General features: G+C 39.7%; 6 protein-coding genes across 7 annotated transcripts; 3 read left to right on the top strand and 3 right to left on the bottom strand.

Moving 5' to 3' along the window:
• The first annotated feature begins 7,264 nt into the window (after nt 1-7,264).
• On the top strand, nt 7,265-9,033 carry LOC102720439 (zinc finger protein CONSTANS-LIKE 5-like). The gene is made up of 3 exons (XM_015838180.2): nt 7,265-7,983; nt 8,068-8,199; nt 8,302-9,033. Exons 1-3 carry the CDS (start codon nt 7,351-7,353, stop codon nt 8,611-8,613), a joined length of 1,077 nt encoding a protein of 358 aa, XP_015693666.2. The 5' UTR covers nt 7,265-7,350; the 3' UTR covers nt 8,614-9,033.
• Nucleotides 9,034-10,922: 1,889 nt separating this feature from the next.
• Nucleotides 10,923-12,390, bottom strand: LOC102720158 (PTI1-like tyrosine-protein kinase At3g15890). Its single transcript, XM_040525194.1, has 4 exons — nt 12,309-12,390; nt 12,074-12,224; nt 11,110-11,978; nt 10,923-11,019 (listed from the first exon to the last, which is right to left on the bottom strand). Exons 1-4 carry the CDS (start codon nt 12,359-12,361, stop codon nt 10,923-10,925), a joined length of 1,170 nt encoding a protein of 389 aa, XP_040381128.1. The 5' UTR covers nt 12,362-12,390.
• A 3,993-nt stretch (nt 12,391-16,383) lies between these two features.
• LOC102719877 (protein GLUTAMINE DUMPER 3-like) lies at nt 16,384-17,422 on the bottom strand. Its single transcript, XM_040525416.1, has one exon. The coding sequence runs from the start codon at nt 17,325-17,327 to the stop codon at nt 16,764-16,766; it is 564 nt and encodes a 187-aa protein (XP_040381350.1). The 5' UTR covers nt 17,328-17,422; the 3' UTR covers nt 16,384-16,763.
• Nucleotides 17,423-30,580: 13,158 nt separating this feature from the next.
• On the bottom strand, nt 30,581-36,989 carry LOC102719597 (probable histidine kinase 1). The gene is made up of 12 exons (XM_040525287.1): nt 36,112-36,989; nt 35,907-35,963; nt 35,567-35,794; nt 35,169-35,262; nt 34,887-35,093; nt 34,416-34,546; nt 34,138-34,187; nt 33,698-33,999; nt 33,485-33,588; nt 32,584-33,303; nt 31,472-31,651; nt 30,581-31,146 (listed from the first exon to the last, which is right to left on the bottom strand). Exons 1-12 carry the CDS (start codon nt 36,814-36,816, stop codon nt 31,015-31,017), a joined length of 2,910 nt encoding a protein of 969 aa, XP_040381221.1. The 5' UTR covers nt 36,817-36,989; the 3' UTR covers nt 30,581-31,014.
• Nucleotides 36,990-52,367: 15,378 nt separating this feature from the next.
• LOC102719308 (ubiquitin carboxyl-terminal hydrolase 18-like) lies at nt 52,368-58,798 on the top strand. 2 transcript variants are annotated; one of them, XM_006657139.3, is made up of 11 exons: nt 52,368-52,785; nt 53,827-53,998; nt 54,087-54,175; nt 54,261-54,346; nt 54,425-54,593; nt 54,676-54,799; nt 54,925-55,082; nt 55,849-55,933; nt 56,027-56,236; nt 56,324-56,385; nt 56,868-58,798. In XM_006657139.3, the coding sequence occupies exons 1-11, from the start codon at nt 52,433-52,435 to the stop codon at nt 58,360-58,362; spliced, it is 3,003 nt and encodes a 1,000-aa protein (XP_006657202.3). In that variant the 5' UTR covers nt 52,368-52,432; the 3' UTR covers nt 58,363-58,798. The 2 variants fall into 2 exon arrangements, with proteins under 2 accessions (XP_006657202.3, XP_015694267.1); XM_015838781.2 differs by lacking the exon at nt 52,368-52,785 and adding an exon at nt 53,131-53,486.
• Nucleotides 58,799-63,627: 4,829 nt separating this feature from the next.
• Nucleotides 63,628-66,181, top strand: LOC102718845 (U5 small nuclear ribonucleoprotein 40 kDa protein). Its single transcript, XM_006656254.2, has 2 exons — nt 63,628-63,706; nt 64,902-66,181. The coding sequence occupies exon 2, from the start codon at nt 64,924-64,926 to the stop codon at nt 65,956-65,958; it is 1,035 nt and encodes a 344-aa protein (XP_006656317.1). The 5' UTR covers nt 63,628-63,706; nt 64,902-64,923; the 3' UTR covers nt 65,959-66,181.
• Nucleotides 66,182-67,966: the final 1,785 nt, after the last annotated feature.

The following is a 67,966-nucleotide window of genomic DNA, read 5'->3' as shown; positions in this document are numbered from 1 at the left end:
GACCAGCGAAGCTGTCACCTCGCTCATAATTCAGAAAAGATGGAAATGGGGCTCATGCCTGCACAGGCTGCATCTGCAGGTCACATGAAGCCAGGTACTCGTGGATCGCGTGCTCTTGCCTCTCCAGCAGTGTGCACAGTTTGCATACTGTTTCAGATAGCAGAGTTTTTTTTTTTACTTGGCTGTAGCAGCATTGCTGGTCAATTCTGTTCAGTTCAGACCACGGCACAATGAGCTAGCTGAAAAATGTCAGTAATTGCCCTTGCTCATGCCAGCCACACGAGTCACACGACTGATATTTGATGGCGACCTGTATACTGTAGCGTTGGGGAAGCTGTTGTTTTAGTGGGGGTGGCCAGCCTAATAATACCTTATGAAATCTCTAACCTTTTTGATATATGGAGAATTGTTTTTCATTTGCCATATTTATAAATGGAGGTTTTTTTGGTTCCTAAAAGGTGTGATTTTTTAGTATATATGAATTTTATAGAAATGGAATCCATTTTCAACTGTATAATTTTTAATTAATTTGTTTGTATCCTTAAATAGTTATTATGGACCGTTCCATCCAATTAATTACTCAATGAAAAAACAGACCCTCATTTTTTAAAAAAATAAATGGAGTAATGTACATGCTTAACTTGTACACGCCGTTTTCAGAAAAAAAATCTCTCCATATAAGATTTTTGAAAGAAATAAATCATTTTCGACTTTGTAATACCATGTATTTGGGCTTTTTAATATTTATTACAGAGCCTTTCAATTAGCTGGTTCATACTCAAGTATTCCCGAGACCAAACAAATCTGATCAGGATAGGAATAGGAGTTTGTATCAGTATTTATGCGACGCATAAATACAAGCTATTATTACTACTCTAAAATGTGATTGGCTGGAAAATGCCACTTGCAAACATTTTTTTCTCAAGTTGCGTTTCGTGTAGCGAGGAGCCAAATCCATGATCGATTTTGCATCGATCGATCGACCAGGTCGCAACCAAGGGGCGTCTGGAAAATTCCAAGTGGTGAACTGTCGCCCAAAAATTATGAGATTTCGCATCATTGGCGAGCCCAAAATCTTCCCCCCAAAAAAAAAATGCTGAAATCACGTGAAGAAAGCTTAATAACACGGGAAGCTGGGCCCTCCAAAGATGTTGGCGGGGAAACCGATAATCAATCTCTCGGCCGCGTCCAACTTGGTGCTGCTCCGGCCCCACCAACCTTGATCCGGTGCGCACTGGCTGCTTGGTGCTCGCTAATGTGCATAATTACTGCCACGATTTGTCTTAAAATATAATTCTATTTTTAGCAGAGATAATAATGAAAAGGAAAAAAAATATAGTGTTCAATATTTAGATTCAAAGGTAGGAGAGAAAAAAATAGAAAATTGATGCGATAAGTAATATTGTAATATTAAAAATACTTATATTTTAATATATAATTCAAATCCTAAAAATAATTATATTTTTTTAGAATATAGGGAGCACCAGATAGCCTAATACAGTTATGTTGCTATTGTTTCGTACTGTCCACTTATCCTTATTTATCGGTTTACTTTCAATTTAAGTTTTTACTTATTTTTTATAAATTAAACTTTTTAATTAATTAAACTGAACCTATCATCTGTTATTTGAAAAAAAAATAACATTTCGTTATTTATCCTTATTATTTATCTGTTGGGCAATAATATTTGAAAAAAATGGATTTCAACGTCATCCCATGTTTCAAATGTTCAATCAGTGGTTTAAGTCTGGGGATTCAATCAGACGTCTTATGATTCAATGCATCACATGATCGTTACTACTCTGTCCCAAAATAAACTAATTTTTCACTTTTTACTTATAATTTTTGACTTTTCATCTTATTTAAAAAAATTTTATGATTGATATTTTTGTTTTTATTAGATGATAAATCATGAAGTACTTTACGTGTGACTAATTTTTTTTCTAATTTCTTAAAAATTTTCAAATAAGACGGATGGTCGACACGGAAACCGAAGAATTGTTTTTTTTTTTTTGACAGAGGGAGTACTTGTTAGGGATTTAAAAATAGATGATCTCCTGTGTTCAATTGCTTTCTGGAGAAAGTTGGATTGGCAACTTACGAGAACATTATTCTCCCACATTTCCCTCTTAAAATATTATAAAAATTATCACACGGGATTACGAAACGGCATGATAACATGGAGACGATATATCATGTCACATAGTCTAAATTAATCCACAAGTGGAAAAGGAAATACATATTTTGAGAAGCAAAGGAGAGAGAAAATTAGAAGAGTGATTGAAAAAAAAGCTCTCATGCAAAAGAAGGAAACAAGTTATTTCTCATCGAATTTCATCCTTTTCCTTTTCCTCTTGATATCTAACACATTTTTTTTGAAAGGAAACATATTTTCAAGCTGATTATTATGGGTGCTCGACTATGATTGTGACCTTCATTACCAAATACACAAGTCACACCAATTTATTATTACCTGTTTCATATTGTAAAACTTTCTAAACTTGTCTAAATTCATTTATCGATGAACGTATATAATTTATATGTGTGTCTAGATTTATTAGCATACATATGAATCTAGGCAATGCTAGAAAGTCTTAGGGTCCATTTGAATCACAGGAATGAAAAAAATAGAGGAATATGAAAAACATAGGATTCTGACAGGAATGTATGTGTAAAACAGAGGATTGCAAAATACATGAAAAACGTAAGAATGACCGTTTGATTGGACCATTCTAAAAATATAGGAATTTGAGGAGAGATAAAGACACAAAGAATTTTTTTTCCAAGAGATTCTACCTCTTGCTAAATTTCCTCCAAAATTTGTATGGAAAGAGGTATTCCATAGGAATTTCATAAGATTTATTCCTTTGACTCAAAGGGCTTTGTAGGAAAAATTCCTATAGAAATAAAATACTCTAAAATTTCTATAAATTTTCTTTGAATCAAAGAGGTTCTTATATTGCGAAACACTGGAGTAGGTGAGAAGCCTTCCAAAAACAGTCTGAGAAGCCTTACAAAAACAGTCTTTTGGGGGCAACGCTCTGAATCTCGCACTATCTTACATACTGTACATGTTTTCCTTCGGAAATTATATATATAGAAAAATACTAAATGTCATGGTCCACACCTTCTTTCGTATACTCATGGACGTAGATCATGTAGCTGATTGATCATGTCCTCATCCAAACACGCAACAAACATGTACAGGTGGCCAAAGCAACCTATACTGTTTACGAATTGCGACAGGATTTAGATGGTTCTGCTAAAAGATAAAACACGAAATATTATTTGAATTTTTTAACAATTTAATTATATAAATGATGAAGTAATCATTTAAGAAATAATATAACAAAATTTTGTACAATATTTTTATAAAAGAACAATCATTCACCAGTTCGGTAATCGTACGGGCAAAAAAGCTGAGTACAAGGCTGAGAAAAATCTAGCAAAATTATCGTTTGACACATTGATGATGCAGCAGCGTGGGTCACATGGTGCGGCGGCCGCACGGGATCCCGGGCGTTCGGAGATGACGGCATCCGGTTCGTCACCCGGCACCGCGGATGGAAATGACGGTTGTGCCCCTCTCGCTCCCCCGTGGGACGTCGCGAGTCGACGCGTTCACGTCAGGTTTAAGCGTCCACGTTCCCGGGCCCGGGAATGCGACCTCGCGCTGCCGAGTCTCCTGTTTTTTTTCTTTTATTTTTTCTCTCTTTGGCCTGTCAAATTACGAAACTGCCCTCCGTCTGTCCTGCACAACAGCGGCAACTCGCGGTTTTCCGAATTTTCGAATTCTCTTTCCCAACAGTATGAACACTTGAACAGTACCATCTGTCAATTCCAAAAACAGTGAACTCTTTTTTCTTGTGACTATAAGACTAAATTTAAATTACCTTAAATTTAGAGTTTGTTTTGAGGTAATTTTCACCGAAATTTATTTTCGAGCATTTGCTTTTAGATTACTAATAATATGTATATATTTTTTATTCATAAATTGTTTTTAGTTTGCAAATATGATGTTAGCTCTTTTTTTTATCCATTGAACACACGAACAATCACCTCCTATAAACACTGTGTGATTTAAATCTCGTATAAAAATATAAATATTATTGACACTATTAATAGTACTATTTGTGTCATCGATCACTTCTCATTTAAGAAATCTTTTGCATTTCACACATGGTCATAAGTTCTTAAAGACATCCAAGCAAATGTGTGTAAATGACACATAAAGGTTTTTGAGGTGACACCCAAAATACATTTATATACGCATACTAATACAACATAAGTCAGGGTGGAGATACAAATGAATTGCAATATAGGTAGTCAATAATGCTTTCTTTTTGTTGAATTTCACAAAAAATATGGCTATTTTTATAAGATATTTGGGGTATGAGCATAGCCTTGCTTCTTCCCTCTGTCGCTAGATAGGTAGTCAATAATGCTAGAACGTAAACGACCCCGTTTTCTTCCGGGGATGTACCGAATGTTTCCCCTCCTCTTTTTATTGATCGGCAGCGCTCCTACCTCTCTTTCAAACAAAAAGTGATGTATATTGGCTAGAGTACATATGAAAGCCAATGAAATTTGTTGATCAACCTCTTTATTTTCTTTTCTCTACGTGAGATGCATGAGAGAATAATATGCTTTTCATATGAGAATATACTGTCAAGGGCAAGTATTTATCGACGGTGCTCTAGATGTAAGGCACTTTTGAACCAATTCAGTAAATTTGGATAACTTTTATATGCAATGCTTATCATCAAACTAGGGTATGAAAAAAATCAAACAATATATTTATAAACAAAAATAATCTATAAATAAAATATTTATATATATGTTAAAGACTGAAAAATAAATAACGATGAAAAAACCTAAAAAAATGACTCTAAATTTAAAGTTAAAAATTAAAATTTTATCTTATAAAACATAAAAAGAAAAGACGAGGATGCGAGGTTATTCACATTAAATAGACTAGATTGACCACAGCTCTTCAACATGAAAACATTTGATCTTGGCATAACAGCAACTCAATTACTGATACTTCATTTGAATTATATTTTTATCGTTTATTCTTTACAACTATTCTTTAGTTAGACAATCTTTGAGGATAGCAACATGTTCACATAGTAGCTTGTTAAAACGTTTTCCACAAGAGCACAGGACATTTTGCTTGGCTGTGGCTTTATATCAGAGGGTACTTTGGTCATTTCCTGTGCCCCAAGATCCGTTTAGGTGGCAGGCAAAGCTGGCAAGACATTGATGTGCAGGGTGTCACAGCTAATCACCAAGATGACAGATGCTAATCTCCTAACGGCGCTGTTGACGGCGTCAGGTCCATAAAGCTAATCTTTGTCTTTTCCAGCTTTTTAGGAATTTTGCAAGTTGCGGCCAGTGACCCCAAAAGAGTGGTTGCTTTCATGATATCTTGAGCAGTGAAGATGCTTAGTCCATGCTAATAGAGTATGGTTTTGGTTTTGACCAAAAGAATAATGTAATGTGGCAATGTTACTCTAACTAGTAATCTATAGTCAAATGGATTAACGTAAGTACAGATGTTTTTAAGGCTATTTTTTGTGACTAGTGATAATTCATATTGGATTTAGGTTTCTTCTACTATGATGGTATCACATAGAATGATTAACTCTTGCATAATTCAACCATGTTAAGGGTGCTACAGTTATAAGTTGATTTTTCTCATGTAGTTAAAAAAAACTCAGGGGTTATAAAAGCCAGATGACATATTTATAAATAAAAAATAATTTATGAATAAAACTTTAATATATATATTTTTAGCTATATAAAAGCCAAAGCTACAAATTAAATTTCCATGAAAAACACCTAAACCAACTCTAAATTTAATATTATAAATTTTAATTTTAATTTATAAGCATAAACAGACGTAAAAAGATAGTACGGACGTGATATATAACTTGGTAGATCTTAGGGCCACTCGATACTGTGAGCTCACCATGGCACAGTGGCGGGGTGTACCATTGGAGTTTGACGTCACTAGCAATAGTAACAATTAGCTGACACTTCTCTCTTTTCGTTTTTCTTACATTTATAACTCAAAATTTTAATATTTAATCTTAGAATTAATTTTAGGTTTTTTCTCATAGTTTAGTTTTTAGCTGTTACTTTTAGATCGCTAAAAATATATATACAATATTTTTATTCATAAATTAACTTTTATTTATAATTATGTCGTTAAAAAAGTCAAACAAAAACGAGGGCTTGAGATTGTGGTACGGTGATGTAGGTGTGGATGCTGAGGAAACCACATTAACTACTAATAACAATTAGCCGTTCAGCAGTGTGGCTGTGCAACCATAGCCAGGAGAATCGAGCACACCTAATTTACCTGAGATGTGTTTCCTTTTGGATATATTTCTCCGTCCTTAAATGTAAGACTTAGGTTTAGAATTTCTCTACATTTACAAATGGAGGGAATTGAAGACATTTAAACTTAACAGTGAACTCCGTACAACATAATAGATCTAATTTGCCTGCTTGTTGAGTTCGTTTAAATTCATATTTGTATTTTCTAGACTGGCATGAAATAAACTCAAAATGGGTTATGACAAGGCTGGACTCAAATAAACTAATTTACCGAAAGGATTGATAACTTAAGGAACAAGGTTTGAAATCGGGAGAGCTTCCGACAGCTACCATTTATCCCAAAATCTCTACCAGCCAGAAGGTTTTACAAATAACAAGTAGATTACGAGAATACAGAGTAAAGCATTCAAAAAATAAACTAGAAGATAAAAGTTGGACAACCCATTTTTTACGGATTCCATGGAAATAACTTCTCAAGAGTTGTTTCTTTAATACTAAGGTCGTGTCAAAATTCTGTAAAATTTCTGCATTTCGGATAAACCCTAAATGCTGTGACTAGACTGACATACTGTGAGGTCAATCCGTCACGGTCGGGGGTCTAATCCACCATTACCGTGAGGATTATCGCTCCCAAGCTGATTCCTTCCCCCGGAAAAGCCAACCCGACCCGACCCAGCCGACCCGATGCCGATCGGACCGGACGCGCCTGACCCTGACCAGACTCGTGCGCGGGCCCCACCCCACTCACATGCACAAAATCGACCGGTGGGCCCCACCCCCACCCCCAGCAAAATCCCACCCCGACCCCCATTTTATTTCAACCCATTTCGCTTGGCTCCCCGCCCACCACGTGTCCCCTCCCCGCCACGTCACCATCCCCCACCTACTGCTACTACTTGTACCTCCCTCCCCTTCCACTGCTCCCCCCCACGCGCGCGCGCCTCCTCCCCACCCGCCATTGCCGTTGCCGAGCAGAGCGGAGCGGAAGCGGAGGAGGTGCAGGTAGGTATGATGGAGCTGCGCAAGTACTGGGGGGTGGGCGGGCGGAGGTGCGGGGCGTGCGAGGCGTCCCCGGCGGCCGTGCACTGCCGGGGCTGCGGCGGGGCGTACCTGTGCACGGCGTGCGACGCGCGGCCCGAGCACGCGCGGGCGGCGCACGAGCGGGTGTGGGTGTGCGAGGTGTGCGAGATGGCGCCCGCCGCCGTCACCTGCAAGGCCGACGCCGCGGTGCTCTGCGCCGCCTGCGACGCCGACATCCACGAGGCCAACCCGCTGGCCAGGCGCCACGCGCGCGTCCCCGTCGCGCCCATCGGCTCGGCGGCCGCCGCCGCGGTGGCCGCCGAGGCCATGCTGTTCGGCGGCGGGGACGCCGACGTGGTCGACGAGGAGAAGGCGGCGTCGGTCGCCGAGCAGCGGCACGGCGTACTCAACCTTAACGTCGAGGCCAAGGACGTGAAGCTCGACTACCTCTTCTCCGACCTCGACCCCTACCTCAACGTCGAGTTCGCGCGCTTCCCTCACGCCGACAGCGTCGTCCCCAACGGCGGCGGCGGCGCCGCCATAGAGCTCGACTTCACGTGCGGCCTCGGCGGCGCCAAGCAGTCCTACAGCTCCTACACCGCCACCGACCTCGCTCACAGCGTGAGTTCCCTTGCGATCTACCTCGTCGACGTACGGACGCCTAGCTTGCTGATCCGTCTTTAACCTATCAACCTTCTGCTGCAGGGCTCCTCGTCGGAGGTCGGCGTGGTGCCGGAGGCCATCTGCTGCGGCGGCGGCGGCGCCATCGATCTTGACTTCACCCGGCCGAAGCCTCAGCCCTACCTGCCGTACACCGCGACTCCTCCGAGCCACAGCGTAAGCTCCCCCGCCTTTCGCTCGCACGCACGCATTCGCACACAAGAGAAAAAAAAATCCACCACTCGTGCTGATCAAATCTTGCTCTGGTCTCGCGCGCAGGTGTCGTCGGTGGATGTCGGGGTGGTGCCGGAGCCGGGGGAGACCAGGACGGCGGCGCTGGCGCCGGCGGCGATGGGTGAGGGCCGGGAGGCGAGGCTGATGAGGTACAGGGAGAAGCGGAAGAACCGCCGCTTCGAGAAGACCATCCGGTACGCCTCCCGCAAGGCCTACGCCGAGACGCGGCCTCGGATCAAGGGCCGCTTCGCCAAGCGGACCGACCACGACGCCGACGCCGACGCCGACGACGCCGACGCCGACGTGCCCTCCTCCTACATGCTCGACTTCGGCTACGGCGTCGTGCCGTCCTTCTGATCGCCGGCCTACTCCGGCGCGGCGGCGGCGCCGCCATGTACTTGTGTAATCCTTGTATCGATCGATCGATGTGTAGGGGTGTAGTAATCCCATGTAGTACTACTACTCCTTTTGAGCTAGCTGCGCACTGCTAGTAAATGTTACTGCTACCTGTACACTACTGCTAATTACGTGCTTACTACTGGTAAATTATTTTTTTGATCAGCAAGATCTATATTGTATTAGCCCCAACGAATAAATCGCTACTACTGCTACTTGGTATTGATCAAGATCAAGCTTGTTCATCAGCTAGGGGATAAATTGCTGATGGAAGATTTGTTGCTTGATGACTTTACTTCATTCAAGTTTATGCATGCATAAGCTTACCACAAAGAATCATCTGTTCAATTTGTTTTTTTTCAAGTGAGGAATTGTTGATCATCTTATGATCATGTACAGCCGATGAGATATGCAGAGAAATTCAGCTCATTAATTAGCTGACGGTAGAAATGAACAGATGAGCACCAAAGCCGTCGACATGTGGCGTGTTAATTAGGCCCATCTTGCACCGGCCAATCGTGTCCACAATTCTGATTCACAACCTTTTCTGGCCGCACAGGACGCAGGACAGAGACTACATTTTTGGATGACTATCTCGTCTTTTTTTTTCTAACGAAGAAGAAAACATCCTAGCTTTTATAGAAAGCAAAATCTAAAGTTTGGGGTAACAGTGATGGGGTGTTTCGATGGCACCTTGAATGATTATGGACCGTCCGTTGCTCTTGATTAATATAAATTTTAAATGAGTAGAAAATATAAAATTAATATCAAAATATATAAATATGTAAATTTCGGAAAAAATATAGGTAGTTTGATACAACCTACCGCAAAACTATGGATTTATCACTTAATTTATAAATTAACCACATATTTAAGATATGGTATGAAAAAACACATGTTTAGTAAATAAAATTGTCTCGAAACTATAAGTTTATTTAACCATAAAACTTAAAATGTTTATAGCTCCAATATGATAAATAGTCTTAGGAATCTCTAGTTAATTTTTTATCCTTAATATTAAATATTGTCTTTTGAAGTTTACTCAATATAAATATACTTCATAAGCGTTAAGTTTGCATGCCAAATGACATGATACAGTAGATGAATGGTTAAAGTTAAAAGTTAACCTTATCAAGGTCTCGAACAAATGTTTTACATGCTCTTCTTTTCGTTTATTCTCCCTTTTAAACTAAAATTTAATTTTTTAATTTTAAATTAGAGTTAATTTTGATATTTGTTCATGTTGTTTATTTTTCAGTCTTGCCTTTCAGATCGCTAATAATACGTATATAAAAGTTTTATTCGGAACATGATCGCAATCTAAGACATAATCTAAGCGTGACAGAATCCAAGTTAAACGAGTTTAACAAATCTGATCTTGAGTTGCAGTTGCATTATAAGTAGTAATAGTATTTTACTTTTGCTATTGATCAAACGTTTGATTTTTTTGTTTTTCTATCAAACATGCGGCAATGCATGCGGAGGTTGGGGGAAATGCGTATATGAGATTTTTTTTACTTACATGACTTCAAATTATCCAATAAAAGTGATCGGATTTGATCGATAAAATTAAAGTTTTTAAATATTTGATCACGGACCCACAGTATTTGCTACTCTACCTTGCTGCCAAATGGTAGATCCGAAACTTGCGAACAATTCGAGGAAATCACATAACAAGTGCCAAGTCCCTGTCTCGGACAACAGCACACTGGAGCCAGCAGTAAGCAGTTCAATAACTCACTTTTATAACTTAATTGATACTCCCTGCATATTTTTTTATACGACGCCGTTGATTTTTAGTTTCACGTTTGACCATTCGTCTTATTAAAAAATTATATAAGTATTTTGTTATAATATAATTTATTATTATAGGAATTTTAAGTATACATTATAATTTTGCATATTTGGATATAAATTTTGAATAAGACGAATGGTCAAACGTAATCCTAAAAGTCAACGGTCTCATAAATAAAAATATGGAGGGAGTACGTAGTAAAAGATATTTTGCACTAACAGTAAATTAATATCTACTATGTAACAATCGACTATCCCCTCTGCAAAAGATGAAAAACTGTTTGTGGAATTGAGAACACCTACACTGGTTAACTGAAGTGTTCTTTTGTCATGTCACCAAGAAACTGAATTTCAAGTTCCATAAAAAAATCATAAAATGTTTTTTAATCCAAAATCATGAAATGTTCAAGAAAAAGCACAGGTGATCGTTAAACTAAGCACAGGTTGACACGTGTCACACGGTAGGACATGATCGATCAGTTCTTGATACCACCTTCTCCTCCAAAACTCTTGACGTAGGGATCCTGCATCGTCTGGTGCACCGGCATGGCGCCGAACACCCCGAAGTTCATGCTGCTCTTGTCGTCCATCAACGAGTACTCCTCGACCTCCTCGTCGTCGTCAATGTCTCCCTCCTCGTCGTCGTCGTCGTCGCCGTAGTACACGCTGCTCTTGTCCATCTCCATGAGGTGGTCCGCGTACTTGATGCTCTTTATCCTCACCGGCTGGTCCTTCTTTGTCCCGGCCACCGCCGCCGCGTCGGCGTCGCCGCGTAGGATGCTGACGACGACGCGCATGTCGGGGCGGCGGTCGGGCTCGCCCTGCACGCAGAGCGCGGCGGCCTCGACGACGCGCGCGAGCTGCGCGGCGTCGAACGCGCCCCGGAGCCGCGGGTCGACGAGGTCGCCGAGGCGGCCGCGCGCGATGAGCGGCTCCGCCCACTCGGTGATGGTGCGCTTGGCGCCCGAGGGGAGCCGCTCGATGGGCTTCCGGCCGGAGACGAGCTCGAGGAGGAGGATGCCGAAGCTGTAGACGTCGCAGGCGCCGGAGACCTTCCCCCACATGGCGTACTCCGGCGCCAGGTAGCCCAGGGTGCCCTTCACCCTGGTGGTCATGTGCGACACCCCCTCCGGCACCAGCTTGGCGAACCCGAAGTCGGCGACGAGCGGCGCGAAGTCGGAGTCGAGCAGCACGTTGCTGGCCTTGATGTCGCGGTGGATGATGTGCGGCGCCACCTCGTGGTGGAGGTACACGAGGCCCTCGGCGGAGCCGACGGCGACGTCCATGCGGCGCCTCCAGTCGAGCTGGACGTCGGCGGCGAACTGGCCGTGGAGGTGGGAGAGCAGGCTGAGGTTCGGCATGTAGTCGTACACGATCATCCGCTGCTCGGCGGCGCCGGCGCCGGCACCGGCGCAGTAGCCGCGGAGGCCGAGCAGGTTCTTGTGCCGCACCCTGGCCAGCACCTCCACCTCCACCGCGAACTCCATCTCCGCCTTGGAGTTGTTCGTCGCCTTCAGCTTCTTCACCGCGATCTGAACACACAACAACTAACTCCATCACCACCACCATTACAAAAACCACTAGCTGCCGAGCTGAAGCTGATCAATCCGCCGCCACCACCATGAACCTGGAGGCCATCGGAGGTCTTGCCCCAGTAGACGCTGCCGAAGCCGCCCTCGCCGAGCTTGTTCTCCTCGCTGAACCCGTTCGTCGCCGCGTGCAGCTCCTTGTAGCTGAACATCCTCCACGTGCTGCTGCTCATCGACGCGCTCACGCACCTGGAATCAATTCTGGTCAGTCGACCACAGCAAATTCCGGCACAAACACGACGTGTTCATCATCAGCAGACAGCACGTACGTACCCTTGCTCCACCTTCTCGGCGCTGCCGCAGCAGGAGCTCACCGACGAGCCCATGGCGATCGACACCCCCGACGAACTGCAAGCTGCTCTGTCCGTGCTTGTCTCACTCTGCTGGAAACTTGGAACGCACACGGATCAGTTCAGAGCTCGGCGAGCTGGGTAGTGCATCGAAGTGAACGAAGTGTGCTAGTGCAAACAAGAGGCAAGTGAAAGCTACTACTTATCATGCTGAGAAGGTTACAGGTTCCGTCCATGGCCGGCAAGAAATTGATATAACAATCTTATGTGCACCATTTGCAATGCCTCTGCTCTTCCATCTCCTGGGTTGACCTGGCTTGAAAATTGATATCGTATCCTCCTAAATTCCACTAAGAGAGGAAGCAAACGGCAATGGCGTGTAGCTTCCATGTGGAAGAAGGGTAGGTACTGGACTTGAACTGGGCCTGGGTGTAATGCAGAAGAATCAGTCGCTCCCGTTTCAGGCTTTCACGGGCCAGCAGGCCACCCCTTCTGGGCTTCCGGCTCATACATGCATGGAAAAACAGAAAGTAATCTGCATGTTGCTACAATTCTGATCCTGAAGTTGTTTTTACTTTTATTTTTTGAAAGACTAGAAAAAAATTACCTGGTCAAGTTAATTTTAAATAAAATTTGAAAATAAGTTTTAAAAATAAATTACACATTGAGTCAGGAATAGTAAATTATAGTCGATATACAATTGACTTGGGAAAATATATTGCATGGAAAGCTTATAATTGAGAATGATAAATTGTGTTTATAATTGTGATCAATCAGACAAGATGGACAATGTATTTTCAGGACGGACATCAAATTTACACCCTGCAAGAACAAAAGGAGAAGCCTGAACAAACCTGGGCAGTGGACAAGAGCACCGATCGGTGCCAATGACAATCTACGGTACATGCGAATTGCTATGTATTGGTGCCAGCACCGAGAGGAGCCAATTTAATTACATTCAGTCATCAGTATTCATATGTCATGTTTCACCAGCCTAGGATCTTACGAAACGACTCTGTTCCGGTGTTCCTGTCATCCCGAATTTCTAACACAACTAAGTACTTATATATTTTAATTCAAAAATCTATATAACTTTTAGCTACTTTTCGAACCAAACCCTTAAATTTTGGGGGTATTTAACATGATATTTAATTTTTTTCCCGAATGTTCATAACAGATTTGTCACTGGATCCACGTATCATAGATTCATGAGGGTCCACGTGCCATAGACAGCAAGTAACAAATCTATTTTGACCACTCGTAAGAGTGACAAAAAGTTAAATTTTCCGCACACAGGCTGTGAATACATCCGTCCACATCAGCTAACAAATATTATCCAACGTTCTATAAAAATGTGAATGTACTTCCAATAATATTACACTTGTGTAAGTCTTGTCATCAAATTCATTACATATTTGCCTTGACAAAAAAAAAGACGTGACTGTTTTAAAATGTATGAATCTATCAGAATTTTGTTTTTTTTTCTTCTGTAGAATTAGGGGTGGCCAGTTGGTCTAACCGAAAAATTCGATTCAGTCTTGGCCATGGCCGTAAAAATATAGAGGAGACAAAAATCAACACAAAGAATTAGGGGTGCACATATTTAGATCATCCTTCAACACCCGTCCTCGTCATTTCAGGAGAAAGGGATGGGCTGAAGGCCGCATTCCATCAAGGTTCACAATTCTGGTTCGAAATTTCGGCCCAGATAGGAAAATATTTCACCCAATTTTTCCATTTTTGCTGAATCGTGCAAATTTTATCCAAATTTGATCAAATTTTATTCACATTTAGGTTTTCTTTATTATCCTTAAAAAATATTTTAATGTACCAAAAAATTTAATATAAAATTCTCCGGCTTAAGCCTCCCGATGACGGGCGTCCGCTTTGCTCCGTCAAAATCGGCCTCTCATACAGTCGTACTAGCATTTGGATCATAACTCAGGAAGGGGCACACGTACGTACTCAGCCGAGGCGGCAAGCGGCGCCGGTGCGGATCGAGTGACGGGACACGATTCTCACGGCGCAGCAAGGCCATCGGCCACCGGCATCTCACCGTGCAGGCGAGCCGCCAGCCTGACCACCCATCGCCGCCGGCATCCTGCACGGCGTAGCCGCCTTCCTATGCTGTCATCCAGACACACACCCTGCCTGAAGCATCGATTCACACAGCTCAGTCGGATCTCCAAGCCAAAACCAGAAGAAACCTGGACGAACACATGCGCAATCTCTGCAAAAAAAAAAATCGCGGTTTTCTCATCAGATTCAGGCCAGAGCCTCAAAACTCTGCATAATCACAACGCGATTAAGTTCAGCACTGATCAAATCCTCCCCATTTTTTCCCCCGAGAATCAAATCCTGCACACAAGTTGAAAGTTGTGGCAGCGAAAAGAATCCAATTCAGCCAGGGATCCAGGCCCAGGCCCCTGAATTCCCGGTGCTTCAGGTGCCCTTCCACTCGCAACGCAAGAAAGCAACCAGTCAACCACTGAGCTAGCTAGGAATCCGAATCCGAATCGATCGATGCAGCCCGTATTGCTCACTCAACTTTGAGAATCCGCATTGGAAGTGAAGCTGCCTGCCACGCACAAGCGTGCCTAGGATCCGTCGATTCATCGAGCAGATAGATCACATTATTACATATATGTGGATAGAGAGCGGGGCCGACTCCGCTGCATTCTACTGGTAGTAGAATTTAATCTATACCGTTAATTTATTTTTATCGGACAACTAAGATTAAATTATACTAACAACAATATTAGGTGTGGTAGAAATTTGAATGTGTAATATCGTCCTTTTTATTGTGATCTTTATTGTCAAAAAAAATTATAAAATAGTAATAATCAATTAATTAACAAAGTATTAAAATACTCTTTTAAATCAATGGATGAGATTAGTTATACTGGTAATATAATACTACCGGTAAAATGCACCGAAGATCCGAGAGAGGTATACATACACACTACATGGATGGCATGATTTGTGCCTCGGCAAGTAGCACAATGGGGAATGGAAATGTGACCTGAGATCATCTGGGATTTTGGAATCAACAGGGACAGCTGAGCTCACTACATCCGTATGTATCACTTGGCTGCTGAATATTGCTACTGTCTTGTGATTCCAGGAATCCTTGTGCGAAGCAGTGGTTGCTTGATTCTGCATATATTTGCATGCATCCATCGGCAGCCGAATCCGATGCAACAGGAGAGCCTTCGGTTGGTTTCTGCAGTACGTGGATGACGAAACTACCATCTACTTTGTACGACAAGAATACATATGACGAGATAAACATGTCTGAAATATACTCTTCGCCCACTGTGTTCCTCAGATTGTTGCAAAAATGATGCGAAAGTTGTTTAGGCCTGATATTCAGAGTGAATCGCGTAGGTCAAGATAAGCTGACAGTTTCTTGAGCCAATTTACAAACAGACAGAGCACAGTTTGGCTCTGAATTTACTTGGCAGCTGTAGTGTGGCGCCATGTTTGTTTGGAGATAAACATGAGCTGGATATGTCACCAAGAATCTGTCTGGGAACCTGACCCACTCTGCTCTTCATGGACAAAACACCATCACAATGTTTCATTCCTGGAGGCCCTCATCTGGCTCTGAACATGTTTGGCAGATTGGCAGCTGTGTGCTACTGCTGGATGCTGCATTCACTCTTTACCAATATACCGGAGTGAACTGTAAATGATTGGTCCTGTGAATCACTGTAGTGCAATGGCCATCGAGTTGTCTGAAACCCAAAGCAAACAACATCCTGGTTGTGCAGGTGATGCAAGTGTATGAACTTGACTTGCTTTTCGAGCTGAAACATTTCCATTACGTGATCTGAGTACTGTTAACTGATCAGTGCCACCATCAACTGCCATCCTCATTTGGCATTTTCTTGCACACACGGAATAGTTTAAGTTGGATACTCTCTCTTATGTTTCTTAAACTTGTGGTACTAGTAACAGTTATCACTTGACTGAAACAGATGGAAAGCAAAGGGGAAAAAGATCATAAGGTAGAAAAAAGAAGTGAGTTCGAACATTTTCTTTCTTTTTTGCCTGAATGTCCTAAACTGAATTAAAACAAGTCATTTGTTGAATTTTTAAACTGCCATAATCTCGAAGTAAGTTGTATCATGCTACCATATTTCCAAGCTTAGATACAAATTTCATAACTTTGTGCTAACTTTACAGATCAATTATAACTAACCGGTTTTATGAACATTGTCAAATATGAGTACACAAGATTGCAGAGCAGTTTTAGTTTCCATCTTGCAAAACTTCTAGCGAAGTTTCGCAGCTCATTAATTTCATCCAACCAATCAAGTCAAGAATCTACCTGTCCAGCTAAAATCTAGCACCAGCAAAGGAGGAAAAAAAAAGGAGGGAAAAAAGGCGATCACTCGACCCAAAAAACGAGGGAAAACAGAAGAAACGGCAGCTTTTATTGCGAGCTTTCTTGCTGCCTTGTATTGCTGCTACTTTCATGGCGCCGGCTCGCCGCGTCGGCGTCGGCGTCGGCGTCCGGCCGCGGCATCCGCGGCGAGCTCACTCCACAGCTCGCGTCAATCTTCTTGCCATGCTCAGAGCAGCCGCCGTCGCCGCACGAGCTGGCCACCGGGATGGCCCCGAGCTCGACGGCGGGCCGGCTCGTCGCCGGCATGGCGAGGAACGTCGGCCTCTCGTCGCCGGCCATGATGACCACCACGTGTTCCCGGAACCCCACGGCCGGCCGGGCCGCGCCGGCCGCCGACCCCTTCTCCCCCTCGGCCTCCCCGGCCGTCGAGCCGCCCTGGCCGGACGCCGAGCCGCCGTCGAGGTACCCGGAGAGCTTCCAGTAGGAGCACGCCAGGATGAGCAGCGCGAAGGCGATGAGCCCCAGCATCGCCGCCAGCCCGCCGAAGAGGTACGGCACCGGCGACTGCCACGGGGAGTGCGGCGCCGCCGCCGCCGTCCCGTTCGCCGCCTGTGCCGGCGCGCTCGCGAAGTACTCGGCTCCCGGCCTCATGGCGAAGTACGTGCAGCACAAGCAGACCGAGTTGCACCTGCAGCTGATAGCTCCTTGAGCTCTTCTTGCACTACTAGTTCTTGCACTTGCAGTGTTTTGTTTGTGTTGGAACGGTGAGAGGGATTTTGGAGGTATTTATAGAGGTTTTTTTGAGATAGAAATGTGGAAATATGTGTTATTTCAATTGGATGGAATAACAAAAGACCAATGGGGAAAAGGGTTCTGGTGTGGGGGCTAGTTAGTTTAGAGTATGTTATGTCGTGAGGAAATTGATCTAGCTAATTAATTATTATTCATGGAAAACATTGTTGGTATGGTGATGGAGCCATGGGCTATGGTTGTGTGTATTTTATCTGCTATTATATCACTGTCATTACAGTCAGTAATATAAAAATAATATTGTTTCTGATCGTTAAGTTTATCTCTAGGTGTAAAGACCATACGTTATACTTTCCTTGTTATAAGAAAAACTAATTATTATTGTTAACCATTTGGTTAGGGAGGACATGGTGTAAATTTTGGTGCCTATACAATTGTGATCCTCTTTATTTCTAGTTGGTGCGTGGAGACATCAAGTTATACTTTCTCTGTTAAAGAAAAGCTAATTAATATTCTTAACCAACTTGTTTAGGGGGATGTTTAGGTAAGTAAGATAGATTCTTGTCCTTGTTGATTAAGATTTGTTTTCCTGGTTAATTAGTGGAAGCAATGCATGAGGATGTTTGATTTTAGAAGTTTCCTATGGTGTGTCAATTTGTGGATATAGTTTGGTTCTAATTGTGTCACATGTTTTGGTGAATGAACAATCAAGTTTGTGTGATTAATTACTGTTCTAGGACAGCTGTAGTTATGCATAAACAGGTGGTTTAGACAATAGTGCCACAGGGGCTAAGCAGTATGCTAGCAGCATCAACTTGTTTCTGAAAAAGGCAAGGGAAAAAATATTATTAACGAAGGAACCATGCATTTTTAGTTGCTCTGCATTAATGATCTTGCGGAATTAGCTTGACAAATTTAACAAGTCAATTTCTAAAATTTCACAACTCTTACCATGCATTAATATGGTGAGTTGTGTTGTTTAACAAGTTAATTTCTTAAATTGCACAACTATGCCATTATATGGTGAGCAAATTAATTAGGAGTAATTGATTGTATTGTCTCTGTGGACAATACATATTGGACATCACAAGAATGATTGATTGTGCACTTATTATTGGCAGACTCCAAACAAAATACAAAAAGGGAGTAAATGACATGATTAGGATCGATGTAAGTAAGCATATCGTCCTTCTTTGTTGAAAATTAATTGATGCCTCGATGGAGATATATGTTCGTAGTTTTAATTTTATCCTATTAACCTTAATCATGGCCATTTTTTTAAAAAAATAATAATATCATTTTCTTTTTAGTTTTTCTACTTGTTTGAGGTATCGATTGGTATGGGGAAGCAGTTTTTTAGCACTCGGATGTATATACACCCGTTGCTTGCATGCTATCTAAATAGTCATAAAAAATATGAAAAAATTTAACAAGATAGTTTAATATGAGTTATATCACTCCACCAACATGCAAGTTTAAATTAATCTTCTACAAGTTTTACAAAAATAACAAAAAAATTATGAATATGTATATACTTAGTTTCAGTTTTATTTGTTTTTTTTTTGCTACAACTTGTAGAAGTTGAATTTAAACTTGCATGTTTGTGAAGTGATATAACTTATATTAAACTATCTTGTCAATGTTTTTATATTTTTTGATGACTATTTAGATGACATACAAGTACACGGGTGTAGAGGGTGTACCTACACCCGTGTGCTAAAAACTTTTTCCCATTGGTATGGTGCTTCTCATAGAGGAGGCTTCTCGTGCGATTAAATTATATGTATGCTTGCATTTAGTGGTTTCATAGAAATTAAGGGTAGCTTTTCATGATGAAAGGCATTATAGATTGTATGGAAATATGTGATAGTCATGTTGATTGATTAGCTTTCGCGTGTCCTTTCTCCATTAGTTTCTTATTAACCGTGATGGCATGCAGTTTACTCCATAAAGTTGTTTAGATGAAATGTAGGTGGATGCATATATGCTTGTACGACAAGTACTAATAATAACTTCAATTAAAGCCATGTCCTTATCCTTAAGCATCAATTTATCTAGCTTAATCCATCACTTAGTGGAGCTTTACCTACAACAAAATAATGTGGATTACGTCTGCAATCTTTAGATATATAGCTTAGTAGCGTGACAGGCTCGGTTTGGTGAGTGGAGAGGACCAATAGAATGTTACTCTCTATATATTATAGAATCACATATCCAAGAAACTAGATTAGTCTACTTGTCCTACTCCTTTAACCTTTGCTTTTAGCCAAAACATATATTCCCTTCATAAATCTTTCCTTGCCACTTTTTGTTAGGGAGTATCCCTCTCATTAAGTAGTAATTTTTTTACACCAACAAAGAGATGTGTGGAACATATAAAATGATGCAATGGCTTTGCATGTTGCTCTTGGTGTGAGCTTATCCACAACAGAGAAAAAGGGGCCCAAAGCTAGCTAGGTTTGTATTTTGTAAACATTGGTGGCAAGACATGCATGGGCATGATGTCTTGGTTTTGCACACAAAATGTTCTGTACTCGTCAACAAAGCTGAGTAGGGCTGCGTTCGACTGGAGTAAAATGGGGTGTTAATTATCCGATGTGAAAAATATAGTAATAGATTAGTATATGATTAATTAATTATTAATTATAAAATTATAAAATTATAAAATATATTAATATGAGTTTTTAAGCAATATTCCTATGAAAACTTTTCGCAAAAAATACACCGTTTAACAGTTTGGAGAGCGTGCGCGTAAAAAACGCACGAATCCGAGGGTAAGAAAGTGAGCAGCCGAACGCAGCCTAGGTAGGTTTGCACCCCCATTGAAATGGAGGATCTTTAGATACACTAAGCAAATTTTGTCAAAATTCAGGAAAAAAACGCCTGCATTCCAAAGTAACTCTCATTAGTTGGAATTATATCAGAATGCATCTACACACGAAGGATGGAGTAAATTCTTGAGAATACTACTTTTTAATAATGGATAAACCGGCTGCTGCATTAGAGAGATACACAATCCAAAGCTATGTGGTCACAAATGTTCCATGCGCCAAAAAGAGTTAAGATAGATATTACGTTCGTTTGGAAGGAAAAAGAGAAAATATCCTCTCATTTCCAATGAGCATACTTTCAAATGGCTAAACGGCATATTTTTAACCAAAAATTTCTATCTAAAAGTTGTTTAAAAATTATATCAATTCACTTTTAAATTTGCAATAGCTAATACTTAATTTATTATTAATTAATGAGATACCTCATTTTATATGATCATCCTCTTCTTTTTTCACTCACTCTCAAACATACCCTAAAGCAACATGAAATTCTAATAGGATGAAGAAATTGGCGAGTTTCATTTTGCGTATATCGTCTTGCTATACATCCACGCATGCGAGCTGGACACCTTGGTGTTCAAACTTCAAAATGGCCTTAGACAATTCTTGAGAAATACTCCTTCCATCTTAAAATATGATGATACTAGGTAGGCAGTCCCAATGGTATATTAATGGTGGTTTCTATTCTTATTAAATAGCTTGTTACATAAGCAAAATAATGACATGACAACGTAATTAATGAAGAAAGAAAGTGAAAAACTTAGAAATGATTTTCTAATGAAGAAACCAAATCTTCTCTTCACCCAATGCACCAAGAAACCATGAATTTATTATTGAAGAGAAATTACTAGTTTCCAATGGGCATGTGTTACGCTTACCATTGGTGGAATAATATAGAGTTAGGAGAGAAAGAAAAAAACAAATATTACTTAAAGACACCTTCACTGTGGAAAATGGTTTCTATAGATGATTTCTTATACTATAACAACTGTGTCGGTTTCTTTATTGGGACTGACCTTAGCTCACATCGTTTGTCCCAAAAGAAGTTAAACTTGAAGCAATTATTGCATTGTAGTTTGTAAAAGTAAGAAACAAATATATTGGGACCAGATAAAATGAGGAAAAGAACGTTAATATTTCATAAAATAAAGAATAATATAATATATTTTTATTGGTATGCGTAGGATAAATGAAAAATTGAAGTTATTTTAAGACCGGAAAAGTAGCACAAATGTTAAGTTTTTTCTTCAAACGAGGGAAATTGAACTAGCACCTAGTTTTTGCTACGTGTCACTTTTATGTTGATTCATGCTCTGATCAATCACGCATACTTTCATGCACTTTTTGATGGGAAAGTATTTAAACCCTCAAATAGTAATAAAAAATGTTCCCTCATTTGTTGCATGCATCTAAATAGTAATAAAAAATTTTGAAAAAAATTGTGAAGAATAAGATATATCAATACACAAACATGCAAGTTCAAATATTACTTCTACCATTCATAAAAAAACAAATTGAAATGTGAATATTATACGTATACTCACAGTCATATTTGTTATTTTTGTTATGGATGGTAGAAGTCATATTTGAACTTGCATGTTTGTGTAGTGATATATTTTATATTAATCTATCTTCATAATTTTTCTAAATTTTTAATGACTATTTAAATAGCATGCAACAAACGAGGGGACATTCCCTCGAGGGTTTAAAATCCACTCCTTTTTTGATAGATGCATCGAGCTCTTTCAAAACGCCCTTCTTTTATACCCGTACACGTACCTATGCTATATTAGATTCGTGCTTCTACCATCAAGAGACATATATACGGTATACCTGTAAGCTATCATTTCCTATATAGCTGGAGGCAAACGTGATTAATTCGATCAAGATCAGCTGCAGTTATAGTAGTGACCGTAACTTATACGGTTGCTGCTGTCACTCTGTGATGGAGATCGGACCGGTCTATACTGGTATGCACATTGTTCAAAGCACTGTAGCAAAAATAATGTAACTTATTTTCCATAACTATCAAAAAGATCAGATAGTCTTTCATATTTAATCAGTTAATAAATACAGCCACAGAGCTATGAAAAAGTATGAATGCATAATTAGATGACTCCTCATATGTAAATTAAGTCAACTTCACGTAAACCATGTATATCAAATCGTGGTTACCAACCGAACAACCCTATGCAATGAAAGCAAAAGAGAGAAAAAAGAAAAAAAAGAGGAGGAGAAAGATATGTCTCCACCACTTTTTCTCAAGTAGGGAAACCCTCCTCTTAAGCTTGGCATGGTGATTGATTAGTTCCACTCTTGGGGAATCCCATCGGTACAGCCCATGGGTTTGTGCCATTACAGTTTGCCCCAGTACTACACACCTACTAATTAATCTGCCTTTTTTTTTCATTTCATTAGTGCGAGATGGGGGGCAGGCATCGAATTTTTCAGATCAAAAAGGCCAATTAATTAAGCTAGCTAGCGTCCTCGATCGCTTTATCTCATGCATGCATGTGGTTCGGCTCGATCGATCACATGACGGATGGATGGATGGATTACTGTTGGGTGGTTATGTGGTTTTGTCCGTGCTAAGTGCAACGGTAGAAGCTGCTGTGCGACGTAGGTGTCGCACTCGGTTCGGATTAAGGTTAATGTCATTCTGACTTTGACTCCCAACACGCATAAATATCGAACTGATTTGATTGACAACTGCGTACGAATATGCTAGCCGCCAGAGGAGTTAATTAATGTATATAATTCCATCGTCTTTTTTTTATTTGACGTCGGGGATACATTCGTCTTATTTAAAAATATATAATTATTAGCTATTTTGTTATGATTTAATTTATTACTACAGAAACTTTAAGAATGACTTATAATTATTATTTTATACATTTGTAAAAAAGAAAATTTGAATAAGACGAACGGTCAAAGTTAACGGTGTTAAATAGTACAGCGGAGTGAGTAGTACTGTAGAATTAAGTCAGTGGTTATAGTGCTATGGTGGCAATGTGGCATGTGATCTTCTTTTTTTTAACTTTAGTTTGTTTCCCTGTTTTATTTTGGACCATATACTATTTACCATCCTCTTCAATGGCGTGTTTGCAACAATACCATCCTCTGGAGTGATTTTAGTTATTTGTTATTTGGGCCCATTGGATTGTTTTTTTTATCTTGCAGCTCTTGATTGCTAATTTAGGGAGTGTTCGTTTGCAATGGATTCAACGGTAAAGAAAAAATTCCACTCATTTTCTGTGAACATGTTTTCCAAACTGCCGGATAGTATTTTTTTCGTAAAAAAATTTATAAAAGTTACTTTAAAAATATATTAATTTATTTTTTAAGTTTATAATAGCTAATACGTAATTTATCATTCACTAATGAGATATATACTTAATTTATCATTTACTAATGAGATCTCTTGTTTTGCAGCTAATGCCACCTCGTCTTGGCAAATAATTAAAGTCATTCAAAAGGATGTCATTTGGTAATACATTATTGAAAAAAGATGAGAAATTGTCCTCAAAAAATCATGTTGTTTCGATCCCCGGAAAGTGCAATTTTTTTATATTTTTTCGAACTTCAAAGTTTTAAGTTGATCCAATATTTGAAATTCAAAACCAATTGATCAGACCCCACAAACAAATTAATTCATTTGATTTATGTATGACCGAAAACTTTTTGATGTCTATGTACACAACATGGCATCTGGCCTAGGGTTCACAGAACCACGATTATCGTGGCGATTATCTTGATAATTGTGCGTATCACAAGGGCACGGTACGTAATAGTTTTGGCATAGGGTTCGATAAATATTGTCCAAATTCAAAAAAAAAAACTAAAAAATGGTAGAAAAATCCAAAAAAAAAAACGTAGTGATAGCTTTTTTTTTTCTAAACTTAGTAGTGAAGAAATTTTTCAAAAATAAGATATGAATGATGAATCAATTCAAAAAAAGGTTGAAAAGTGAATTTACTTGACTTAATTGAGGAAAAAATTGAAGGCCGAACCGTCCTTGAGACCTAATACAGCCCAATTAGGAGGAATTCAAGGTTGCTGCGATAATCACATCAAACCACACGACTATCATGATCAAAACCGTGATTATCGTCGTCTTCAAAATCGTCACAACAATCGCGCCAAACCTCCCATTATCGTGATCAGAACCATAATTATTGTCATCTTCAGTAAGCTTAGAGCGCATGTATCTTCATTTGAAATAAACACAACCAAGCTGGCACGCCTTGCAATGGAGAAAAAGAAAATTAGGGTTGTAGCTAGGAGGACTATATATATATATAGAAGCTATACATGGCTTCAATATTCGATGTGGATAGATGAGGTGGGACTCAATATGTGTGCATGCAGGATACACATCGAATCCAAACACGTCGACGTACAAAATACAACCATGTGGTGTGTATATCTTCCGAGGCACATTTTCAAATGAGTGTGTGTCTCATAAAGTCGATCACAACAGGATGACCACAGAAATATATGCTGCCAAAAAGACATTGTTATCCATTTTTCTTCTCAGGGCATGGAAAATTCTTGTCTTTATTAATGTCACCAATGATGAGCTATAGGTGACTTCTCTAGAAGTTTATGTGTACACCTGTTGGGCTATATCCTTGATAAGTTTGTATGCTCAAGACTAGGTTGTTTGTCCTCAATCCTATCCGTTTTTTCAGGTTTTATATATGGGTTTATTCCTGCATGTATGTATAATTTGTATATGAGTTTTCTTTTTTTAAAAAGAGAGAACCTCATAAGTAAATTCTTGTAATATATAATACTATATCCGTTTAATATTGTAAGACTTTTTAGTATTGTCTAAATTCATCAATTGATGAATGCATATAATTTATATATATATATGTCTAGATTCATTAGAATTCATATAAATATAGGTAATGCTAGAAAGTCTTACATTGTGAAACGGAGGGAGTATTTATTATCTTCTACGAAACACTACAATGTAATTTATGGAACATATTGTACTCATGTAGGTCATGTACACATCTTGTACACATGATAATTAAGAAAGAAAAAAATTACTATAGGACATCATGGCTTCGCGGTTTTACCTGTAGGACACTACACGAAGTGAATTTTAGGGTAAGACACTATAAACATGAAAATTAGCTCGTGAAGATAGAATATTCATTTATGATAGAATAGGAGTGAGAAACCGTATAAAAGTTCTAGACCTACATGTTAGGTATCCCATGTGGCGCAACGGAGTAGTAAGAGAAAGGCTAGCATCGTCGTAGATGCGGAGGCTAGGGTGATGGAGTATATCGACGACCGCCGATGGTATTTGAGAACGTAGAGAGACATAGAAATAGAGAGATGATAGACCTAACATATGGGTCTATGGGTATTTCAGAACTTTTATGTGGTTTATCTCTTCTATTCAGCCATAAATAAATATAATAATAGATACAGTGTATACGAGTCAATTTTTATGTTTCAGACTAGCTTTCCCCTAGAAATTACCTCGTGCGGTGTTCTACACCCAAAACCATGAAGTCACGATAAAACTTGCCATTAAGAAACCACCCAAGATACCAAAAATATTATACCTCTAAAAATTAGCTGACATGCATATCAAATCTAGAAATTATTATAACATTTTCTTAAGATAATAGTAGAAGCTTATTTGGCTCGGTCGATTGTGCCTAGGTCATTTTGGACTGGTGCTAATACTTGTGTTAATAAAGCTTTGGCAACTCCAGCAGTGCCCTATAACTATTTAGATTGAGCCAACTGCTTTCAATATCATCAAAATTTAGATAGCTCTTTGACCTTAGTAGCGTACCGTAGTAATTAAATTTGGTTAAATCAAACCATTGGGTCTTTTTGGGAAGCTTAAAATTATGAGAAGTGGCTGCTTCTTAGGATCTGATCTAGAAAAGCTGAGTTTCTCATCTTTTTTCTTCTAGTTCATTTTCTAGATTTTATAACTACAGATTTTCAAAAATTGAGTACTGCTTGAGAGAGCTTATGACTTTTAAAGATTTCGTGAGAAGCTCCGGCTAATAGAAGCTCCTCCAAATAGGCCCCTCTAGGCACCTCCAAGGCTCCAAGGCAGAGTGCTTAGTGAGGTGCTTAACAACATGATTAAGCTAAGTATTATACTGATTTTTTACACAAGCACCTCTCTTAGCATAGTGCTTAGCTTAGCACTCTGCATGGAAGGTGCCCTTATATCAAACCAACCCAGATAATTGAAATTCCAGCTTAAAGGCGTTACACATGTGTACAACCATGCGAGTTTGCTAAGGCACGAGATCTGTCGTCACGTTAAAGCTTCAGGACGACGGCCGCGCGGGGATCCGGGCCCAGTGGTAGCGTCAGTTACTCGCTGTCAGAAAAAAAAAAAGAAAAAGGAAAACAAGGCCGTCGGGAAACAGCTGCTCGACAGCATAGAGCAAAAGAGGGGAACAGGTCGCCTACGTAACGGCCCCAAAACCGTTTACGAAAAAATACCGTCACGTAGTAACGGCACTGTAACAGAATAACGGCAAATGAGATCACTCGAATATATACTTGGAGTACCACTTTTAGTTCATTGATTTTTATGTTTAGGTTTGATCATTCGTTTTATTATATATATATATTATAATTATTTTGCTATTATTTGATTTACTACTAAATAAACTTTAAAAATTATAAGATTTTAAACATAAATATAAAAGTCAACTAATTAAGTAAAAAAACTAATAGAGTGCTATTTGTTTTGTTATTGGAAATGCCAAGAATGCACCAGAACACCCGATGATGTGTAAAGGTTTAGTCGACAGAACTGAAAGGTAGTAGCAAAAACTGAAGGTTCGTTTTGTTTTGTTGGAGACAGCCAGGATCAAGAACATTTCTCATTTTTACACGTCTTGCTAACCCTAATTTTGGCATAGTAGTTTTTGCATCTTTTTCCTTGCTTTGAATGATATTAAACAATATTTCTCACTTTCATCTGTTGTTAACTTTACTTATTTAAGGGATTGAACCAGTTTTAGGCTAAGTTGAGCTAAAATTGTCGCACAAAGCAGGCGATATGCTAATTTTGTTACCTACCTTTTACGTTGTGCACTGTAGATATTAAAACTTACACTATAAATTTCACTAATTACATTGCAATTATTCTAACACACTATACTTAAGTATATGACATTAACGATCATATACGAGAAAGGTGACTGATATCAAGTAAAAAATATGACAGCATCTTTTTGGCGAAGCCAATTTTGCTATAAATACCATTGCTTTCCCTAATTTATTTTTTTAAAAAACACGGTGAATTACTCTTTATTATCACTTATTTGTAGTTTTAAATAAAAAAATGGCAATTAAATTGCCACAGAAAACTCAACCTCAACTTCTCTGCAACACCTGTTGACATGTGAGATGAGATACCATCGAAACACATCGCTCTCAGCAGATTCGTCAGTGCGTCTACTCCAAGTCTCCAACCCAGGAGGCTAGCTGCAGGTTTGTGCTGCACTAAACCACGCATTAACGAAACATGAATGCCCAGTTGATGTGCAAGAACAGCATTGGAATCCTACTTTTTGCTGTGTTTTTTCTTCTCTTTTCTTTCAGTGAACTGAATCTGCATCGAGTGCGTTGCACACCTCGTCACTGTCCCAGCATTGTTTTCAGAATCTCAAATACCCTGCACAATTGCATGCATCTGCCCTCAACTGGCCTAAATTTCCTGTGCGATTTATTTGGAATTTTGGATGATGCATTTTAAGCATGCAAATCCATCCACGTGTCTATGCCGCATTGGACGATGCGGAGGATCAGATGGCAGTATCAATGCTACCATAATACCATTTGACATGGATTCCAGCAGCTGCTGATTCTGTTCTGCTTGGGTTTGTGAAACTGCAGGAATGCCTCATTCCTACTGTGCCAAAGGCCTTATGATAACTTTAGCTGCAAACTGAAAGGAAAGGAATCTGAAGGATGCATTGGTTGCTGCCAAGCCTGCCATGGTGAGCTTCCTAGCGAGTTCTTGTTTTTTAGATAATTCCTAGTGAGTTATTGATTGTGATTATGAGCATCTGATACTTATACAAGATGTCAACCCAATGAATTTCAGCAACATGGTTGCAGATTTGCATGGCATCAATTCATTTCTCTGAAGGATGAATAAAATCAGCTTCTTTTGGGGTTTTAAAAAAACAAAGAAAATGCCTAACCCATAAGCAGACTTTGGGTGAATGGATGCTCATGAGTTGAAGCACATTTTACAGAAGGGCTGCTTATCAAGTACTAGGGCATAAGCAAGAAAGATCCATGCACCCAAGCATATCCCCAGCAACTTGGACCCTTCTGGTACCTGCAGTGGCACCATTGCAACTGAAGCTCACTGGCAGAAAATGGCTTCTGACCTCTGTAGCTCCCTCCCTCTTATGATCAATCGCAATCACGATGACGAACAACGATGAGAGAACAATGCATGAAAGAGACCACACCATTGTCCACAAGCTTGATCCATGATACATCAACCCTAACTCAAGCAGCCCTTGTGCTCAACTGCTCTGCACTGCTGAAAGAACTTACTCTCTTAACATGGAGCAAAAGAGAGCTCTATCCATGTCAATGTAAGGTCCCTTTCAGAATGCTCCTTTCACTGCTGCTAGTGACCCTAGCACTTGCAAGCAGGAATAAACAAATGATAAACCAGAACCAAATCTTTATAGAACAGCTCTGGGATCATCTGCCAGAAAGATGATGCTGTTATTGAGAAATGATGCTTCAGGCTTTGAGCATGAAGAGAGAAAGATTTGATGCAAAGAGGAATAAGTAAGTAGCAATGGGATTAGTGCAGGTCCCCTTCAGAAAAAGCAAAGTGATTATTATGTGATGTTTGCTCTGATCCAACATATTGATCTGGGAGGAGATCATCTAGCCTTTCTCTTATCCTTGTGTGGGGACTCAACATGGATTTTTTATGATTCTTGCTAAAACTTGCTATATTGAATGATAAAACTCAGAATTTACTGTGGGCACCTGCAAATATAACTGTAAGAACCTCTGGACCTGGACCTTTTCTTAATGAGAAAACTCCTATTAAAGGTAAAGCACTTACTCTTGCTGAATGCTGAGATAGTGAGATTACACCTTTTAAGCTGGGAACATCTGTAGATGTCAACTGGTACCAACTCATCGCATATAGCATAATGCGCAGAATATGGAAACATAATTATATGGGATAAAAAGCATTAGAAACTTCTAATGGTGTTTTTCGAATAATAGAATCAGGGAAATTTTACAGTCCATGAAACCAATTTGTTAGAATAAAATTTTGATACCTTGACATAACTATATAGAGATACCAAAGTTTTACAATAAAAAATATAATAACTCCTAGTAACTTATTAAGGATGATAAAATTGCTCGTAGAATTAACTTTTAGCCTCTGCACAAACTATGGATGCACACAACCATCCAACGATGATATGGTCACATAAATGGTTTAGCAGTTTGCCCATTATCATAGCTTAACGTGGCAGGTCAGGACATTTTTTTACAGCATCAAATTAGGATAACAGAATATTGCCGAAACAAATCTTTCATCTATAAAAAGAAGAAGAGTGGGAGTGGGAAAGTTTTATGCCAGTTCTTCACTTGCAAGAAAAATGATAACAGAAAAGGACAATAACTTTAATACAGCTGACTTTTGGGTGCAAGCTATAAGTGTTTGAACCCAATTATTAGCGTAAGTTTCACATCAGAAAGATGACGGCTTTAATACAGAAATAATTGGGGTTACACATATATCAATTGCCATCTATTCTATTTTTCTATTTGTGAAAAATAGGCAAAAGCTTTGCACATTGTATTACTCCCTCCCATCACGAAAGGAAGACGTTTTCGATTTTCTAAAGCCAGCAAAAGACAAGAATATTAAGTTCTTTGCATACATAAAAATAAACTACACAAGTATAATATGAAAGTTTTTGTTAGGGTAAACATGGTTACACTATGCCAAAATCTACAATTTTAGACAATGAGCTGCTTTACCATCCTTGGGAAGGTATCATATTTTCTATTATAAATACTTGTAACTCTTAGGTAACAGATAACTCGATGTATCGAAATTTTACACTAAACATTTGGTACCTCTATGTAATTTCTAAAGGACCGTAAAATAGACAAGAACTATGGACAAAATTAACTTGTGTTGACTGCATGCATCTTAAAACAATATTCTTTTGTAACTGGAAGTAGAGATAAAGAGGGAGTTAGCATAAGTTTGCAGCAAGATGTGGGGTAGGAAATAGCCAAATAGGCACACCAGCCAACTCTAGCTTGTTATCGAAGGCCATTGGCTTGATCTGTATTGATTGCAATCTTACATCAGAAACAGGATAGTTTTAATCTACGTTGCATCATCATAAAACTGATGTTGCTCATGATACAGATGGCTAATTGCTAAAAGATAAGAACCTTCAGGAGTACTATATACAAGTGGTACAATATATGTCACATAAAACAAATGAGGACCCTAAAGTTTAGAGTTAGCTATATGATGTTACCGATGGGGCTAGGTCAGAATGCTCTCCAAAAAAGAGCTCTGTCTCCGTCTGTCTCCCAATAGTAGGTAAATGGTTGAGAAGACAGGATACCCTATATTTATTGTGCAGTTGATGCATCCAGAGAACAAGATTTACAAGAAAAGATCGATGTGATTTTCACAAAACTTTCCTAACTACAAATTGCCTTTTCTACTTTACAATAATTAGTCAGTCACTGGGTGGTAAATACTGCTGCAGGCATTCTTTAATATTTTGGAAATTCACTGGCTTAGATATGTAGGAATCCATGCCTGCAGCAAGGCACTCTTCAGCGCTCTCTGCGAAGGAATTTGCTGTCATCTGAATGAAACAGAAGAGTTTTGGGGGTCATACAGTGTCCCAGAAAAACATGAACTTAATATATAGTCTAATCTCTATATAAATTCCTTAATCCTGGTAACCAACATGCTTAGAAATGTCAGACTATGAAATCTACTTAAACTATCTGATTTTTTTGGGCAAATCTAGACTGGTTCTCTAAGAATGAAAACAAGGCACACCATTAGCGGCATATAGCATTGTAAGCATGAGCATTTGGAAATTTATTTTGCAAGAATTTAGGTTGGATCAAATATGTAGCAAGGGAGTGGCCTGTTATAGATTTAGGAAGAAAGTGGAAACTTACCGCAATTATAGGAACCCGCTTTCCTTGCTTTTTCATGTGTGCACAATCAGACAAAATAACTGAGCCAGCTATCATTTGATCGTGTTCAGGCTTTACAGAAGCATCCCAACAGCCAGTATTCTCAAAAGAACGGATAAATTTAGTGGCTTGTAGGCCATCCATTTCTGGCATGTGAACATCCTGTCAAGCAGGCAGCATTAACACTATAGCAGAAGGGTAGAGGTAAAAGTTCCAATATATGACAAGTCGATAAAAAAGGATTTCTGAAAGAAGATATATGACAACTTTTCACTTGGGTGTGTAGATCTTATGGAGATACATATTGATATCAAAGCATGAGGTGAGATAGTAAAAAAACAACAAAATCTAGGACTAGCAAGAATACCAATTGCCCTGGCTCACTTATGACATGGGAACATTAGTGACAGCCAAACATTGCCAACATCAGATAGGGCATGCAAAAAAATAGGTGAACGAAGTCAGTCGACGATTGGCATTTCCCATGCTATAGTTAGGTACAACATGATATGTCTCATTACCCATAAGGTGTTATATTATGGCCGTGTTCGGCACTGCTCCCATAAGTTAACTAAGTCCCCTCTTTTTTTGCGAGCACGCTTTCCGAACTGTTAAACGGTGTATCTTTTGGAAAATTTTCTATAGGAAAGTTGTTTTAAAAAATCATATTAGTCTATTTCATATTTTTTTAATAATTAATAATTAATTAATCATATACTAATCTATTACTATATTTTCCGCGCTAGATAACTAACCCCCACCCTCCATGCTACCAAACGCGACCTATGTCCATTGCCTAAAAGGTTAACAGCTTTGTGATCCAAATTTTTAATGCTAAAGTGTTCTATAATGCCCAGTGAAAAAGTGTCCTATCAATGACTTCATCTAATACTTGAAACTGTTATCCAAAAATATCGACGTAATTTAGCATCCTCAGTGCTTTATTTTTGCATCTTGCAATATGTCAAAGTGAGGCAATTAAAACATAAGGAATAATTACATACTCATGGACTGATTAAGTAAATATGGATTACCAAAAAAATATGCTAGTATAGAATGTACAGCTAGATAAATGAAAATATTTCTTGCCATACCATCAGGATAATATCATATTGGCGCTTCTGTACTGCACGAATTGCTTCCATTCCATTATTTACAATATCTAATCCATGGCCCAGCTGCTCCAACATTGATTTCGCTACCATTATATTGACTTTGTTATCTTCAACAAGGAGAATTTTTGCCTTATTGCTACTTCGAGAACACTTGGATTTCTTGTGAAGTGACTTTTCTTCATGAACTTTGCATGGTTCCCTTTCCTCATGAATTGAACCTGAAACTGATGTTGTGTCACCTTGTGAACTGGAATCCCGTTCAACTTGCCTATTCAGGTCAATGACCATTGCATTGTCATGCTGTTCTTCATTTGTGCTCCTAATACTAGGACTATTTGATTGATGAGCAGTAGAGGCAGAGTTTGTAGAATGATCTTCCGCTAAAACAAAACCATTTGAGAACTGCTTGCGGTCCTCTAGTATGTTAGGAGGATCATAGAACAGAAGGTTGCCACCGACCAACTTGGTGTTGTTCATTACTGAAACTCCAGATGACAATAGATAAGGCCGTGCTTGTGGCTTGAAAAGGAAAGAACCTTCTATATCACTAGTAGTGAAATCACCACGAGAATTGGGCATATCATCTGGATCATCACTGTTATCCTCCTTTACAGGAATTTTGCAAGGCAGGACAAATGAAAATGTTGATCCTTCATTCTCTTTGCTGACCACAGTTAGAGTGCCACCCATTAACTCCACCTAAACCATTGTAAAAATTAGTAATGTTTAACTGTAAGTTACAGGTGATAGCTTTGAGTTACAGCTTGCATTATAGCTGTTTCTGTTGTGTCCGGATACTGATGTTTAATGCACACATAGTAATTTAAAATCTTAATTGTGCATGATACATCCATCCAAGAAAACATAAATGAAAGCTTACCAGCTGCTTGCATATCGCAAGGCCAAGCCCTGTCCCACCATATTTTCTTGCATGGTCATCACTTGCTTGCATATACCTCTTGAATAGCAATGGCAAGGACTTCTCTGCAGGTGATAGTAGAACAAAATAAGTAATTTCGTCAGGGAAAATAAAAAAATATTATAGTAACTATAAATATTTCATCATGTATAACCAATAAATATCAAGAAATACCTGGTATTCCTATTCCAGTGTCATATACATCACAGCGAAGCCAAACAACTTCCTCTCCCTCATGGTGCTCCCCAAAGTTATCATTTGATGGTGTCTGATATGCATCTTCATGATTGGAGCAGCCCAAAGAATCATTATCGCATTTTCTTGGAGAGTCAGAAAAATGTTCTGCAGCAGCATCTGGTGCAGAATGAGCTTTTGGATGAAGCTGCCCACTTTCTACTCTGCATCCTGGTAACCGCTTGTCTAGAACATGTAGATTTATGCCAACCTTCCCTTCATGTGTAAACTTCACTGCATTGCTGGAATGGTTCCAAATACCAAACTTTATCAGACTATAGTACACATTTTTTGTGTTATATCCAAGAAAATGTGATTTATCTTCGCCAGACCACTATACAAAGATTAGTGTGCTTTTTGTGAATATATGACATCCTTACCTGATTAAATTGGTCAGAATTTGCCGAATCCTCAGCACATCACCAGTGACCTATAACAATACATATTCAAGAAATGCTGAAATCAATTGAATAATCTTTGAGCCAGCTGAATCCCTAAATTGAGAAAATCTTGTCTGCTCATAAAATAATTCAATTTTATAAATGGGTAGACCATTTTGGACTTAAGGCAATTAAATTACAGGCCATAGATAAATAAAAACAAAACCTGAAGATTATAGACAAAATGGCCAGAAAAAAATATTGTTAATTCACAATACCTCCAATGGAACATCATCACCTATGGACCCTTCAAGGATCAATTCCTTCTTCAGAGATGCTGCTGCAGTCTGGAGTACATGTTTAACGACTTCCCTTGGTCTAAATGTCGTAGCTTCTAATTTCATAGCTCCTGAGGTAAAGAAAGCAGAAGCAAAACACTTCAGATTTCAAGTGTATTGGACACATGAAAGAGACATAACTAGAGCAACAAATGGAAATGCATCAGCTAGGTTTTGAAGTATGTTTCTAAAGCCATCTCCACTCACACAAAATCACATTTTCTTACTTATTTACCAAATAAAACAAAGTGGAAAGGGAAATATAGATGCTTGTTGCATGCATATGTACTCATAGATTTCTTTTGTTTCTGCGAGAATATTTTATACCTATAGCTAATTCAGAATCTCCTAGAAATCACTTAAAAACAAGACTGACAAAGTAAACGTCTAGTACAATATAATTTAAAATACCTGATTCCACTTTCGAAAGATCAAGGATGTCGTTGATCAATTGCAATACAAGATCTCCAGATGACACCATAACTTCTAGCAACTGATATTGCTCTTTATCCAGTTTGGTGGTTGCAAGAATTTCAGCCATGCTAAGAACCCCTGAAAGAGGAGATCTGATCTCATGTGACATGGTGGCTAGCATTTGTTTTGCTCGCATTGTTTCCTCTGCAAGATGAGGTAAGTATTCAGTGTATTGTACTAACTCAGATGCACTAATTTAATATCATACAAGATGCAAACCTGTTATATGAAGAGATTTGCTAAGTTCTGTCTCCTTGGCCTTTTGTACAGCTTCTCTCACCCTTATGTCTGCCATTTTCTCTCTTCGTGTAACCTGAAGTGAAAAGGAGTAAAATGTATTGTGGTTGAGATCCATGAAGCAAATTATATATAAAAAACTGTATAAAACACAATTGGATCAGCAAACTTCAAATGGTTTGTTAGTGAATAGGATTGCAATACAGGAAGTAGGTTTTAATGTGCATTATTGAAATTAAAACCATGAACCTAATCATATTGTTTAAAAGATGGCAATTCATCAGTAATGACAGTTATCTAAATGTCAATGGATACTTCTTCCAATCGGAAGTTAACATATTTCCACCAGATAACAGAGGACTTTAAATTCAATAAATCACCTGATCTGTTATGTCCATTGCAACATAATTCACACCAATTGTTTCCCCAGATTTGCTAAATACTGGCTCAATGTATGTCACAAAGGTTTTCGCTCCAAACAATGGCGTATTAAATACAAACTCCCTCTTAGTAGGTCTACCACTGGCCATGACCTCTTTCTTGACATTATTCATCTCTTCTATACCCTCACCTGACAATATCTCGTAATCTGTCTTACCAATAACATCCTGAAAAAAATAGGTTATATTTCAACCAAAAGTTGCAATATATGAAAAAGATGAAAAAAAAATGCAAGAATTATTAAGCAGGAAAACTGACAGAAGTGCAAAATTAAATTACCTCATCAGCCAATGTCGGGAAGTGATTAAATATGAACCTGTACCGTAAGTCAACATCCTGAAAAGCGAAAGGGAAAACAGTATCTGTTATTTATCTATTCCCTGTCACTGAATTCATGTTTGTTGTATGGTATTCAACCTTATTTGACATGGTGGTTCAATATATATGGCAAGCTGTAACAGGTATGGACATAGATAAATCATACCTGATGAGCAATAACGATAGGGGCACTTTGAAGAACCAAGTGCAAGAAGTAATCAGCACGTTGTAACATTCCAGAGAATTCCTCAACTGGAGTGTGTGACTGAAGATTCTTTATATTTTCCTCCAACTTTTCCTCCAACGAACGCTCCCTTTGAAGACTTGCCTCGAGTGTCTTTTCTAACTGCATTGCCCTCTCTTTCCAGTACAAAATACTGTCGAATTCTGCATCTATTTTAAGTTCTTGATTATGAGAAAGGTCATCATTCTTTTTGCTTGGACGCTTCCATTCATCTTTATACACTTCATCTAGTATTGGGACTTGCCGTTTAACAGTGTAATAACTTTCATCCTGAAAGTGCTGTTCCTCCAGTATTTGCTGCTTCTTTTGTTCAATCTCTTTCCTCTGTTGGCAAAGAAAGCCGATTTGTTCCTTTAGAAGCCGAGCAGTATTCGCCCTTTTATATTCCCAGTGCTTCACGAAGTATTGCATTTGAGAAATGCCTTTCTCAGAATTTGCCAATTCCAGAAGGCGGTGGAAATCCACGGAAGAAGGCTTCTCTTGAAACTTAACATCCTTGAGTGCATCTTGGCCCTTCCCAAGGTTTTCCATTTTGAACTGCTTCTGGTGTTTATCCCCTATATTCTCAGGCCACATTGATGTGACCACCTCCTCATCCTCAGGCTCAGCCAGGTATTCGTCCCCCATCTTTTTCAATAATAAGCGCTTCTGTTACCCAGTCACATTGAAATCTCACTCAACGTTGCAATCATTGCAGCATAGTTTTCACTTACAAATTATGATAGCCCCAGTACAGCGAGAATGCTATAAGGTCGTAGGTTTGTCGTATAACTCCTCAAGAATCAGAAACTGCTTCTTATCTGCATAAACATCAGGTTTACTCAGTGCCAAAGAAAGAAAATATCCCAGTTGAATAAATTAAATATATGAAATCAATTAGAAAAAAATCTCAAATAGAAAATGGGGTCAAGAAATTGAAAGGATGGTGAGAGCACAATATGATTATACGAAGTCAGTACGTCTAAAGTATCATTTATATCGTGGGAACTTCTGATTTCTGGTGGAACTTAACTATATCCAGTAAATTTCAAAGCGAACCCTTGTGTGGCAAAAATGCCAAAAGGAAGTCAGCTTTGCTGGAACGTCTTTCGGCTTTGATGAATTGATGTAACCAAGAAAAACACTCATCACTGTGGCATCAAAAGCAGACATGAAGATCTCCTTTAAACGAAATTCGAACTTCCAAGCCGTAAAGACGGCACCTTTCCTTCCTAAGATGCAGCTGGGAGCAGCTTTGGATCAAGGAAAGACACAGTGAACAAAAGTAAAAAAAGAACGAATCTAATATTCTGTCATTCTCCTGCTATCAAAAATTCAAACAGAAAATGCTGGCGTAAAAGACGATCGCAATCACAGAGACACAAATCTCTGGAATTAACATGTCCAGCTAAGCTGAACTCTCTCAAAGTATCCGACTTGCCTGACTCACAAAGAATCAAATCAAGTATATACCTGGCAAAGCCAGACGGGTCACCACAACACACGAAATGAGCAAGAATGCAACGGCATGCACAATCAGTGAGCTGTTCGATCTTCCGCTCCTATATTGTCACATGCCCGCCACCCATTTGACGAAATGACAGATAGAACGCGTGATCCCGGAGCATGCCAAGATCAAATCTTCGGCCTCAGGAATCACGAGCCACCGCGATCAAACTAGAAACACACCGTGAACCCCGCAAAACCCCAACAACTCGAGCAAATCGCACGACGCCCGCCACCCGTTCGAGGAAACACCTGACCGGCGATTCCGATCGATGGAGCGCAAGAATCAAGGAACCCACCTGGAAGAGACTAGCTGAACAGAGCCTCACTCCTCCTCCTCCCTCTCGACGACTCTCCACACCCACAAGCGACGGCACGGCGCAGTGCAAAGCAGAGAGAGGGCGCCACCGGGCGGTCAATGCGAAGCGACGCGGACGGACGCGCAGTGAAGGCGAGAGAGGGAGAGGGAGGGAGGGGGGCCGGTGGAGCTCGCGGAGGATCTAATGGCAGCGAGCGGAGCAAGAAGGGCGCGGCCATGTGAAGGAAATAGTATAAAATGCTACGGGCCGGGGGCAAAAACGGGTGCAAGGAATCGCGCCCACGGGCCATGTGCGCGCGGGCGAGGAGGAAGCAAAGAAAAAAAAATGAAACAAGAAGAAATGCGCAACTTGATGAGGAGGAGGGACGCCTCCCCCCCTCTCCCTCCGCGGCCGCGCCGCGCAATATTTTCTTTTTCTTTCTCTCCGGCCGATCTGGTCGCCGCCCCGGTGGTGGTGGTGGTGGTGGCGGTGAGAAGCGACGAGACGGGGAGGGGTTAAAAAAATGGCGCGGGTGAAGCGGAGCGGAGGGAGGAGGAGGAGGGAGAAGGGAGTTATTTGTTTTTTTTTAAATAATGGCGCGGAGGTTGTGGAGGGTAGGTGGACTTCCCGCGCGCCATCTGTGTGCGCTACTGCTAGCGCTCTCTCCTTGCTACTGCTGCTGCTACTACCGACCAACTTACGTCAGCGCTTATTGTTTTGTAAGCCGAAGCTGTGCGAGGTGATATCATGATTATCGATGATAATTGCATGAAATCCATACGAATTTAAATTTAAAATTTTTAATAATCAAGTTGCACGGTAGGCAGCAATTATAGCTATTATATTGGTGAAAACGATAATAGTAATATCTGAACGATAATCGTTGTGGTTTTTTCAATATCAATAATCATGATTTTTGTATGAAACTATGCAATATATGGTTATTATATATATATATATATAATCAAGTTATATGACCGTAATTTTTTTGGATTTTTCTTCCATTTTTTTCAAAAAAATTTAATTCTCGCGATATTTACGTAACCAAACCAACGATTATCGTTGTCGTACCCTCGCGGTATGGCTGATTATCGCAATATTAGAAACCCTAACTCACATACTGGCATACATACTTGTTGTTGCTCTCTAGGGAATCACGGTATGACTGATTATCACAATATTGGAAACCCTGACTCACATACTGGCATACACACTTGTGGTTGCCTCTTTAGGGAATCCATGGCTAAAGAAACTCTTTTAACTATTGTCTCTCTGTTCCACGACGTAAAAATTTTTAATATTGTCTATATTTATAAGATGTTATGTAACCAACTTTGATATAGAAAAAAAATCTTATGTTATGAAATGGGAAGTAAAAGATTTCAGTTGTGTTACAGAAAAACACATTCACATCATCATGCAAAGATATAATTTAATTTTAAGATTTATTTTCTGTTAATAAAATCACATTCATACCGTTGGACAAATATATAATTCAGCGGTGTTGCCGGAAACACAAAGATTTCTATTTGGAGAAGATCAATAGGGTTAGTTCTTTCAAAAAAGAAATTGTTAGAGCTATAGTAATTTCGGTGTAGAGGTTGAAACCATAGAGGCGACCAAGCCACCGCTTATCTCCCCTTGTCTCCGTCCCAACACAAGTTCAGCAGATGAAATTTTTAGATTATGATCATAGCAATTTGAACATACAACTAGAGCGCTGGAGTCATATACACCGACAATCTCCACCAATGTAGCTTTAGTGTTCTATTGAAATTTAATTTAAGAGGGTGATAGTTAGAAGGGTCAAACCACATATTTGCAAACGAAAAATAATTTGTGAATAAAAATTTTATATATGAATTCTTAACGATCCAAACGCCAAGGCTGGATAATAAACTTTGGTGAAAAACCCCTAAAATCAACTCCAAATTTAAATTTAAAATTTAAAATTTTAGCTTATAGGTATAATTAGAAGCGAAAAGATGGAGTGTAGCAAATTTTGATCTGAATGGATCATATGATTACTTTATTAGATATTCTTTATGAGTACATTCAGTACTAATATTGCATAAAACTCTATGTGCTCCGTATAGAAGCATCCAAATTGATTTGTACCCAAACGATCTGGGCACCATCTTTGGTTGCTCTAAAAGAGCTCATGGCAAGTAGGAGAATTTTCTATTTATGTTCTGGGAGATTAAAGGTTACACTACTGAATTCAGATAGACGTGCATAACAAATGCACCATAGATTTTTCAGGTGTTAATTCATGACAGATAGAGGACATCTTTTTTTAATAAAAATTTTTATAGTACATCAATTGTCAACGTTGGATGCTATATAGCTTCCCAAGTGCAGAATGGTCAGCCCACCATTTCTTTGGGATGACTTCAATTATCCTCCTGAGCTGATCATATGACCATTGGTTCTCTCTGCATGGACAACTTGAGCACTGCCCGGCTACATTAACAATATTTTTAAAAGAAACATGAATAATTAAAGTAGAAACTACCTTAACACCTAGACATGTTACCATAGTAACTAATTGTCAATGAAGCATAAATAAAATAACCTATATTAATTATTTCGTGGACACAATATACTAATAAGATACCACCCACTTGCTTCAAATATAATTTATAAAAGACAAAATGGAGAACACATTTTCTATAGTTTATTGAGGCCTTGTTTGGTTTAGGCGACTAATCTATTAGTCCCTCTATTTTAGTCTCTTTTAGTCCCAAAAACCCAAACAGGAGGAACTAAATTTATATTAGTTTATTAGTCCCTTCCATAGGTACTTATTGGGACTAAAACTCCCTTTCACATCAACCTCTTAAAAAAAATTTCTATATATAATGAACTTTTAGTCTCTTTTAGTCCCTCTAACCAAGTAGGGACTAAAGATTTTAGTTCAGAGACTAATTTTTAGTCCTCACATAAAGAACCAAACACACCTGAGTTTTTCCCCCTGTGGGGACAATATTGCAGAGCTGTTGACTTCATAATTGCGCAATTGCATTGTTATGCCCATTATGCTCGACATAATGACAAATACTGAGCTGCTAATTAATTAGCTTGAAGGAGCTGATCCCCTGTCTATGCTTTAAAAAAAAACCTTACTTCATCTACTTAAACATTAAAAATTCCCGGGACTTTCTAGCCCATTCTGTCCTTTAAATGGCATGGACAGGCAGCAGAGCTGAGAGTGAGAGATTGTGCTGTCCTTCCAATTGAACAACAATTTACTCAAAAGAAAAAAAAAGTAAACCCCTCTCTGACAGCTTGGAGTCTTTTGATCTATGGTTCTATACCTAAAAAACAATGTGAGGGTACTAGTACTACACATGGCTCTTAATTTTTTTAAAAAATAGTGACATTTTAAATAAATTCCATTGTTTCATACCAAATGTTTCATCCATGCCGATGTAAGTTAAAAAATGTATATTATCTATGTATTGCTAAAATCAAATATATTTGGTGACAGATGTAGTATATCGTTAAGGTTGTAAAAATTTGAAATAAAAAGTCCTTCAGAGTTTAAACAATTAGTTGTTTTCTTTATCTAGTTGTATGGATCCAAGCAACTACTGACATTTCTTCTGTCCACAGCACACAGGTCCATTGGGATCCAGATTCAGCGATATTGTTTCGTGATATTCTCGGTGATATTCTGTCACTGACATGTGAATCCGCATGTGTCTAGATCCACATGTCAGTGACAAAATATCACCGAGAATATTACGGTGCAATGTCATCGAATCTCGTTCCGGTCCATCGTATCAGCTACTAATACAGCAAGGAGTATCATCTTCTCTCCAGGAAACGTGCACACTAAGACAGCTTTTTTTTTATCGCTTGATTAGTTCCCCCTTTACGTGCTAACAAAATTAAAAAGACAAGTTGATTGACTATATTAATTAATCCATGTACCTGTTATAATTGGTGCTGTCATCGCACCAGGGTTGCCCCACTAGATCCCTACCAGCATAAGTTTTGGTTAAGTGATCACAAATTCTTCTATATTTTTTATGATAGCTCATATATATTAATATATTATAAAGGATTCTACTATTGAAGTGTGGTTATAAACTAAACAATAGCTGGATGTTGCAGTGGTCCTACACTTTAATTAAGTGTTTTTTAATTGGGATTTTTTACAATCTTTAAGAAGTATCTTAGGGTACCAAAAATTTTAGTGTAAAATTCTGCTGCCTCAAGGTACTAAATTTTTACACTAAAAAATATAGTATTTCGGGTTAATGATAAAAAAGTTATTTCTTGTTACATTATAGGTAGTTTAATATATATAAGATTACTTTGGTAGGACCGCTGTGATTTTTTTTTTTTTACCTTTCAACTGGTTTTTTTTTTCTTTCCAAGGGTGGATGGGGTTTGTCCCAACGCCCTTTTTCTTGGTAAATCAAAAAATTGATGGTTGTGCCTTGTAGCAGAGGCAGGATGTAAAACATTTTCATTATTAACAATTAAACTAAACAATGCAAATCTAGACTGTGCGTAGTTGGGGTGAAGGAAAGAAAACTAACATCAAGAAATAGAGCAAGAATGCTGATAATTCGGAAAATGAAGTGAAATTAGATTATAGTAGTCATTCAGTAGTTTGTTATTTGTGCTATATGGTTTTATATACTACAGTTTCTGGCTACTCCATTGACAATATTTTTCTTGTTTTTTGGACTGTTTTTTTCATTTGAAGAAATGGAGAATTGAATATTTTGATTTTTCCGATTTATAACCATAATCATACTTGGGCGATATGAATAAGCTTAGTTGGTTGCATCGTGTATTTCATTTTTTTTCTTGGATCTAGTGTTGTGTACCTTGGTCAATCCGAAATATATTAGACAACTAGAACTGTGAAACCCATGCGTACAATAAAACCATCTCACATTTATTAACTCTCACAATGAGCCCAAACCAGATCTACACTAGCTATACAAGAGTATAGGATTATGTTTTTTATTCCGTCGATTAATTTATATACCAGATTTGACAATACTTGGCATTATTTTTTTGGCACATATCCTTTCATTAGCACAGTAGCTGAATGGCTGTGGCCTTTTTGAATGGAATAACAGAGGAAAAGAAACAGATCGAAGTCCATTCAAAGGTAGGAGTATTGAATGATGAGTAATTGTATGATTATTTTTGCAGGTTGTATCTGATGAAAAAAAAAGAAAAAGTATATACAAGTATACAACCACTTGTATGTGAAAAAACAACATCAAACAGGTTCACTGCATCAACTCTGAATTAATACATGCAGCCATCTCTGCTTCTTCAGAAACATGCATGCATGGAGCATTGCAATGAGTCTGAACTAATTAAACTTGGTAGATACTAGTTCAAGATTCTCCCTCTTCAGATAAAGGGATGCAACCCAAGCTTGCAAACTTTCATGGTGGTCCGAGGAACAAAGCTACACTTACTCTAACAGAACCTATCTTTTTTATACTAGTATGCAGAAAGAGAAAGAATCTAGCATTAGTTTCTGCAGGAAATCCTGGAGATTGCTGACAAGTAGTTAAGCAACTTTGTGCCGGAAATGGAGGTTTTCATGTAATCATGTTACCATTATGGCAACTTCTAAAGGATCCTTAGTTACCACCATTGACTTCTAGTTAATCTGATAACACCAGTTAGCAGCATCTTGTGATGTGAATTGTACTTAAGTCACCCTTCATATCCACCACACTCCTGACCAAGCTCTAAATATATGGAAAACTAAAGATTTTATATGACATACATATGCATAGATATTGTATCACCACAACCCAAATAATTCAGGTTTGGCTAGATAACCAACTCTGGTGATTGAACAGGCTAGTTTGGAATCCAGACCTAGCTAGCTAGTAGCTAGTAGCTAGTAGTAACTCTGAAGAACAACCATCTTGGAAGACAAAAGACTGAACATGCTTCCCTGCAAGTGGACTTGCATGATCCACCACAACTCACCAAGTTGGCTATTATGTGCTAATAAACCTGATAGTTATAGTGGTAATTAACTAGTATTAACAGTTCCTAGAGCAACTGTTCCACTTGCAAAGTCTCATATATATAAGCAACTGTCCTAAAGTACTCAACTCTACATCTTAATTGGTTGCTTGGGCAACCTGCAAAAATAATGCTTTCACAAGAGGCCAAGTATTCATAATCTAATTAAGCTGCCAGTTTGATTCCTTCAGCATCACAGCCGCTGATCATATAAAACATAAGACATGCGGCAATATATACCAACATGCTGGGGATAGCATTTGCAACCAGGTCTTAATTTTGTTTTGGCAAATTTAATTATGGTTAGACAAATATATGTGATCTTTTTGGCTGGGCTGGAAGTCTGCAACCAGGTCATGTACTGTCAGCATTTCTTCTGCATAACTGTAAAGTTGATTAGGTTACAATTTGGGGTTTGTAATTTGTATTCAAGGGACCAGGAATCTATATATAGTTTAATGCATTCCATCAGCTTGGATTTTTTGCTTGCCACAAAAGAAGTATGACAAGTAGGTTGAGCCCCAGGGGAACCCAATAGTTTCTTTTAAAATAAAAATAATAATCAGTACTACTTGCAGGCCACTAACAATGCTTTATTAGCCACCAACTATAGGATGTAGCAAAGCTGCTTTTCGGAAAAAGAAAGAGAATTCAACAAAACAAATCCCAGCATGTGAGCATAGTACTGTGAATGACACAGAAGCCATCTTATATAATTGGTGCCTAGTAAAACAGAGTTTTATCTCAAACATATAGCAATTTAATCCATGATTCGAGACATTTGAGTTCATGCCTAGTAAAACAGAGTTTTATCTCAAACATATAGCAATTTAATCCATGATTGTTGAGTTGCTAAAAAATGCAAACCATTTCAATATGCATAACACTTAAATACAACATTTTGCGGCCATGATCAGTGGAATTTTAGAGGGCGGCTCACAACCAGCTAAAACTAATAAACAAAACTAAGTAGCATCCTAGTTGGAAAAAAAACAAAAGTAAACAAGTTTCACAGTAGTGTTCATGTGAGTATGTGACCACATTTTTATGTTTCATCATGTGAGCAACTTGATGTGTTCATCTGCAAAACTTCTCCCCTTCAAAACAAAGTCAACTCCTCCCTCCAAAAAAAAAATTAGGGCGCCCATAGAGATCACACAAGACCACACTAAAAGTACCATAGCATTAGAGCAAATAAAACCCAATTAATACAAATATTATTATATATATGGGCAGCATTTGGGCCATAATTATTTAAGCAATTTTACAGTTTTTGAAAAGATACTAGAAGATACTAAAATTTTAGTGTAAAATTTTGATACATCTTGGTACCTCTTAGTACCTACTCGATCAAGTACTGTAAAATTGCTCTAATTATTTTCTTTCTTAAAAAAACTCACTACACAAAAAAAAGCACCACTAAGGTTCCCATGTGCATCTGGAATAGATCATGAGCGAGTAATTGTGTTGTTAATTAAGTTATCATGAGCTCTCAATGGTCACAGTAACTAAAGCTTGGCATCTTAGAACATGCAAGGTGGTTGCCTCCATGGCTCTCTACAATGCTTAGCTTGTCCTTACGCCTCTTAGCCGGTGGATGAGGCAGATGACAAGTAGAAGTGTGAAAAAAATAACTTAGTACTATTTGGATTATTGTTTCTTTTTAAAATTTTCAGTTCATGTGCAACTGGAAATTTATATATGCATCGACTACCACTAAGTTATGTATGAGCATTTTATATAGTATAAGGTCATTTCCCCAAAGCCCCAAGTGACCAATATAAAATGGACAAAAATATATGACGCCAAACAGCAAAGTTGATTGAGAATTTAATTATTTTTAATGATAAATTGTGACTATCATCTGGTCTTTGAAAAGGAGGAGCGTGTTAAAATATAAAAAATCCTAATATTTTTTTTCAATTTTAATACCACGAAATCAATACAGTTTTTTCTTGTAGAATTTGTAAAGCAACCTAATTTTCACCTCAAGGCCTTCAGCTAGTTTTAAGCTTTCAAATATGAGCATTTTTATAGTTCTTGAGTAGATAACGAGAAGTACCAAAAAAAATTTCAGTGTAAGGTCCTATGAGGTACCAAAATATATATTAAAATTTTTGGTACCTCTTGGTATCTTATCAAGTTTTGTAAAATTACTGAACAAATATAGTTGGGTTATCTGACCTTTGGTAAAAAAAATGCCTCAAAAGGTAGGTGTAGTACTATACTGAGTTTGCTAATGCATCACATACCTTCGTGGCTTGATACCCCTTAATGTGGTTCAGAATTTGATACGAGTGTCCCCTGCATAAATAAAGATAAATAATCAAATGGATGTCGTGTGATGCAAATTTTGATGGGGCACTATTATTTGCTTTGGAAGTTATTAATTACTCAACTTGCAAGTCATAGCTTGTGTCCAATATTATTATTGCTATACTTGTCTACAACTTGCCAGCTTGATCAGCACAGTTGGAAAACCTTAGCCTGGCAAGATCAATTGTACAGTACTCTTGTTAGCATGATAGCATACAGTCAGGGTACAAATAACCTCAGCACATTCTTCAGAAAAAAATATATTCAAGATAACCTCAACACCATACTTTTGGTACAATAATAATGGAACTTTTATACTATATAATTTCTAGTTTGCTTTGGAAAGATAATTGGATAGAGTAATGAACAGAGTCGCCGAAAGCTCATAGCTGTGCCTATGTGACATCCCAAGGCCACAGGAAAATAATGGATTAATCTAGCTTATCTGAACAACCTGGCTTAGTCTTTAAAAAATCATTGCAATCATCTGCAAGCTAAATACAGCTGCATACACCAGTACTTGCAGCAAAAATACAGGTGCAATGCATGGCTGAACAACTCACATCACACGTTATTTGGAATTCACGAAATAAAACATCAATGAAACTGTCAAAAACAGCAACAGCAAATCTTAACGAAAATAGATCACTTGGAAGCTCTCCCGGAGTATTAGTTCTTTAAATGATCCCAAATGTTGCTACCTGAGAAATTCCCAAATACTAATCAATTCATCCTTAAACAATCTTAGGTGCCTATTAAATTGTTTACACTGGCCAGACACATCTTGGATGTATAGACTGGATTATCGAAAAGATATAATCGTTTATGCTGTGTCACATAGTATTGTGGACATAAACAAACTGCTTTGCTGAACCTGATTTTGGATTCAGTTTATTCTGCCACTGGAACAGTGACACTTGTTTCTTGGTTAATCAAAATAACAGTTCCTTAAGCAAGCAGACATAAGCCATCGTTTCGCAGTTACAACTACTTATAAACCAAAATTTAAATATTTGTACTTAATTTTATGTTTGATTTTGTGGTTTTTTCATCGTATTTTTTTTACAACTTTCATTTTTAGTAGCTATGGACACATATATAAAAATTTTACCTGTAAATTATTTTTCATTTGTAAAACATGTTTTCGTTTTTTCTTTAAAAAGCAAAACGATAGGAGCCAAAAACAAATTATCAAATGTGTGATTAAAAAAATTAAAAAAAACTATCCCAGCTGCTGCTACAGCTGAATAGGACGAGACAGAGAGACAAAGCCCACAGTGGTGGTTAGCTGGCACGGCGACAAAAGGAGCTTGTCTGCTTCAGACTCGATCTCCCCCTGTAGCTTAATTAAGTGATAAGTGAAGTGATTTTGATTGTGAAATTAACTAATCAAGTTAGTAGTAGTAGTAGTAGTAAACAAGGGATTAGCTGCCTTGGGCCGCGTAGCCGCTTGCGGGGGTGCGTCGCTTCCAAGCCCCGTGTGGACGGGCGCTTCATGTGTGATGAGATGAAAGCTCGAGCCATGCTCTCTCTCTCTCCCTCTCTACACACACCACACATTCTCATCAATGTTATTTATGCAGAGATCCCCATTAGTCCAGTAGATCACCTCCAAAGTTCTTTAATAATAGTGGTACTAATTATATAGGTAGAGTCAGTGAGATGTTGTACTTGTATTGTGTTAGAAAAAAAATTGCCTGAATTAATTGTTAGTTGGTTAGTTATGTTGTACGACATTCGTCCCAAAATAAACGAATTTCTGAGTTTTTATTTAATTTTCAACTCTTCATTTTATTTGAAATTTTTTATGATTATATTTTTATTGTTACTACATGATAAAACATAAATAGTACTTTACATATGATTAATTTTTTTAATTTTTAATAAAATTTTTAAATAAGATGAATGGTCAAACGCTTAATCTAGAAAACCCATAAATTATTTTTTTTTGGGACGGAGTAGTATATATTTAGCTGCCTAATTGTTAGTCCAATGTGTCATCATTCTGGTTACTGCCTATCAGGGTTAGAGCTTGCCTGAATTTTGAGCAATTTCTGAGACTTCATATAGCGTAGATGGCATTCATAATTTCATCTTAGCCTGAACATGATCACCAGCTTATGTTAATTTGAGGAAGTATAATTGTGCTGACCGTTCTAAGAAGCCATACAAATTGCTTCTTTTCTTTCTTCTACTTGTACTCTTCATGTGCAGATGAAGCAACAACAGTAGATTGACATTAGGGCTAGCACTATGAACCTCTTCGAGCGCCTCTCGTTAGGGTTTTGGGTTTGGCAACAAAAAAGAATGAACCTCTATTGTCATGCCGTCTATCCTAATTTTAGATAAGTATAACAATAGACTATGAATTAGCTATAAGTTGATATAGATGAGAGAGATAATGAAAAAGAGGTAGGGTTAACTTTTATGTAATAATCAACTCTATGTATACTCCAAGAAAATGCATTAAATGTATAAATAAGAAAAGGAGATGGGAGATTAAAATTAGAGACAGCCTTGTATCCAATTTATTGTATGTGTTGACTCTAACGTGTGTTTATAGCTAGTTAGTTGGTTACACTATTAAACTTGTTCAATCTCTTAGTTTTATGTTAGAAAAGATAAATGTTGAACTCTCATTTGCATAGCGGTACCTAACCGATAAGATCAACCAACAGTGCTCAATAGCCCACGTTTGATTCTACCTAAACACACTCATTGTTCTTCTTACATTGACACTGAGTTCCTCCCTAGTTAGTCCCACTCGTCCCGCTGGTTTTATATGATTTTCGCACAAGTCAGTTCAATGAGCGTGAGGGAAAACAAATGCTTAGGCTTAGAACATTTGGGTTAGTGTATGAAGAGTCTGAAATCTAAACAACACCATTTGGCACGACTCTAGTTCCCAACTCCAACTTACCTAGAGCTGAAGCTACGCCAAACGATATTTATAATATATTGTAGTGGAGTTAACGGAAATGCTCCTAAAAAATAAATTGCAAGGGTGGAGTTGGTTTTTTGCTGCTCCAATCTACGCCAAAAGAACCACTGCCCTTAAAGGTTTTAGATGTAATTACATAAAATTTCCACTCGTCTAGCTCCTATATAAGCTACATGAGCTAGCTCCTACTAGAGTGGAAGTTTGGAGTTAAATATCGGGAGTACGGAGTCTTGTCAAACAGGGCCAATTAAGAAAAGCATATGTGTTTTTGGTCATGAGCTAGTGAATCAATTAGACATGATTTTTAATCGAAGTTTATTTTCTTACCTTAGCTTTTAGATCGCTAAGAACACGTATATAAAATTATTATTCACAAATTATTTCTTATTTTTAAATATATGGTTTGATTTTTTTTCTCTCTCTAAATAAGCCAAACACCCATATCTCGAGACGAGCTAGGTCTTGTAGTGCGCTTTCTACGCCGGCGACGAGCCTGGGCCCATCGAGAAAGCCCACCCGTTTGTAGGCCCTCTCACAGGTGGGCGTCCACTGCGGGCCTGGATGGGCCTTCTCAGGTTGATGTGGCACTGCTGGGCTTGGGCCTTGCAATGTCAACGCTGACCATTCCTGTACCATTCCCTGAATTTCTCTTCCAGCCCCTTTATCCCGTTAACACACAGTAGTATGTCTGTATCGTATGCGTATTTCTACATCACACCGAAAATTATCAAATCAGAATACATGCTCCGTCCAAATTTTTTTAATAGTAAATTAAACTTTAGGCTATATTAATATATAAGTTTTATTTTAGATCATTCTTACACCTATATTTTCGTAAATATATTATTGTCGTGGTTTGGGTTATCCCAAATATTTCTTTTAATACACATTAACAAGCTTACACTGGAGAACTCAGTTCCATATGCAGTGCATATACTTTTCATAAAAAAGGCTAGACATGGCTAAAAAAGTTAGGGTGGACCAAATACGTTAACAAATTTACTCTACTAAAATGATATGACTGTAGATGGTCTAAAGTAAAACTTCGTGGCCTTAGTATAGTTTAATCAAATTTTAACCATCAAAATATCTATAAAATATTTATCTGGAAAACATAAAAACAATATGCTGATGGCAACCTACATCTGCCCCGGAGAGATTGTGTGAGAGGGAGGGTGAAAAGAAAGGTCAGAAAGAAAGAGTGCCCCGCTATATATATACTCCCTCTAAATTTTTTTTTATGACGTTGACTAGTTCATTTTTAAACTAGCCAACGTCACATGACTTGGACTTGGAACACATGAAAGCGATTAGGGAGACCGGGCAGTGACGATGACAGGTACAAGTCATCTTGAAATTAAGGGGTTGTTTAGTTGGCAAAATTTTTTGCTAAATGGGTCACATCGAACGTTTAACCGGATGTTGGAAGGGGTTTTTGGACACGAATAGAAAAACAAATTTTAGATTCTGCCGAAAAACCGCGAGACAAATCTTTTGAGTCTAATTAATCCGTCATTAGCATATGTTGGTTACTGTAGCACTTATGGCTAATCATATTCTAATTAGGCTCAAAAGATTCGTCTCACGATTTCCCCCGTAACTGTGTAATTAATTTTAATGTTCATGTATATTTAATGCTTTATTTAGGTGTCCAAAAATTCGATGTGATGTTTTTGGGAAAAAATGTGGGAACTAAACAACCCCTAAGAAGAAGAAGATATAGACATATAGTAAGTACTAAGGTGGTTGTTAGTTAGTTCAGTAAATTAAACTATAGCATTGCTTCAGCTGGCATTATGCTTAGGCTTAGAAGAAAGCAGTTGAGAGAGAAGAACTGATGCGTCAAGCAAACAGCCTCTCTGATCTATAGCTGTTAGTTTGATGAGGACAATTAGTTTCTGTGTTGTTCTTTGTACGAGTGATCGAACGAATGGCAGGTCAGATACATGGTACGACATCAATTAATTTGGTATTTTCTGGTTCCTCTCTTCTAGTAGAACCGATAGGTGGATCATTTAGTCCTAACTGATCAATTTTCTAAATGATCATATTAGTTTTGTGGATTATCTGTTTTGGTAATTTTGTTCGAGAAAATAATAAACAAATGAATTACCTAATGTAAAGTTAAAACTCCACTTTATAAAGATAATTATATAAAGAACTTTTGCACCGAAGTTTAGAAGTGTACCAATTTAGGTCTGGCTTAGTTTCCAAAAACTTTCACGTTAACCCGTCATATCTAATCTTTGAACGTACGTATAAAACATTAAATATAGTTGAAAAAAATATTTGCGTAGTTTGGAAGGAATTTACGAGACAAGTCTGTTGAGACTAACTAGCCTATAATTAGTCATAACTACTATAACAACTCACATGTGCCAATGAATCAATAACAAATTAATTAGGTTTAAAAAATCATCCCATGATTTTTTGACACTTTATATAATTAGTTTTTAATTAGTTATTCAAATAGTTTTCCAACAACGTCCGACGACATCGTACCATCATTAATTAGAGAAGAACAATGATCCATATCAGTCTCACTAGGAAACGTATAAAAAAAAGAGGACCAAGATTCACCTATTCGCTGTCTTTACCAGAATCATCACGCTCCTACGAAATGATTCAATCCTGCATCCACGACGGAAAACGCTTTGCATACGATCCATCGAGTTGTTCCTAGAAGCCTCCCGTTAGCAAGCACCACCCCCCCCCCCCCCCCCCCCCCCCCCCCCCCACGATATAACACACGAGAGGCGGCCGCGGCGGCGGCGGCGGCGTCCGTTTCTGCATGGACGCGTAGGCCGAGGAGACCCAGACGCACACGCAGGCGCCTCCGTTTCGGGAGGGGGTGTGGGGCCCACGCGTGGTTGACCGACCCGTTCCGCTCCCTCGCTGCCACCCCGGGCCCACCTGCCCGGGGGCCCACGCGCCAGTGACCAAAGCCGAAGCGCAGGCGCAGCGCGCTCTCCTCTGCTCTCTTCCCCCTCCGGCTCCGGCTCCGGCTGCGGCGCGAGGGACTCCGGTGGCGGCACGGGGGCGGGGGGTGGTGGGGCCCACACCGCAATCATCAGGTTTTGGGTTGTATCTGGTTCGGATGGTTGGGGGAGGAGGGGGAGGGGGAGGGGGAGGTGGTGGCGGCGGCGTGGCGCGGAACCCTAACCCTAGGGGCGGGATATATTAGATGCTGGGGGGAGGCGGCGGCGGGGGCGGTGGTGGTGGCGCGGGCCTGGGCCTCGACCTCTCGGCGGTGATCCGGGCGGCGGTGGTCGGCCTCGTGCTCTTCTCGGCGGCCGTCGTCGCCGTGCGCCGCGCCGCGTCGAGGTACTTCGTCATGTTCGCCGCCTCCTGCGACGATCACCACCAACACCACCACCACAGTGACAGTCCGGGCTCCTACCGGATGCCGCCTCGCGGGGAGCAACAGCAGCTGCAGGGCGCGGGGGCGCAAGCCGCCAGTCGGGGCGGGGAGCCCTGCGCCGCGTGCGGCTGCATCGCCACCAAAAAGTGCTCCGGGTGCAAGCGCGTGCGGTACTGGTGCGTCCCCCCTCCTCCTCCTCCTCTTTCTCCTTTTCGTATGTTACTTGTAGTGGCGTCGTACCGCACACGATCTTACAGTTTTACCTAGTTCCTTCCCGCTAAATTCGTTACTTCTTCTGTGTAATTCGGGGGCTGGCCAGGATCTTGCACGCGTTCTTGGTTATGCTCTGGTTGTCCTGGCTGTCGATTGTGATTTTGCTGCTGTTTCATTATGTTCTTGGGAAATTGGTGTTTGGGATAAGTAATCGTGACTCTTGTGGTTCTTGGAGGCGGATATTTTGTAGTAATTGCTGAGCTTCTGCGGTTTGAGGGTTCTGATGAGGGTGTTGCACTTCCATGAAATATGTGGAGAGATGATGTTCTTGTGCGTAATTTGAGCGATTGGATTGGTTAGCTGTGTTGTTGTGGGTATAAATATTAGGAGAAATTGGGTATCTAGTTTGTTGCGTTGAATTTGATTCACTCTGCAGAGAACTTTTAGTTTCACCGTTTTTTGGATAAGTATCACATTCACAGCAGATAGACCGTGATATCCTGTTGTTTTGGTCAGTACTAGGCTACTAGCATTCACAGCAGGAGTATTTCTTGGGGAACATTTTGGTTTGTTGTCATTTTCAAACTTGCAGAATTTTGGCATTACCAAATTTTGTGAAGGCAATAAGCCAGACACTCCAACATCACAGCCACACCCAACTTAGGTAATTCCGGATGATTACACTCTTGGAAACTCTGTTTTTTTATATGGCTTCAAACGAAACTCCCCCCACATTCCTCTGCCTTGGAAAAAATTGGTAATGGTAAGATTTATTTTGTCAATATAACAAAACATGCCAAAACTTCGGATGATCCTATTATTATATTGAAAAGCATTGTACAATATGATCTTTCGCGGGATTAGGCTTGCATTGTTTTGCCATATAATAAGTTGTTTTATGACTCCATGATTCTCAATCACCAAACCCTGTTTCCCTAGTATCTTTGATCACCATGCTACCATATTTCTGGAGTGTTCACAGTAAAGTTTGTGCACTGATTCAGTTCTCAAGGATGTCAGTCAAAGCATTGGCAATCTGGTCACAAATTCAAGTGCAAACAAATGAAAAAATCAAGTCCTGCTGACAAGCTATCAAGTGGAGACGAGGAAGACAGAAATAAATCATCTGTTTTCGGTCCCATCTCATTAGTGCCCATCCGTAGAAAATTAAACAAGGTGAATGATCTTAACCTAAAATAGTGTGTGCAACATGTCAAAATATATTTGTGTAGTATAACATTTTTCACTCATGTTTCATGTGCAGGTCATCTTTCCTTACGATGAATTTTTAAAACTTTGCAACTGGAGGGACCTTGATTATTTACCTTGTGGCCTTTTGAATTGTGGAAACAGGTGTGATAGACTAGTATTATTGCACTTGATTCTTTTTGCTCCGCGTATGCCTCTTTAAGCCCATAATATATTGCATTTTCTGCAGTTGCTTTGCCAATGTTGTTTTACAATGTCTTTCATGTACGAGACCACTTGCAGCCTATCTTTTAGGAATGGACCATAGCAGGGAATGTAAGTATTATCTCACCATCACTATGTACGGAAGTCTAGTTTTACACTTAAACAATGTTCAATATCTCTATCTTTCAGGTTATAAGAGACATGAAGATTGGTGTTTCTTGTGCGAACTGCAATGTCATATCCAAAAAGCAAGTGAAAGTATACATCCATTTGCCCCTAAGAACATTCTTTCTCACCTGCCAAATATAGGTGGGAACCTTGGCTTTGGTAGACAAGAGGATGCTCATGAATTCATGAGGTGAATTTTCTTCTCTTAGTTTTGTCAGTTTGGCCTCTTCTGGATGGCCTTCCTAATGTTTGATAATTCATTTCACTTATAGGTTTGCAATAGATAAGATGCAATCTGCTTGTCTTGATGAATTTGGAGGTGAGAAAGCTGTAGACCCTAGCACGCAAGAGACGACTCTTATTCAGCACATATTTGGTGGTCGTCTGCAATCCCAGGTTTCTTCTGTTTCTGTCAGATTTAGGGTTTCTTGAGTTTAGCTTTCTTGTTGCACACTTGCACTATTTTTTCAATCCGCTCTAAATTCCCAGGAATACAGCCTAACTGAAAAGGACATGTGTAGGTTCAATGTACCTCATGTGGAATGGTCTCGAATCGCTATGAGAATATGATGGACTTGACAGTTGAAATTCATGGTGACGCTGACTCCTTGGAAGAATGCTTAGATCAGTTTACTGCAGTAGAGTGGCTTGATGGTGATAACAAGTACAAATGTGATGGGTAAGTGAACAATATTTTCTGCAATTTCACAGTCAAATACTGTTATATACACACATCCAAATCCCGCAGGTGCATAATAATTCTGACAATCTGTGAAATTATCTTTTTCCTTACTATTGATCCGTACAGAATGATCTCCTTTTATTCCACTTAAGTCTCATGTAAAACTCATTAATATAAATTACTTTTACTATAATATATAGGAAGGAGTACTTGAAGTTGGCCTGATAATTCAATTAATTTAAATAACTTGTAAGTTTGTGGCTACATTCTTAGTAAGGTTCTAAGCCCCTGTTCGTTTTATACATGCAGATGGTAGACTATTACGACTTTATGACTAGTATTGAAGGGCGCAAACATATGAATTGATTATTTATTTGAAAGTTGAAAAATGGATTTTAAAAAGTACCCCAAGAATTTTCTATATAGAAATATTTTGCAAAATCACATTGTTTAGTAACTTAGGAAGTGTGTGTGCGATGATCTAGCAGCTAGTAGCTGAAAAGAGCGTAAGATGAAGCATTTTTAATACTGGAAACTGTCGGGAATCACCCAACCATTGCCATGCTCACGAAGACACTATTGTAATAGTGCCATCTCCCATCTGTAATACATGGAAACTTGCTAAACCTTCTTACCACTTGTATTTTTGTTTGCTATTGAGCTCTCTTTCTCTCACGCCCCCCCCCCCCCTCTCTCTCTATATATATCAGATGTTCCTTTTATTTTTCATTTTAAGTCAAACGCACTGGTTGCTTTTATACAGATGCAGCGACTATGTCAAAGCACAGAAACGGCTTACAGTTTATCAAGCTCCAAATATACTCACAATTACTCTTAAACGATTCCAGGTTAGGACATCATCTTTTTGTAACTATATCAATGCCATTGTGTACTTGTATTATAACATATTTGGATAACAAGCTTTCATACGGTTATTGCAGAGTGGTAGATTTGGGAAACTGAACAAGAGAGTTACATTCCCAATGAAGTTAGATCTAACGCCATACATGAGTAGCACCGATGGAAGTGACCAATATGATCTCTATGCTGTTGTTGTTCATCTGGATATGCTCAATGCCTCATTTTTTGGGCATTATATATGCTACATAAAAAATTACCGAGGACGCTGGTACAAAATTGATGATTGCAAGGTACATGTTCACCTTTTATGTTATGATGATGATGATACTTCATACTTGTCATAATTGGTGATATCACTTGCCTGCCTCTGTTTGTAGGTTATGGCTGTTGATGAGGAGGAAGTACATGCTCAAGGTGCTTATATGCTTCTATATAGCAGGTAATTTGTATTAGAATGACTGTTAATGCCTGCTGCCTTCAAATGTCCACTTTAATGGGGGAAAAATCTACCTTTTGAATTCTTATACTATTTGAATCTTGCGATCAGTTTATTCTTTATCAAGCAGACAGCACTAGCAAGATTGTGGAAGTACATTGTTAAAGCCTAACCTGAATCATGAAGTATGAACTGTGATTAGTTACCACAAAAGAGATAGATTCATAGTTCAGACTTGCTACCCATATTGCACTCAGATGGTATAGGCGTTTTAACTCAACAGCTGTTTGGCGAAACTTTCCTAATCACCTTTTTTCTAAAAAAATCTTCCATGTTTGCATTTCCCCCTTCTTATGCTCAATACTTAGCTTGCTCCAACTAATCTCTTCATAGGAGTCTTAACAGATCTTACTTCTCTGAGGTTGAGAGGAATGCACACTGTTCTGGATTTGACATTCTTTCCTTTTTCCCTTTATGACATGCAGGAGAACAGCTCGTCCTAGGCCACTAATTGCAGTAGAAGAACTTATGAAACATCAGCAACAGTTGAAAGTGTCCCATCCGAATGGACAAAATCATTTGATACAAGAGGTTGTGCCATTAGAAGGTGTGTCATCTTTGAAACCTTCAGAAGATCAGCAAGTTGATTTTGAATCCAACAACATATCTTTGCACCCACCAATTTCAACAGTGCCGCTTGCCCTTGATGAAAATACAAGAGCAGATTCAGGTTTTCCATTGGAGGATTCTACAACCATGAGATCTGTGCAGTTTGGCAACTCCACATGTGAAACCTCTTTAGTCCATTCCTCTGCAGAGCAGTGTGAAGCACGTGCCTCATGTGTTGATTCTGTTGACTACATGGAAATTGATACTGAAGCAGGCGTTGAAGTTGAAAGATGGAGCAGGCCTGTCTCAAGTGATTTCACTGGAGTGATGGACAATACTACATTGGTCCCAGCATTGGAGAATGGTTTTGCAGGGAAACCAATACCCTCAAGAATAAATCCATCTTTTGCAGAAGGATATCAAATTGGTGACAACGGTGCTGGTTCCTCCCAAGAGTTGAATGGTCATTGCGATAGAGATTTCAGCTGCCCAGAGCAAGGCGGTATGACCAACAGTGGCAACACATCCTCTCCAAGCACACAATGCTATGGAAATAAGTTTGCAACATCCACCAATGGCAATTATTCTATTAGAAATGGTGATACATTATCTAGCAGCAACTCCTTACATGTGGGCAAGCAGAATGTTGGCTTTAATGGTTTTAATCCAAAACCTTACACTGAACCATCAGGCAGCAACGCAGATCTGAATAAATGTACCCCAAACCTGCCAGCAAAAGATTCCCAAGGGGACATGCCATTCTTACATCATGGCTTCCTTCTAAGGCATTGTTCTAGCGAAAAAGCAGGCAAACGTGATGATGGCTTGCCATTCAATAATGCCACATCATCATCCTTCATGAGTAGCAAATCAAGTAATATTTCATCTTCTCAAAACGGGGGAGGCAAAGCATTCTCCTCTCCTAGTTTTCATGCAAAACATTGCAGGGAGGCAGCTGCCACGGACACCTCTGCAAGCCCTGTGCATGACGTGAAAACGAACTATAACATTTCCTTGGAGCAAAAATCTAATGGTGCTGCAGTATCATCAGACCTGATAAAAGAAAGTTGGAGTCCAGATTGCACGACTTTTGGCACTTTTTACCAACAAAGAGCAACTTCCGGTGATAATGCCAGCAGCCGCCCTGATGAAAATGGGCATGCGACTTTTGTTGCCAAGAATTTCAGTCATGAAGGAGAAAATGGAAGTAATGGAATTGTTGATTTGAGAGGCGGCATTAACCAAAGGGATGGCATAGGATCTAAAATAACTGACCAAGTCGATTTCATCTCTGATGCACTTGAACATGATAGTCTTCGGCGAAGAATAACTTCAAATTTTCCTGATCAGAATGGTATTGATGCTCAATAAATGGTGGTGCAGCACTGGAGCGCATAAACTGGAAGTCTATTACCTCAAATTGCCTGGGTTGAAGGGATGTTGACCTACGAGCTGGAAATTAAAGAACCCCTGCTCTCATATTGGTTGGTTGATTCAATTGATTACTTGAAACTGTAATTGGAGCAAACATTGTTTGCTTGGATAGTAATTTTGCCTCTTTTCCACATGGCTTCCTCCTGTGAGGTGGAGGGGTGTCTCTGGGTTTCCACACAATTTGCAGAAGCTCAGATGCTCCCCTGATTCCATGTTCTTGTTGCCTTTAGGGTACATAGCAGATTGTAGGCTTACCTTTTCCCACCATGTTGGTGGATCCATAGCTCAAATAAACTCGGACGCTGACTCAATTGTTAAGAAAGCTGAATCAATTGTAGAGTGATAAAAGAGGAAATTCTGATCGCTTTCTTCATCTGATGCCTGTTTTGACCCCAGTTGGTGCTATATAGCTTTATGGTCTTTACAAATTACAATGCAACCACGATCTTTGTTCGTCGGATCAGAATTGTAAGCAGCTGATTGGCTTTCATGTTTGGTTGTCAGAAGTGTATGTTTGCTTAATTGAATTGCTACAGGTGCTTGTACATTTTTCACAGCAGACGATTAATGGTGTTTCCCTGTTTTCACGAGCATGTCTTCTAGTATATATCCTCATCAGGCTTGTATTCTAGTATAATCACAATTAGCTCGTCACAAATTACACCTGATCGCATTGCCACCTTGTAGTTTTCACAGATTAGTGTCACAACGTGAGCTAGGGACTGTTTGGTGATTAGTGTCACCGTGTTAAGGTGTTTGGTTGTTGCCTAATTGTATCTCTAGCAGAATGATTAAATAACTCTCAATATCAAATTCTACCAATTATCTTGAAAAGAATAATATTTAAAAGACTACTCATATGAATTGTAATATTATCGGAATGGTTAATCTCGTCACTCAATAGCCAAATGTAGTATCATGCAAAAGTGAAAGGAGATCATGTTTGACTTTTTATTGAAAAAATAATATATTTGTAAATAAATAATAATCTGTTAAATAAAACTTTGATATAAATGTTTTTAGCAATCTAAAAGCATATGTTAGAAAATTTAACTACGACAAAAAACTTTGAATCAACTCTAAATTTAAAATTTAAAATTTAAATTTTAGCTTATAAACATAAACACAAGTGAAAAGATAATGATAAAATTGTTTTCAACGAGAACAACATGTGCCATGAAAACCTAAAATTGAGTGACGGTGTAACAAAAGATAATCCATATGACCTAGTTTGACGTGGCAAGTTGACTGATAAAACAGATAAGAAAGGAAAGACAGTAGGCCTGCCTGCGGCGAAGCAGCTATAAAACGAGGGCCAACCATCCGCCGAACAGACTCGCCAAAAAAGCGAAGCACCACCGCGACCGCGTCCACCTCCCCCCTCCCCACGCGGCGCCGCTCGAGATCTCGCCCATGGACGCCATCGACTCCGTGGTGGATCCCCTCCGCGAGTTCGCCAAGGACAGCGTCCGCCTCGTCAAGCGCTGCCACAAGCCCGACCGCAAGGGTAGGGGGATTCTCGCGCGCCCGCGCTCATCTGTGGTGCAGGGGTTTTCGTCAGATCTGACGGTGGTTTGGTGGTGTGGTGTGGTGTGGTTCAGAGTTCTCCAAGGTGGCGCTGCGGACGGCGATCGGGTTCGTCGTCATGGGCTTCGTCGGCTTCTTCGTCAAGCTCATCTTCATCCCCATCAACAACATCATCGTCGGGTCCGGCTAGGTATAGTATCCCTCCGTTAATATGACTTAGATCCAGTTGTTTTGCTGTGTGATTTGCGGTGGGCGCTCCTGTGTGTGTGTGGATTTGTGGGTGCAGCTGTGTGAAACCAGGTGCGGCGGGGGTTGGCATGTGCTCACTTCTGGCAGATCTCGACTGATCTAAGTAAAACGGCTCAGTTTGCGTGCGAATTATGATTTTGCTTGTGCTTGTGGTTCGTGATTCGGTTGTACCGAAATTGGTGTTTCAGGAGATCATTTACTAGCGAGTGAGCCTGCCAATTGTAGGAGTTGTGGTGAATATAGAGATGTAACAATTTGGCTATGTTATTTATGAGTACTTCTTATGCGTCGTGATGCAGTTGTGAAAATGGAGCTTAAGTTTGTGCCACTGTGTTAAGTTCAGTTGAATTGCTTGACTGAGGTGTTTGTTTTAACCGGCTGTTTGTGAACTTGTGATGCAGTTGATCATCATGGAATAATTAACTTTTTGCCACTCTTAGAAATAGTGCTAACATAGTTGCCACTTTTAGAAATGGTGCTAACATATTTGCCACTGGACCCACATGTCATAGACACATGAGGGTCCATATGTCATAGACATCGGGTGGTAAATATGTTAGGTGCCATTTCTAAGAGTGGCAAGAAATTAAATGCCCCGATCATCATAGGCATGCAACTGGGTATATAGCTTGTGAAATCTCTGTGATAAGTTGCCCAAACTATTTATACAGTCAACACCTGTGATTGTATATATCTGTGTAGGGTTAACTTTGGTCTGAATATCAGACTAAAATAGAAAGATAATTGTAGCAGATTTCAGGATTGAGTACAATTTTTTCCTTCCAAAATCTGTCATCATGCTGTGTGATATTGGCTGCCTTGTGAACCTGGCTTAGTTGTAACATTTCAGCCTGATGTACCTTGCATATCCATGATTCCTTGGTACCTTCTTTGTTGATGCTGATACTTAAAGCTGATGCATACATTCTCTGCTGGTACCCTATGTCTGATTGTTTTGCTGCCTCCATCACAATGCATTGGGAATTTCTCTATTTGGGCAATCATACAATTAGCATACACAAGCACCCATTTGTGGTCTAACTGATTTTTTACTGAAGGAATTAGTTTTGTTGCAGGACCTTCTGCTTTCAAATATACTGCTCTTGTGTTCAATTGATCATAAAAATGTCCACTAATATTGTGTGGATTTTAATTGCACGATGTAGTAACATGGACTGTTTTAATATTTTTTACCTATTCATTCCACCATAAAACTTGTTATCAATTTCTCATTTTCATATATTCAACAGTGTACCGTTGTTGCCATGAGTTGTATTCTGGAATCTCCTTTGACCTTGTTTCAGTGTTTGGGTAGAATTAAAATCATTGTGTGTACCTGTCTCTTCTCTCTGCTTATTCAAACTAAACTAGTGGAATTCCTGTTTGAATTAATGTCAGCAAGCAGTACACTAATAACACGTTCTGTTGATCCGCAGGTTGGACGCGAAATAATTGTTAGCATGGTGGGGATAGTGCAGTACTCAAGGAGAACAGAAGACTATTGAGAACAGTGCTGTGATCTAAAGTAGGCATCCAAAGTTTATTGACCTGTTTCAAAAGAAGTGTTGTTAAAAAATGCTTTATGTTTTGCGACCTTTTTGTGGAGAAATCATCGTACTGAGTTAGACCTGCAAGTAGCATGCAATGACATGTTCATGTTTTGCCATATCTCCAGTCCAGTGTTTTTACATACAGTTATCAATGTCGTTTAGTGTTCACATAAGTCTCTAAAATAACAGCGAAACAACTTGTCGTATTCTCAAATTCTATAAGAAGTTCGAATTCAAAGGAGGCCATTGATGTGAACTAATAAATCAACTTACAGCGGATGGCACGACAGAATATTTAAGCCTGAGTCCAGGTATTTGCGGCCCGTTTAGTTCTCAAAAAGTTTTCCTAATGGAATCTTTGGACACCTAAATGGAGTATTAAATATTGATAAAAATAAAAACTAATTGTACAGTTAAAGGGAAAAATCTTGAGACGATTTTAACTTGTATGTGCTAATGATAGATTAATTAGACTTAAAAATTCGTATAACTGTCTGTAGGTGAGCTATGAAATTTCTTTTTATATTTGTGTCTAGAAACCCATTTCAACATCCGTGCGTCTGACATGACATAACATCCGGACGTCTGACATGACATATTTTTCAGTTTTTATTTGGAACTAGACATATTTTCCAGTTTTTATTTGGAACTAAACAAGACCGCACACCTGATTGCTTGAGATTAGGATGACCTGTTGTTCTCGAATCATTTAGCACTAAGCAATCTGCAAAAACATAAGGTGGGCCAAACCCCATGTTACACACCAGCAAGACTGAGATGGGTTCACAAAAAATTACCATAAAAGTACTACACTTCGATTCAAAGTACTCCCTTTATCCCCAAAAGAAACAATTTTTGGGTGTGAATATCCCAAACGAAAAATTCTGCATGTTAATCCGGATTCCTAGTTGTTTAGATTTATTTCGTAGAAGTTGTTTCTTTTGAGAGATTGAGTGAGCATAACCTTTTCTTTTTGAACAAAGACACCCTAGGACATCGTTTGCTTGACTTGTTATCAAGGAAAACAAGAACAATACAAAAAAAAAATACTATACCAAACGAACACAAATAAATTTGACAAAGTCTCCTCCGTTGCAACCATGGCTGCTCTGTATTGTTCCACGTCCCCGCCGATGGATGAGAGAACTAAGACGGATTCTTTTGAGCAAAATTATTCCTCATCGGGCTTTTGTATCATGCTTCCAAACAACTAAATGGAGTATTTTTTACAAAAAATTTTATATAGAAGTTTATTATATCACTTCAAAGCTAATATTATTGTTTATACTATTAAGCAACTATCAAAAAATAAGAGCTCCTATCGTTTCGCAGTTACAATGGCTTATAAGCCAAAATTTAAATTTTACAACTTAATTTTGGACTTAAATTTATGATTTTTTCATCATAATTTATTTTACATATTTTTATTTTAAGTCGCTATGTATACGTATATAAAAATTTTAACTGTAAATTATTTTTCGTTTGCAAAAACACGTTCTCTTCTAAACATCAAAAGTTCAAAACGATAGGAGCCAAGATAATCCTCCATCTTTCACAAACCAAAAAGAACACGGCCCAGGTAAAATCTAGACAGACCGAATCCTCAATCTCCTTCTCGCCGTCTTGGTTGTTGTTTTTGGGCTTTTCTTCGCAGGGCCGACAAATGTAAGATAACATGTGAAAACTGGGCCCAAGTCTAACTCCTGATGGATCTAACCGAAACTCTCCCTTCTCCAAGCCCAGGCCTATCTCTTGGGGGCCATAACAGAAATGGGCCCACACCACGCCGCGACGGCCCGGCCCAATCCCTCAGGCCTCACGCGACTACGCACCCCGAAATTCCCGATTCGTCCACGCACTCCCTCTGCGCCGCCTCCCTTCCTCTCCCTCGTCTCCAGCCGGATCGGCTCCGCCTCCCGCCGCGCGCTCCCCGGCTTCGCAGGGGTCCCTTCCGGGTATGGCACCGCGTCCTTCTCTGGTTTTGATGTCTCCGGTGGCAGATTCTGCTGTGTCTTCGTGTGTGTATGGACTTCCGATTGAGCGAGAGAGAAAGGGAGAGGGGAGGGGGATGCTTGATTAGGGCATGGTGGCGTCTCCTGGATTCTGGAGTGTAGGAGTTTCAAAGCCACGGGGATGAGAAGCTGAAGCAGCTTAAACCCTCCCCTTTGCTTCTAGGGTTTCCTTACGTTGACGTAGAGGATTTACACCGGGATTTATTATCCTTTTAAGAAATAGTAGTGCAGATTTTGGTACTCGGAGTCCAAATCCATAGATGCCAAAACTGAAATGATGGTACTGTGCTGTGTGTTATCCATGGATTTGTTCAATCCCCCATCCTGAAGAGTGAGCAATTCAAGGTAAATGAGTCTGTTCATAGGATGGAAATGGAGGTCAATGACAAGTAGCCACCTCTGGTTGACAAGTAAACCGGCATGCCCCACCCTAATGTAGCAATTCCTCACACGCACCATAGTGTTATTCAGCTGCACTTACTTTGTGATGGAGTTTGCCAGATGAAAAATTTCCAGTTCCAACTTCACTAAACAAGGGCAAAAACTTCAAGCTGTATATTAGTATTCCAATGATTCTACTCAACTTCTTCATCGTACTACTAAGCTACCATACTTGATTGTGTATATCCCTGTGCCCACAATATCCTGGACATGGCTTCACCTAGATCTGCCCTTTATACAGCCAATTTGATCGATACAATTATTCATGTTACTTTGAACTGGTTTCTTCTGTAGCTAGATATTTTTTTCATGCTTCACCTGAAATTTGGTTTTGCTGTTACTGTATTAATGTCTAATGGTGATTGGTATTATGTAAAGTTATTTGGTATTAATTGGCCCAGTTTTCATGGCTTAGACATGTATCAAAGACACAATGTGATGTATCAATTGCTATATATTATTTGTGGAGGGATCCATATACAAACAGGGTGATGCACCAAACATGAGATCCAATTCAGTTTGCTCAATACATCCAAACTCAGTATATGTATACTTTTGCCTCTGGAATTTGGAAACTGGAGTCCGTAGTGCACTGGCTGCGATCACTTGTGTGCTGGAAAGATGTTGTTATCCTTTCTGTTGTTTGTGTCAATATTCATCTATATGACTAGTCACTCTTATAACTCTCTTTCCACAGGAACTTAACTGCAAACTTCAAGATGTTTGCCCCACCAGGCAACAATTCTTTGGCTCTTGCAGCACCAAGGCCAGGGATGGAGCTGGCTAACATTCAACAGCATCCTAATCAAGCTCTTGGGCCTGGTGGCAAGCAACGTACTTCCAGTCTGGAGGCCCCGATAATGCTACTCACAGGTCATCAGAGTGCTGTGTACTGCATGAAGTTTAACCCTGCTGGAACCGTGATTGCATCAGGCTCCCATGACAAGGATATCTTCCTGTGGTATGTCCATGGTGACTGTAAGAACTACATGGTACTGAGAGGACACAAGAATGCTGTTCTTGACCTTCAATGGACTACTGATGGGACTCAGATCATCTCTGCAAGCCCTGACAAGACTGTGAGAGTGTGGGACGTTGAGACTGGCAAGCAAGTGAAAAAGATGGCTGAGCACTCGTCGTTTGTAAACTCATGTTGCCCAGCTCGAAAATGGCCACCTCTGGTTGTGAGTGGATCGGATGACGGCACAGCAAAGCTATGGGATTTGCGTCAAAGAGGTGCTATACAAACACTTCCAGACAAGTACCAGATTACAGCCGTCAGCTTCTCGGAGGCAGCAGATAAGGTTTTCACTGGTGGCCTGGACAATGATGTCAAATGGTGGGATCTCCGCAAGAATGAAGTAACAGAGTATCTCAAAGGACATCAGGACATGATAACCGGAATGCAACTTAGTCCTGATGGATCTTACCTCCTAACCAATGCGATGGACAATGAGCTCAAAATCTGGGACTTGCGCCCTTACGCCCCAGAGAACCGGAACATCAAGACCCTCACAGGGCATCAGCATAACTTTGAGAAGAACCTGTTGAAGTGTAGCTGGTCCCCTGATAATCGCAAGGTCACCGCGGGGAGTGCTGATCGCATGGTCTACATCTGGGACACAACATCAAGGCGAATCTTGTACAAGCTTCCTGGCCACAACGGTTCTGTCAACGAGACCGCATTCCACCCCACCGAGCCTATCATCGGATCTTGCGGCAGTGACAAGCAGATTTATCTTGGGGAGCTGTAGACTACTACCATCACCTTTTTCAACCAGAAGCTACTGTACTATCTTATTATGAAGGCAAACTGAAACCATCGTTGCCATGTTTCTCCGTCTGAAAAATTATAATGCACGATTGGCTGACCAGAATTTCTCCTTTTGTAGATTGTATTAAGGCCAGTGGACTTACATTTTACAAACCATGTTCTGTGCCTTCAATTCATGTAATCCTACCTGTGACTATTCTGCCATTGATTGTTAATCGCTGGTTGCACCTACTGTGGTTTGAGTCAGAAACATTTTTCATTTGTGAACTTCTCCATGAGAAGGAAAACAACGAAACACTACAGAATTTGCTCGAAGATATAGCTATGGGCCTATGGACTCTGTTTAGTTTCTAAAACAAAAATTCAAATTGAATATTTGGACACACATGCATAAAGTATTAAATACAGGCAAAAAAAACTAATTACACAGATTACGTGTAAATTACGAGACAAATCTTTAAAGCCTAATTGAGCCATGATTCGACAATATGGTACTACATTAAAAATTTACTTATAACGGATTAATTAGGCTTAATACATTCGTCTCATAGTTTTCTCGCGAGTTTGTATCAGTATTATACTACATTTAATACTTTAAATACGTGTCCATATATCTGATATGACATCTTAAAAAAATCCCCAACTAAACACGCCCTATGTCAATCTGAAGCAGCCGAGTACGGCGATGCCGCGCGCCCTGCGCCCGGTCACCAGCGCCTCGGCCCTGTCCACTGCGGCGCGGCCCTCGTAGCCGTCCTCGACGGCGGCGACGACCAGGCTCATCCTGCAGGCGATGTCCGAGTGCGCGAACAGCACCGGGCCGAGCCACCCCACGAGCGCCGCCGCCGCCGACATGGCCAGCAGCTCGGCGCCGGCGCCGCCGCCGCCGGTCGCCGCGCCGAGGAGCGCGCTGAGCGTGAGCAGGAGCGACGCCGTCGCCGTCGCCAGGAGCTCGACGTAGAGCGCCGTCACCGCTGGCCGCGTCCACGTGCGCCGCACCTCCCAAAGGACGGCCTCGACGGAGAGACGGCCACGGCACGCGGCCGACGACGCCACGACGGCGGCGAGCACCGACGACGCCACGGATGCCAGGTACCCCACCGCGTCGACGCGCGCGGGGTCGTCGTGGGGGCTCGGCGGCGGTGACAGCTTGGAGAGCGCCAGCGTGAGGTTGCAGGCCACGAGCACTAGCAGCGCGGCGGCGACCGTCGAACACCTCTGCTCTTCTCCCATGGCGACGTGGTACGTGTGATCGTCTTCTTGACATGGCGCGCGCGGCGAGTAGAACGGCGGGCGCGACGCGACGGCGGGTAGGCGACGGCGCGCCAATTGTTGGACTTTGGCGCGGCGCACTTACCGCGACTTGTTCAAGACTGTTCAGCTTCAACAAGGGTTGAGATTAATTAATTAACGGGTCCATACTTTTTAGGGCTCATTTAGAAAAAAACGCTCGAATTTTACATGATTTTTTTCCACACGAAACAGTTCAATTCTTTTAAAATTTCACGAAATTCCGATAGGCTCTTACTTGGGCTGGACTGACTCCATAGTCCATTAGAGCATCTACATCAACATCTCCAAATCTTACTCTCCAAATATCTATTTAGCAACTTCTCATTTTATTTAGCAACCCAAATTCGTTTTTCACTTCAACGGCCTCTCCATTCATCTTCTCTATTATAAGTTAATGACATCGGGGTCTCACTTGTCAGCCTATTACCCTCTTTTCTCTCCCTCTTCCTCTTTTTCCTCCTCTCCTTCGCTCTCTTCCTCTCTCCCTCCTGTGCGGCGACGTACGCGGATGCAGATGACGGCGGTGGAGACCGCGTGTGGCAGCACGGCGGCGGCGGCGGCGACCGCGTGCCCGGGCGGCGACGACGACGGGCTGGCGTCCCCGAGCGGCGACGACGACGGATGAGATCTGGAGAGGGAAGGATGGAGATGGCGGCGGCGGGTGGGGCGGTCTCGGCTGGCGGCGGGGGGTCTCG

This window comes from Oryza brachyantha, chromosome 6, assembly GCF_000231095.2.
Source record: "Oryza brachyantha chromosome 6, ObraRS2, whole genome shotgun sequence".
Taxonomy (NCBI): domain Eukaryota; kingdom Viridiplantae; phylum Streptophyta; class Magnoliopsida; order Poales; family Poaceae; genus Oryza; species Oryza brachyantha.
Note: the sequence above shows the minus strand (reverse complement) of the source record. Positions and strands in the feature narration are given on the sequence as shown.

What these genes read in the sequence shown, in the direction of transcription:
- LOC102720439 (XM_015838180.2), top strand. Translation starts at nt 7,351, where the DNA reads ATGATGGAGCTGCGCAAGTACTGGGGGGTGGGCGGGCGGAGGTGCGGG. An exon ending in CCACCGACCTCGCTCACAGC is followed by an intron (nt 7,984 to 8,067) that starts GTGAGTTCCCTT and finishes CTTCTGCTGCAG; the next exon opens with GGCTCCTCGTCGGAGGTCGG. An exon ending in CGACTCCTCCGAGCCACAGC is followed by an intron (nt 8,200 to 8,301) that starts GTAAGCTCCCCC and finishes TCTCGCGCGCAG; the next exon opens with GTGTCGTCGGTGGATGTCGG.
- LOC102720158 (XM_040525194.1), bottom strand. Translation starts at nt 12,361, where the DNA reads ATGGGCTCGTCGGTGAGCTCCTGCTGCGGCAGCGCCGAGAAGGTGGAG. An exon ending in AGACCTCCGATGGCCTCCAG is followed by an intron (nt 11,979 to 12,073) that starts GTTCATGGTGGT and finishes TTGTGTGTTCAG; the next exon opens with ATCGCGGTGAAGAAGCTGAA. An exon ending in GAGATGGACAAGAGCAGCGT is followed by an intron (nt 11,020 to 11,109) that starts GTACTACGGCGA and finishes CGACAAGAGCAG; the next exon opens with CATGAACTTCGGGGTGTTCG.
- LOC102719877 (XM_040525416.1), bottom strand. Translation starts at nt 17,327, where the DNA reads ATGAGGCCGGGAGCCGAGTACTTCGCGAGCGCGCCGGCACAGGCGGCG.
- LOC102719597 (XM_040525287.1), bottom strand. Translation starts at nt 36,816, where the DNA reads ATGGGGGACGAATACCTGGCTGAGCCTGAGGATGAGGAGGTGGTCACA. An exon ending in GTGATGATGTTCCATTGGAG is followed by an intron (nt 34,188 to 34,415) that starts GTATTGTGAATT and finishes GTATTGTTATAG; the next exon opens with GTCACTGGTGATGTGCTGAG. An exon ending in ATTCTGACCAATTTAATCAG is followed by an intron (nt 34,000 to 34,137) that starts GTAAGGATGTCA and finishes GAACCATTCCAG; the next exon opens with CAATGCAGTGAAGTTTACAC.
- LOC102719308 (XM_006657139.3), top strand. Translation starts at nt 52,433, where the DNA reads ATGCTGGGGGGAGGCGGCGGCGGGGGCGGTGGTGGTGGCGCGGGCCTG. An exon ending in GTGGTCGTCTGCAATCCCAG is followed by an intron (nt 54,800 to 54,924) that starts GTTTCTTCTGTT and finishes GGACATGTGTAG; the next exon opens with GTTCAATGTACCTCATGTGG. An exon ending in TTACTCTTAAACGATTCCAG is followed by an intron (nt 55,934 to 56,026) that starts GTTAGGACATCA and finishes CGGTTATTGCAG; the next exon opens with AGTGGTAGATTTGGGAAACT.
- LOC102718845 (XM_006656254.2), top strand. Translation starts at nt 64,924, where the DNA reads ATGTTTGCCCCACCAGGCAACAATTCTTTGGCTCTTGCAGCACCAAGG.